Below are 70818 nucleotides of genomic sequence, written 5' to 3'. Positions count from 1 at the left end.
ACACTTGTTCAATATCGGAGTGAGGAGCACTATGAATTATTTATTTTTAAAATGCTTAATTTCTTTAAAAAATTGACTGATTTTATGTATCTTTTAATCCACTATATCCCCCAATATTTTTCCTGTTAAGTATTTTCATGCATTAATATTTGCAAGGAATTAAGAATTTGTATAAAACCAGAGGGTGTAGTTATATTCTGACATGCACAAGCAGAATTTGTAATATGGTGATGGTTTCTGCTTAAACTGTAACATCATCCAATATACACAGACTTAGCATAGGTCTGTATAGCTTTGGTGAACCAAAGACTGATAAAGACTTTTAATCCTCACCTGAGGATATCGTCGGCAGCCGTCCGTCTCGAGAGACGATGGTGTAGCTTAAGAGTCTATCTGCACCGCCGAGAATGGCTGTGCAGTCCGACTCGGGAGTGACATGGTATCTGTCTCCTCCCGTGTTGAATCGACATCATGCGATGACGCTGAAGCTACAGAGCCTGGGCAGGGTAATATGGAGGGTCTGCTGTTGCCCATGCAGCAGACCCCCCCTCTCTTCGCAGCTGAAGGGTCCAAGGGAAAGACGGAGTCGATACAGCTTGGGTTCAGGTGCGCCGCAGGAGTTGCCGGTGTTGACTACAACGTCAAACCGCCTTAGGGACTCCGGCTCCGGATTTTCTGCCGGGGTTTACTCCCTTAGCCTTTCCCCTGAAGAGGTATGCCGCAAGGCAGCGGAGGTTTTTTGGAGTCAGAGTTTTCCTTCTCTGATGTACCCTGACTGGAAGATCGAACCAGCGTCACTTAGCTCGCAGGCCGACGCTCAATCCACTGAGCTAAACCAGCCAGGGCCCACCTGAGGATATGTTTATTGATTTTAGAGAGAGGAAAAGGGAGGGGGATTAGAGAAAAACATTGATAAGTTGCCTCCATACTCTACCTGACCAGGAATCGAACCTGCAACCTTTGGGTGTTTAGGACAATGCTCCACCAAACTGAACCACCTGGCTAGGGCCCTGACTTTCTTTTTTTCTGGCATCTGATTAGGCTTATTCTCTAATAATCAGAAACAAATTTTATTGAGCACCTGCCTTGAGCAGCTTAAATTGTCTAAGTTAAATTTTTGCTTCCAGTTTCTAATCAGATATATGTATTAACCATCAGTAAGTTACACTGAACTGAGTACAAAGTATTTGTATAGTTCTGCATGTAAATATCTCCTAGGCGCTAAAGATTATTCAAAATACTGTGTGTTTATTTTTGACATAGATAATTTGATATGTTCATTAGGTTTTCTTTTTAAAATATAAATGTTGCTTAGTTTTTGTTTTTTTTTTGTTTTTTTTGCCTATAACCTGAAAGGAAGATGGTCAGTTATTTGTGTGGGAGGTTGTAGATTTATTTTTTTCTTGCTCTCAGATTGTAGAGCCCCCATAGCAACTTCTCTTACAGACTCTGTATGTTGTTTCCTTGCAGGTCCTCTTCCTGATTATACCCCTCCAGAAATTTTCTCTTTTGAAAGTACTACTGGATTTACGTTGTATGGGATGCTTTATAAACCTCATGACCTACAACCAGGAAAGAAATACCCCACTGTGTTATTCATATATGGTGGTCCTCAGGTGGGTATATTTTATTACGTATTACATATATGTGTGTGTGTGTGTGTGTGTATAATTTTTTAGACTGTTTTTTTAATGTGTAGTCCATCATTTAAGTTAAGATTTGAGCATTGTTGAGTCTGCTGTTATTGATTCTGGCTTATGTTCTAATTATCCAGTTTAGGAATTCAGGAAACTGGATTTTGTTAGATATCTAATTTGTAAATCATTGTCAGTTTCTTAATTTACACCAAGGACTGTAACTGTCATGGGGAATGGCATATTCCTATCAGTAGGTAAATATGTTGTTTTCTCTCTAAAGAAATTTGTTTGGGAAATGAAATTAAATAATTAAATTTCTTGGTAAATAAAGAGTCTTAACAGCTAATTTTAGAAAGCTATGATAGCCTGATGAATACCCCTCTCTTCATTCTAAGGCTATATCTCTTAAAAAAACAGAATACTTTAATTAGCTAGTTAAAACAACTGTTATACTACTATTTAGCACTGAAAGAAATTTAACCTTGATTTTCTTTTTTCTTTATTAAAATATTAGAATATGAGTATTAAGTAAATTCTGTTGTCTATCAGAGTAAAATATTTGGGATAGGTGAATTGGTTAATTGGAAATTTTTAAAAATGTTTATTATTAATTATATATCTTACATTGAGCCATTGAAGAAATTGAATATAATTACATTGTTTTTATAATGTAGCTCTTGGACTCAGTAAAGATCCTTTATAATTATTCCCTGTTATTTAGTATCTGAAAATATATCTAGGTCCAAAGCCATCCAAAAAAATAAAAGTAAAATAAATACATAATCCATAAAATCTCAGTGGTGATCTAGTCAATATATCAAGTTAAATCACTTTGCCCTAATTAAATATGTTTTATAAATAAACATGATTTGCATTCATATGACAGTTATCTACACATAAATATCATGAAAAATCATGAAAAAGTTAAATTAGGCTTTTGTTAAAAACTTGAAGCCATATCTTTGTAAACATTTTTTTAAAAGGGGCTTAATACAAAGAAACTCAAAATAAATTACAGGACACTCTCAGAAGCTTTATATGTTTTGTTATATTATTTTGATATTAAGGCTAAGTAAAAAGGGTGTTTTTCTTTCCAATGAAGAAATAATATATGAAATATGTGAAAACACTGTAAAAACTATCTGGTTATTTAGATTTTAAGACCAACACCTTATATTAGTAATTAAGTTTTAAAAGTCAAAGCCAAATGAAAAGATATGCAATATCACTAGTCATTAAGGAACTGCACATCAAAACCACAATGAGATACCACATACCCATTAGGAGAGCTATTTTTAAAAGAGGGAAATAAATATTGACAAGGGTATGGAGAAATTAGAACTCTACTATGGAAAACATTATGGCAGTTTCTTAAAAGTTAAACAGAATTACAGTCTGATCTAGCAATTCCATTTCTGGGTGTGTTCCCAAAGCAGAGACTTGAACAGACACTTGTACTCCAAGGTTCATTGCAGTATTACTCATAGTAGCCAAAAGGTAGAAGCAAATCAAGTGTCCATTGACAGATGAATTGGTAAACAAAATGTGGTATATAATGAAATATTATGTAGCCTTAAAAAGGAGGAAATATAACATGGATGAACCTTGAGGACATTGTGCTGAGTGAAATAAACCAGACACAAAGGGACAAAATGAGGTGTCTAGAATAAGCAAATTCATAGAAACAGAAAGTAGAAGTTACAAGGGAATGAGGGAGAAATAGGAAGTTAGTATTTAATAGGTATGGAGTTTTTTGTTTGGGATGATAAAAAATTCATGGACAGTGGTGATGGTTGTACAACAATGTGAATGTACTTACTGCTCCTAAACTGTACACTTAAAATGGTTGAAATGATAAATTTTATGTCATGTATATTTTACCATAATGAAAAAATCTCAGTCAATGCAATTAAAACAAAATTGTGTGTTTGGAGTACTTTATAAGCATAACTGTACTTTCTTGTACTTGTAGAAACAATTCCTTTCTCAAAGTGTTTTTTGGAAACATTCGATTTGGTGAGACCTTAAGAGAATCTGGCATTCAGTTTACAGGGAGATTTCCCTAGGAGACTTTGCACGATAGAATCTCTCTGGCACTTCAGCCCATGGGGAGATCAGTTCATCCTCTTGTTGGATAATTTGAGATAATTATGAAGAGGCTCCTTACTGTAAGACAAGTCTTCCTGATGGCCTTGTGAAATTTGATTAAATCATATAAGTGGTCCGTGTTCTTTCTTGGTGTATATTCAGGTGAAAATGTCACAGTTCATAAGATGAGTTGAATTACTTTGTCACTAAATACAACAATGTCTGTATGTTGAACAAAGGTGAAATTTAAAGCAATGAATATTTCCCATTAAGGTCATCAAGGCTTAGTTCTTTAAACTCTTCATTGGTAATAACTCTGTGTTTAAAAATGTCTATTTAACAAATACTTATGATGTTTCCTGTGTGCCAGACACTGCTCTCTAAATGTAAATGTATGAAAGAGCAGGTTAGGTGATATTAGGACACAGGTTTTGAAGAACTGATTCTGAAGGAACTTGTGAGTTTTCAATGTCAAAGGGCAATATGTTTAAGTACCTCCTTCTAGAAGTAACAGGCCTCAAGACTCCAAAGGCAGAAACACTGGCTCTGGGGGAATTTGTGTGTGTGTGTGTGTGTGTGTGTGTGTGTGTGTGTGTGTGTGTGTGTGTGTATTTTATTGCTTATGTTGTTAAAATAGTTACAATTTTTCCCCCTTTGCTCCCCTCCGCCCAGTACCCCCCTTCCCCCAGCATGTCCATGGGTCATGCATGCAAGTTCTTTGGCTTCACCCTTTCCTATATTGTTCTTCTTTTTTAAATTAATTAATTATTTTTTTATAACAATAAAAAATAACAATTCCCCCCTCTCAGACTTAAGATTAAGACCCTTTATAATCTTATAAATGACAATGGTCGAAGGTCTCATGCTCCTCTAGCTGCTTCAAGCTGGACATGGTCGTCGTCCTACCTACCCTTGTGTCCAGAAATCCCTAATAAGAGTGGGGGTGTGGAGGGGATGGTGGCCTTCCCACATGGGGAAGGATCGTGCAGACTTCAGGTCAGTTGGCTGTCCCCGGACCACAGCATGCTTGGTTTAACAGGCTGGCATCCTTGTTGTATTCTCTGGGCCCTTTCTGTCCAAGCTTCTCTGTCTCCTCATTCTGACAGGCTCCTATGTTTGTTTGCCTCCGTGTCCCAGGTCGGGAATTTTTTTTTTTATCAAGCATTTGAGGGCATATTCTGTGGATGACGATAGGCAAAGAAATGAAGTTGTTTTTTTTAAATCCTCATATTTGTGTTCTTCTATACATAGTACTTATTTCAACTGTCTTCCTAAGAAAGAAGGAGAGAGAGAGAAAAAAGGAAAGAAAAAACACCAAAAACCTTTGCCCACCAAACTTCTCCTCTCGTGGTAGGACGGGAAAACATCATTCTCCTATCTTTATTTTTTATTTACCAAATAGTTATTAACTTCCCATTATGCACCAGGTACTGTTCAAGGCAGTGAAGATACCACAGTGCACAAGTCAGACTAATGTTCCACCCTAATAGAGCTTAATTAGGAAAATAAGTAAACAAAAAATAGATAACTTCATAAATGGGAGTACTATGAATAATTACTCAAAAAGAGGATGGCAAAGTAACTAAAATGGAAGTTCTGATAGGAAGATCAGGAAAGGTTCTCTTTACAAGAGGATGAGAAGGAATGAGCCACGTTAAAGATTTGAGGGAAGAGCATTCCGGACAGAGGGAATAGTAAATTCCAAGGTCAAGGTCCTGGGGTTAGAATCAATAGTTGATAACACAGTTAGAGTACAGTGTGTAAGGAAGGAAAGGGTAGGAGATGAGGTCAGAGAAATTGCCAAAGGCCAGATAATGTAGGGTCTCAAAGAAAGTGGTAAAGAATATAAAGCTAAGCTACAAAGTCATACCTGGTTTACATTTTTAAAGCATTGCTCTGCTACCATGTGAGCAGACTATCGGAGGACAAGCACAGAAACAGGAAGGCCACTGGGGTACTAACATTCAAATGTTCAAAAAGAGAAGGTTCTCTACACTTTCCCCAAATCTAGCCCAATAAATGCTCAGTAGCTATTGAGTAAAGATAGTATTGATTCTTACTGATATATTTATTTCTTTAAACTTTTTATTGATAGATTGATTTTTTTTTATAGAGAGAGAGAAAGGAAGGGAGAGAGAGAGAAACATCAATTTGTTTTTCCACTTATGCATTAGTTGATTCTTGAATGTGCCCTGACCGGGGATCAAACCTACAACCTTGGTGATACTCTAACCCTCTGAGTTACCTGGCCAGGGTTTAACTCCTGGCTGACTTGGTTTTCCCATTGGTTTCAGTCAGAGAAAAATTCTTTCTCATTTGCCAGACATTTATTATTGTTTAATATCTATCTTAGTGTCCACCAAACTGTGTAACTTTTGCCTACTAATTAAAGTCTTCTTTTCACTAGGTAGTTTATTTCTGGTGAAACACTAAACTACACTTAATTTCCCAGTCATTTTGAGTATAGTTTCTAGGGATATAAAGGTATTTAAGAATTATTCTACTGACTTCCGGCCAAGATGGAGACATAGACAGACACGCTGCGTCTCCCTCCACAACTAAGAAGGAATACAACTACCTCAAAACTAGAGACAACCAGAAGTTCCAGAAATTCAAACTGCGTGGAAGTCCAGTAAACAAAGATATAAAGAAGAAATACTCATCCAGACAGGTAGGAGGGGCAGAGCCGGGCAGAGAGGACGCAGTGTGGTGGCGGTGGCAGCAGTGGCAGCAGCAGGCTGGCAGAAAGCGCCGACATACATTTTAAAAAGTCAGGAGGGACACCTGTAGAGCATTCCCAGCTCCTCACCAGACCTCACGGCTCACAGTCCCAGCACTGGGGAAGGTCAAGCCTCACTGCTTCTGACTGTGCAGACCAGTGAGGGTTGGGGTGGAGGCAGAAACTGCCGTTCTCTCAGCAGAGTCTGCTTGTTTATAGGGCCCCCATGGTCTTAGAACGTCCGCAGACCCACCCACTCCGGGAATGATGCCAGGGCAGCAGCTAGAGGGGCACCAGTCCAGTGCAGAAGTGGGAGAGGTGCCTGGAAAAGGGGCGAGTGCTGGGCAGGCGGCATTGTTCCCTCTCAGACCCCTCCCCCACATAGAGCGCCACAACGTGGTGAAACAGGTCACCCTGTACTGACAAATACCTAAGGCTCCGTCCCTTAAAATGTAACAGGAGCAACAGCTCTACCTGGGACGTGGAGGCAAACAAACACAGGAGCCTGTCAGAATGAGGAGATAGAGAAGTATGGCCCAAAAGGGGAACAGATCAAGGTTCCAGTGGGAGAACTAAGCGACAAGGAGATAGCCAGCCTAACATATGAGGAGACAGACAACCTAACAGATGCAGAATTTAAAACACTGGTGATAAAGATGCTCACAGGCTTGACAGGTATGCTTGAGTACGGCAAATGCATAAGGGAAGAAGTGAAGGCTATGCTAAGTGAAACGAAGGAAAATCCACACAAAACCAGTGGTTAAGGGACGGAAACCGGGGTTCAAATCAATGATTTGGAACATGAGGAAGGAAAACAGTCAACCAGTGCAGAATGAGGAAGCAAGAATTGAAAAAAATGAGGGAAACTTCCCAAATTTTGTGAAGGAGATGGACATATAGGTCCGGGAAGCATGGAGGGTCCTGGGCGAGCTGTACCCAGAGGGGACCACACCAGGACGCATCATGACTGAGATGCCAAAGGTGAAACATAAAGAGAGAGTCCTGGGGGCAGCAAAAGAGAGGCGGAGAGTTGCCTACAGGGGGGTGCCTATAGGACTATCAGCTGATTTCTCAGAGGACACTTTGCAGGCAGGAAGGGACTGGCAAGAAGTATTCAATGTGAAGAAAAGCAACCTACAACCAAGATTACTCTATCCGGCAAAGCTATAATTTGGAATGGAAGGGCAGGTGAAGTGCTTCCCAGACAAGATGAAGCTAGAGGAGTTCATCATCACCAAGCCATATGAAATGTCAAAGGGACTTACTTAAGAAAAAGATCAAAACTATGAACACTAAAATGACAACAAACTCACAACTATCAACAACTGAATCTAAAAAATAAAAACAAAATCCAACTAAGGAAACCAGAATAGGAGCAGAATCATAGGTATGGGAATCATTTGGAGGGTTATCAGCTGAGAGGGGGATGGGGGAGAAATGGGGATATGGTGCAGGGACTAAGAAGCATAATCGGCCCTGGCTGCTGTGGCTCAGTGGATTGAGCGTCGGCCTGCGAGCCAAGTGTCACTGGTTCAACTCCCAGTCAGGGTACATGAGTAGGTTGCACGTCTGGTCCCCAGTTGGGGGCGTGAGTGAGAGGCAACCACACATTGATGTTTCTCTCCCTCTTTCTTCTTTCCCCTCTCTCTAAAAATAAAATAAATAAATGAACAAATTATTTAAAAAAAGAAGAAGAAGAAGAAGCATAATCGGTTGGTACAAAATAGACAGGAAAGTTAAGAATAGTATAGGAAAGGGGGAAGCCAAATAACTTATATGCACGACCCATGGACGTGAACTAAGGGGGCTGGGTTTGCTGGAGGGAAAAGGGGTACTGGGCAGAGGGGAGCAAAGGGGGAAAAAATTGGAACTACTGTAACAACATAATCAGTAAAATATACTTAAAAAAAAGAATTATTCTACCTTTTGCACTCATTTGTGTAACAGGAAAAAAGCAGCTGGTCATGGTGTTTTATTAAAATACTAAGTTTTCCTGCTACTGGTCTAAGACAATACCACAAGAGATGAGTAGGGAAGAAAAATGATCTATTTATTCTTGTCTATATCATTTGAATGACACAGTTTTAAAGTCATTAGTTGTTCAGTAATTGCCCTGAATTAAGTGTGTTAAGAAAGACAAGGGTGATAAATGGTAATGGAAGAAATACAATAAAAAAATGAAATTTAAAAAGAAAGAAAAGAAGTGCCCTCCTACAAAGGGTGTCAAAGGTTCCCTGCCTTTTGGACCCATAAGAATTGGTTGAAAAGAAATGTGGACTTGGAGAAATCCGGGATCAGCTTGCTCCCTTCAGGCTTAAGGTCAACTGTCCTACATAGGGAAAAAGAAAAGAAGCGCAATAAACATGAAAATGTTTAAGCTAATTTAAAAATAAATGGGGGTGGTAGTTACTAATAAATAAAGTCTCAATTACACTAGATGAGTAAGTTCTAGAGATCTACTGTATGTTGTCCTATAATTAATGATATATTGTACACTTAAATTTTTGGTAAGAGGGTGGATCTCAAATTAAGTGCTTTTGCCCACAAAAAAATAAAATGTCTTTTTAAAGGCAAAAATATTAAAAATTTAAGCTTTCTACTTTTTGCAGTGTCCTGCCTCCTATGCTTTTGTATGCATGCTACCATATAATAAATTTCACTGAAGTCGTATTTCTTCCTCAGGTGCAGTTGGTGAATAATCGGTTTAAAGGAGTCAAGTATTTCCGTTTGAATACTCTAGCCTCTCTGGGTTATGTGGTTGTAGTGATAGACAACAGGGGATCCTGTCACCGAGGGCTTAAATTTGAAGGCGCCTTTAAATATAAAATGGTATGTGAACATACAAACATTTTTCTTTTAAAGACACGTTTCTGGTGCATTGTTTGGTGTGAAATCCCAGAGAGAGTAGGGGGAAGGAGCTGTGAGTGAATGAGACAGTGAGTGTTAGTATTAGAGTTCGGGGGTGGGAGGGAAGATGCAATTCGATCTTCACTAGGCTAGCTCATGTCTGCTCGTATGTAACTTCGGGGAGCTGAGATAGAACCACTTTTACATAGAAATAGCCTCTTTGTTTTTTGTATGTCTAGCTTAGCCAGACGGCAGCACCATTTAGCTTTCAGCATCCTGTACACTATGGAGAGGAATAACTGAGATTTGTTCTGTCCTCTGTGAAGAGAGAAACAACTGGTTAGTGCCTTCCTTGTGACAAGCCTCTTTCTCTCTACAGGAAGCTTTAAATGCTACCTTTTAGAGATGTCCCATGTCCTTTCTGCTGCTTTGGGAAATGATGAGAATCCGATGTTCCTTTTGCACAGTAATGCAGTTACTGTGTTTGCCAGTGTATTGGACATGCTGAGTAAGACATGGGGATTTTCTCCCACAGCCAGTTCTTTGACCTTATGTTGTATTCTCATGTAAGTTTTTTTTTTGTTTGTTTTATTTTGTTTTCACTCAGTGAAGTGAGATTGTGTGCACTGGCAGGCCTAGTAATACAGACAGGGTGGTGGTGGTAGGAGTTAAAACTTAATAGGACTTGAAAGAAATAGTATGTTCAGTTCCTAGAGGTAGACTGTGGGGAACTAGGAGGATAAGGCCTCAAGAGTGATTCCTTCTGCTATACTGCATTACGTTTTTAAAAAGGAGAGGTGAAATTAGTTACCCACTGAAGGGGGCTAATTTTTCATCTTTGGGTATGGGAAGGCTTGTTACAAGGAAGATGCTGACTCTTAGCAGACAACAGAACAAACGGAGATGGGAAATACCCGTATGGCAAGGGGCAAGTTTGGGTTGCAGCAGGAAAGAACTTTATGACTAATGGATAACTAAACTCTCAGACTAGCAACAGAAGCTATAGGCTCCTATCTCTAACACAGTTTTTAAAAAAAAGTTTTTCAAGCAACAGAATCTCAATTGATAATGAATTCTAATTAAAAAAAAAACCACAGGTATTTTTAGTAAAAAAACATTTATTAATTTAAAAAGCACTCTTATAATGAGACTTTTATTCATCAGAATCAGTGAAATGTTCTCCCTTTTTTGACAGGGACAAATAGAAATTGACGACCAGGTAGAAGGACTCCAGTATCTAGCTTCTCAATATGATTTCATTGACTTAGACCGTGTGGGCATCCATGGCTGGTCCTATGGAGGATACCTCTCCCTGATGGCATTAATCCAGAGATCAGATATTTTCAGGGTATGTGACTTCTATTGTACTTATGTTGGTAATAAGGATAGAATTTTCTATAGATTGAGAATATGAGGAAAATGCTGATTTTTTTTCTAAAGGTTTACAGAGTTGGTAGTATTATGGAATGTTAGGGTTTCTTTGTTTAAAAACAATGTAAGATAATAGAAATATCTATCAACTTGTGATAGCCAAATGAGTTATATATTTACAAATCTATTTTAAAAAACTACTTGTCAACTTGGTGACCAGTTATTGGTTATTTGTAGACATATGCCAAAGATTTTGAGAGTTAGTTATGATTAGTAAAACACACAAGCATATATATTGGATTGTAGTTACTTGTTAAATTATTGGACTGCAATTTCTGCGGGACCTGACTACCCCTCAGATGTACTGTATCACTGTATCCTCAGCAGCTAAGCACAGTACTTGTCATCATATAATAGGTCTGAATTAAATCTTTATTAAATGGACAAATTATTAAATATATAAATGACAGTTACAATTCTATAAACTTCTTAGAAAAATGTGCTAGAAGAAAATATATAAAGATACTAGCAGTTGTTAAGGGAGTGGGAATTATGGGTAGTGGTTTTCTTTTTTATAGGATGGGGGAAAAGTAGGTTTACAGTTGTTCGTATGGAAAATGATACAGTAATTAATAAATAATAACACAAGAATAAACGGTTTCATGTACTCACATCTATAAACCTACTTTTGCCCCCCCTTGTATTTCAATAACATGATTTTATGCAGTGAAAAATAATTTTTATTTCTAAGAATAAAAATGATAGGGTTTCTGTTCTTTCGTGTATATTCACATAATTTTTATTTAAAATAACCACAAAATGAACCCTGAAAACTGTCATAATTTGTCCAGGCTTATAGCTGTCAGGAATGTACCTGTAACATTTAAATATAAAACCATGTGTGGGAACCTTAAATTGAGGTAACTGTTTAGTGCTTAAATATATTTCATTCATTGATTTAAAACCTGTCTGCCAACAGAAGCTTTAAAAAATTGACTGCTTTTCCTATGTATATAAAGCTGATAGGCACTTCTTGCACATTTTTCCCCCAGTAGCAGGAATGAGTTTCTACTGAAGCATCCATGTGTTCTAGTTCAGTGTCTACCCTTTTAAAAAACATGTTTATATTTCAGTGAGCCCAGGTTAAGGGTTTGGTGTATAGCATGCCTATGGAACAAAACGCTAACTGTCTCACAAAGTATCAAGTTCTTGACCTTGGCACTCCACTTTGATTTTTTTGAGTGACCTAAGACCACGTAGCTCTAGTCGTGAGGCTAAAGCCTAAGGATAATTTTAGCCTGTGAATTTACTTTTACAGATTCTCATTGCTAGCTCTTCTTTTCTGGACCACACTCAACTATCACTGTTGCCTTACGCAGGTTGCTATTGCTGGGGCCCCAGTCACTCTGTGGATCTTCTATGATACAGGCTACACGGAACGTTATATGGGTCACCCTGACCAAAATGAACAGGGCTATTACTTAGGATCTGTGGCCATGCAAGCAGAAAAGTTCCCCTCTGAGTAAGTTCAGGCTTTAAAATTAAGATTATAAATTTAAAATTGTATTTTTAAAAGTTTTCTTTAATATTAATAATGAAAACTACAAATACTATTAACCAAGACTAATATTTTATAGAATAATAGAATGGCATGGGTGTTTCTCAAAGCTGAATTATAGGATAGTTCATCTTTTTTTTTCCCTACAAGTTATATTAGACGCAATTTGCATGTGCTAAAGGAAGTTTAAATGCACTACTATATAAGGTGGAAAACATTTTATCTCTGATTGTTTTACAAATGGTGTTTATGATTTTTCTTTTTCTGGGGACATGCTATTGATGTGTGCTAATATTTTAATAGGAAATTTTACACATGATGTTTTTACTTTCTTAATCTTTTATACATGTAGCATCTAGTTAATATATTACAAATATAATATTGAAAATGTTGAATCCTCATTCTAACATTATATTATAAGGAAGTTAACATAGTTGATTGTGATTAGTTTAAAGGAGCTAAGTGGGTTGTCCAGATACTCTGTCTTGCCTAATCCTGTGGTATTTCTATTTCTCCAGACCAAATCGTTTACTGCTCTTACATGGATTCTTGGATGAGAATGTCCACTTTGCACACACCAGTATATTACTGAGTTTTTTAGTGAGGGCGGGAAAGCCATATGACTTACAGGTGAGGTTTTCTACACTTTTTAAATTAGTAGTGATTAGTGATTGATATAATAAACTATGGAGTAAGGCTGAATTTTCAGCTGTAGCCATTCTTAGCTTAAGAGAACTAAAGTGATAGGCATAGTTAGTAATGCCTCTAGTTGGATAAAAATTGAGATTCTGTTGTAGTCAGGCTGAAACCTGGCCTGTTGGATTCTATGACTTATGTATTGGTATCTGCTTTCAGTTCGTAATCATGGAAAAGGTGACAGGAGTCCATTTACCATCCTCCTTTGCTTTCCTTCTTCCCCTTGCAAGGGTGAGGAAATGTTACCTGATATCATTGTTGCAGAAAGGATTTTTAGGTCATGAGTACATTACTCAACTAAGAAGATTTTAAGAGAAACTCTTCCTCCTTTCTACTTCTTATATCTATTAAATGCTCATAAGAAATGAAAAATGTTCCTTTTTCCTTTTTTATGTTTCAGTTGACATTTATGTAGGTAAACTATGAGATATTTGTCTATGGCAGCAGTAATCAAGTATTTTTGTCCTCTGTACACACCAAACAGCTTTTGTGTATGTGGGTTATATTTCTCATGTAAGACATTAAAACTATTAAAATGTTTAAAATATTTATTTAAAAATAGTAATAATAGACTATTACATATTAATAAAAATCACATTTTTATGGGAGGGGGAGAATATTTTCCAAAACAAAACAAAATTTACTCATAAAAATTGCACTGCTTTACATTTTTGTAAATCCCCTTAAATGTCTGGCTTAATAAGGAAGTCACTTGGATTCTCATAGCTACTTCTAGATGCTATCTGTTGCAAATTGTTTTGTCTACAGTATATGAAGAAAATTCAGCCTCACAGAATATGTATTTAAGAAATGAGTTTAGCCTTCTTAGATATTGTGGGATATTCTTTGATACTATAAAACTGGACAAATATTAGTTTCTTAAAGTTAGTTTTTGTGTGGAATCTGAGCCATTTTTATAAATTTTTCATACTGTGTTACATTATAATCTATTGGATCTTGTATTTCAAATGGATCTTTTGTGCATGCAGTGGTCATCTGGAAAATATTGGTTCACTGTGTTATGCTAGTCTTCTAAATGTTGGCTCATATCATTATCCAGTGTTTTAAAACTCACATGAAAATTCCAGTGATCTCATCAAAAAGTTTCTTAAGTTCATACTGGGAAGCTCATGAACCAGTAGTAGTAGAAGCAAGTTTTCCAGAATTCTAATTTTCTCTTAAAAGCTCAAAATTTATCATTGGCAACAAATACTGTCAGTGCTGTCCTTGAAATGACTAGCTTAGTTCATTCATTTTTGAAAAATGTTTGCCAGATGCCCGCGTCTGAATCACCATTAATTGTCAGCCATTCTTTCACGTTGAAAATGAAGTTCCATTTAGAAAGTGGCAGTTTAGCTTGCAAGTCAGTTGCACAAGTTGTTTTTCTTGAGACATCCTATAGGAGAAGTACTTTATGCATTCTTTCCATTTTATCACCACAGAATATTAAAAAGACATCTCACTCAAGAGCTACAATGTAATAAAATTAAATTCTAATGTTTACTGAGACTTAAGTGAAAGTGACATTTTTCTTTTTTACTGCAAGTATGTGGTGCTGAAGAATACTGTGACTTATACTATAATTTAATGTCATTGCCTTGATTCATGCTAAGGCACCGGCACTATCACTCACCATTGCTTTTACATTATCAGTACAAATGCCAGCCCAGGGAATAAGGGCAAATAATGTTTTGGTATTGTTCTGAAAGTAGTTTGACCTTCTGTATCCCTTAAAAGGGTGTCTTAGGACCCCAGAAGACTGCAGACCACACTTAAAGAACCATTGGTCTACACATAAATCCTTCCGTAAGCTTAATGGTATATAGGGAATTATAAAAAGAGGAGAGGGTCTTACATTTAAGTCTTTAATCCATTTTGAGTTTATTCTTGTATATGGTGTAAGAAGGTGGCCTAGTTTCATTTTTTTGCATGTATCTGCCCAGTTTTTCCAACACCATTTATTGTATAGACTGTCTACCCCATTTGCAGCATTATTTACAATAGCCAACATGTGGAAGCAACCCAATGCCATCAATAGACAAGTAGATAAAAAAGCTGTGGTACATACATATAATGGGATATATTTGGCCATAAAAAATACTGAAATATTACCATTTGCAACACCATGGATGGACCTAGAGGATATTATGCTAAGTGAAATAAGTCAGACAGACATAATACCACATGATTTCACTTATATGTGGAATCTAAAGAGAAAAATAAACAAAATAGAAGCACACTCATAGATACAGAAATCAGACTGGTAGTTGCCAGAGGGAAAGGGGTTTGGCAAGGGGCTGGGTGAGAAAGGTGGAGGGATTGAGAAGTACAGATTGGTAGTCACAACATAGTCACGGGGACGTAACGTAAGGCATGCCAGGTGGGCTCTTGAAATATCAAGGGGACCACTTTGTAAAGTATGTGATTGTCTAACCATTATGCTGTACATCTGAAACTAATACAGAATAACATGTAATTGAAAAATTGAAAAGAGGAGAGGGGCCTTTAGAAAGGATGTATGTGTGTAGTATTCTGGAGAGGGTATGCTCTATGTTACTAATCCTGTTAAAAAATGGGAAGCTTTGGGTAGAGATGTATTAATTAAATTCTTATTTTTTGTTTTGATTTTTTTGTTGTTAAGATCTATCCTCAGGAGAGACACAGCATAAGAGTTCCTGAATCTGGAGAGCATTATGAACTGCATCTTTTGCACTACCTTCAAGAAAACCTTGGATCACGTATTGCTGCTCTGAAAGTGATCTAAGTCTGACCTGTGTAGAATTCTGTGCACACTGGCTGTTGAACCAAATGAGGCAGTTTCATCAATAGAGAACATAGAATTGATCATCACAATTTGATTCCTGCCACATAACATCTACTTCTGGAAGTATATTTGGTGCCATGCAGACATCTACAGCTTGTGGATAGTAATCTAAAACCTTAACTATACACACAGAAAATTGAATGACATATTTCTAAGGGATCCAGCAATACTGTGAGAGTTACTGACAGATGTAAGGCATTAGCAGTATGTATCCCTGTTAACCTTATTTTCACTTTTAATAGCATTATAAACCTCATGGACTTAATTAGTGTATTTTTACAGTATACTTCTGAGTTTGTTAAAATATGATATTAGTGATTGGTTTGGTTCAATTCCAGAATCTCTGACTAGTTACAGATTTGATAGCACTTAAATGTAATTGAATAGCTTATGCTTCATTGCTTGGGGTATATCCAGCATGTTATGAATTAATCACTATTAAACCTATGACTTAACCAGTCATTAATGATTTTTCAAGGAAAACGTAGTGGCCTCCTAAAGACACTTACATTGTTTCATTCAAGCTCTGACCAGTTTTTAGCCAATTTTAACTGTATCTAGTATAAATAGTTCTCTTCAATGATATGACAGAGTGAGTTTTTCCTTTCACATAAAGGCAAGTAACTATATGTAGCATGGATTTAATTAGTCTTATAATATTGATACTTACAGGCAAAAAATTTTTAATTGAGCTATTAGAGCTTGAATATTTACAGGCAATTTCTTTTCCTTTACGAAAAGGAAAAGGTACACATTCACTTGTATTTTTTCAGAAAATTTAGTGGTGCCAGTTTCCATTGGGTATTTTCTTAATAAAATGTTCCAGGGTTTTAGAGAGATGAACGGGAATCACAGTGGGGAGGGGGAGACCAGGGTGTGGAGAAGGACAGGCAGAGGAGAAGGCAAGGGCCTGCTTAAGAACTAAGCAGAAATATAATTTGATCAAAAGTACTCATGAAGAAGTTTGGAAAGTGAAATTTAAATTCCTAGAATGTAAAGGAAACCAGAACTTAAAAATTACTCTCTTGCCAACACAGTTATAGACTAACATTATTCAGGAGAGGAGAAGTTCTTAAGAGTTACTTTCATAAGTCTAAATTCTAATTTTTTATCATTTTTTAGTTTTGGAAATGTTGCAAATTTAAGCTGCCTTCATCTCTTTTAAATTATTTGAGTATAATTTAGATGTTGTAAGCTTAAAATAAAGAGGTTTCCAGAATAACCTCTTTACCATCAACTGATCCTGACAAGCCATGTCTCTTTTTTATGTTCAAAGCCCATAAACAATTTCTTGAATGGCCATGACATTTCCTGGGTTAGCTCCAGCACGTGACTATTAAGAGAGCTCATAGGCTTTCAGGTGCTGATTGGGATCTGTCCCCTCAGAGTCTTGGGATGCTAGATGGGTCACATTGGAGCCAGGGGCAGAGAACACACCTATGAATTTGACCCTTTATATCACAACCCAGAGTGTTTAGAAAGTTGTTACTAGTACTTTGAAACAACACTCCAGGAAAATTTGATTCTTCTGTCTCACCACTTCTCCCATAAAGAGCACAGCCTCCCTCCATTGTTGAGAATGGCAGCTGTGCATCAGAGGTAGACTTTCTCGTTGAGGGCCAGGTGGGAGATGGGAGGCGTCCAGAAATGGCAGGGTGACCTGGTGGTTCTGTCCTCGGTAAGGGGATTGGGTTTTACTATTTGTGTATTTATCCTGTATAATAGGTGCCACACTTTTCCTTTTTGTCTGTATATGTATTGATTTTCATGTTTACAATATTTTCCCATGCCAAGATTTGTTTCTGTTTTTTTCAATGTTAAATTAAATTGATTTGGGTAACTTTTCTTCCCCAAGAAAATATTCTCCCACGTGACTTAAGTATATATCTGGTTGAAAGTGGTTTTTGTTTGTGGACTGGTTGGCCTCCAAGGATCTCATTCTTTATGATACACCAGGTAGAAATGATATGGACAATGGCTTTTAGACAGCTACTCATTTGAAGCCTCTTCCCCATTAAGGCTGTTTTTTTAAAAGAGCATCTCTTATTTTATCAAAACAAACCTTAAAAACCTCATGCACTCTGGAGTTCACAGGTTTTCCTCTTGGATCTTGATTCTCCCTTCCTCCTATCATGAGGAATGCTTCTGTTCTAATTCCCAGTCACTTAAATGCCAGCCTCTTTCTGTAGGGGGAAAAATACCTGACTGGGTAGTTTGATTTTTTTAAACTGATGTGAAAAACATTATAGTCAATCAAGCAATCCATAGAAACATCACTAAAACGGTAGGTCCCTGTCTGCAGCTAACCACTTAAAAGGCAAGAGTATATGAAAGGAGCAGTTTTGACAAGAGTCAAAAAGCACTAGGTTAAACATCAAATGGCGTTTTTGTATCCTTGATATATAGGCGCATTTGATCAACCATTGGCAGGTATGATTGCTTGTGCATTGCTGAACCTGTGGGACTCAAAATCTAAGCTTCATCTGGGATACTTAACTGAAAGAGATTCAGTCTTGAACCTCACTCTTATAAGTTTGGGTGTGGTTTATTTGGGTGGGGACCAGGCATCTGCATTTCTAAGCAGCTTTCCAGGTGATTCTAAAGCAAGTCATTTGTAGGCTGCTTTAAGAAACTTTTCTATCGATAATGGAGTTGGATTAAGAAACTAAAAGGTGATTTTTACACTGGACTGATTTACAAGAACTGAAAACAATAGTCAAGACAGCTACTTATGTGTGATAACTATTGGTCCCCTCTCACTCTAAAAGAAGCACGTTAACTGTGTATATCCCCTTTGTCTGGAGAGTCCTTTTGGAATGAAAGTTTTTCCCTCTATGCCATTCCTGGGTTGTTTCCAAAACCTCATACAAGAGGTTGAAGTCAAAATGCATGCATTACTTTTTAAAAGAGTGAGATAGAGATAATGATACTTAGTTTTTTTACTACTTGTTTTGTTCCTTACAGAAGGGGTGTCCCACCTCTCTGTAACATCATTCTCTCTTTAAGCGGAATGATTCCTATGAGAGCTCTCCTTATTATAGATTCATACATTTTTCAAACTATTATATCTTTGATATAATCTAATATTCTTTGTTAGAAGAGGAACCTACATATATAGAGAGAAGAATATATACCCATGGCCAGTGTTCAGTTGGTACTAGACTCCATTCAGATGTCCTGACTCATGGTAGTTAAATATGTAGAAAAGGCAAATTTTTAAAGAAATATTTATTAATATATTCCTATGAAACATTTTAAAGATAACAAAATGGTTAATTTTTCCATTCTAAAGTAAATGCTAAGCATGCTTATTAATGAAGCAGTACTTCTCATTAGTATATGACATTCTGAAGCTCATTAAAATTGTATTAATTGTGTCTTCCTTGGTGTAGTAAGGGGACTTGGGGATTGGGATGTAGAGTGCTTGCTTAAGCCTGGGAACCCAACTTAGAGCCATCTGAAGTAAGAAGAGAGACATGGCCCTATCTAAACTAAGATGTGTTAGTGTGCATTCCCAGCAGACATAGAGGAAGAAGGAAACTTCCCTAACCACCACCTTCCCGGCCCTCCCAGCCTTCCCTAGCCATCCTGCAGCCTAAAATACGGAGGCATGTTAGTGCAAGGTGCTGGCTCCTGCTTATTTTGTCAAGAGACAGCTTTAGGTAATCATTTCAGAAGTCCCTCGCGGACAGAGAAAAAGTCATGTTTGTATGTTTGTTTTTAAATAACCCAAATACAAATTTATGTTGTATTCAGCACAATTGGAGTTCAGGTCTTTAATTTTAGAACATAAAGTGCCTGCTGTTTTAAGCATTGACTTGTATAAAAAGAATTGCATGTCTCACACCAGTAAGTTTATGGGTTTTCTCATTTTCAGCTACATAGCTTTTAATCATGTAAAGCAAAACATTAGTTTTGTTGCATTTTATTACAGGTTCTTTGTTGCAATAAAGATGCTGCTAAAATTAATTGACGTAAATGTTCTTTTTTCCCCTATTCTCCGTTTGTACAGTCTTGTCTTGATTAGTGGTAAGTGTGGAGGGATGGATACACGTGAACAAGGTCATGTACTTGCAGTGGAGAAGGGAGACTGTAAGGTGATTACATGGGGCTTCTAGTACTACACACACTAACCAAAAATGCATCCAACCCGAAGGGAGGTGTGCTGAGAACTGCTTGTACCTGCGAGTGGTTTCCAACACTCAGCAGTGGGTACAGCAAGGGGAGGTGGTGCTCGGAGCCAGCAATTAGCAAATCCTCCCTGAGCAGCTGGGCACTTTTTGGGACTGCCACTTCCAGGAGATAGTGCTTTCTACATGACCCCTCCTCCCCCAGGAGATTTTAAGGGAGTTCAGTGTAATCATTTCTTCAGATTTTTATTTGACAATTCTCTGGTCTTGAATCTGTACTAGAGGAAGGGGCGGGGGAAGAAGCAGCTGAACTCCTCTAAAATTAGTAAATTTGGGCTCATCTGATAATCCTTCCAGAACAGACACGTACCAGGATTCTGTAACCCTCTGAATTTGTATGCAGAATATTGCATGAATGAGTCAGATGCATTCTGGGAAGAAGGACTTTGGCTTTATCAGATTCTCAAAAGGATTTGGGTCTTAAACTTTCAATTGTATACAAAAATTATTAGGAATAAAGATTATTTAAACAGTAACACCATAAAGCAATGCTTCCTAACCTTTTCACCTGATGACCAAAAATAAGACATTTGTATGACACTGGGGTAAGCTGAGGTACACCAGATTAACCTATTAACCTGTTGAGACAGCGTGCATCCAGAAGTGACCAGCCAGGCCTACCCAGGCTCTAAAGAGATTAATATCTCAGCACACCCATAATCAATGTATGGCATTCTGAGAAACTTACAGACTACCTTGGCCTCTGATTCAGCCTGGATTTAATACTAATCAAAAATCAGCTTTCAACCTCGCCATAAGCATTCTGCAGACTGTTCTGAGGTGCAGACTTCCTGGTGTCTCTAGGACTCCAGGGCCCCAGTCAGATCAGAGCAAGAGATATGGCCATGAAGCCTTGGGATGTCCCTTTGGCGTAACCTCATCCACTCAGTGGTTAAGAGGAAACAGTGCTCAATCCCATAGTACTATTTGGGTGAGCAGAATTGAAACAGCTGCAGTATGAGACTCATAACCATAATTTTATTTGGGGTTTTGAGTAGTTTGGGGAATTACCAGGATTTAAATGTCCATCAGCCTGGTTCTGTCCACAGATGTGGTGCCCTGGCACGGCCATGCTGGGAGAAGTTGCGCACCCATTGAAATGGGTTGGATGGGATTGGGCTTTGACGCAGGCAAAAAACATGTTGGGACTGCTGTGTGCTTCTTACTGAAAGAAGCTCTACATTGGCTCCCAGATTTGAGTTCTTGAAATAGAAGTTGGGGAAATAATTAGTGAGGATAGTTGTCCATAGCCAGTTCCAGGAATTCTTCCTACCCCTTCCCACCTTTACGGGAAAAGCATCCTAAGGAAGTGGCATAGTTTATTTTAACATTCTATTCACAGGTGATACTTCTTTGCAGGAAGGTCCTCTGTCCATTTAATTTCTGGAAAACACACTGCCCTTCTATAAAATGAACTCTCCTTATTGGCTTCGTTTCTGGCCATTTATATGGTCATAGTTGCACCCCTAAGCATGCATGTGAGTGCTGCTATCTGTAGTTTGGTCGGGTACTTCCTGATGTGTTGCCATGCCAGTTAATTGCTTTGCATTGTCTCCACTGTCCATTCCTCGTTCCTGCCTTAGTCTAGGATGGCAATGTCATGCTGGGTTACTGCAGCAGCTCTTTCACTAGCCTGAGTTGGAGGTGAAGATTAAGAATTCCAGGTGACTTCAAAGAAGCAGGTCTCAACTTTTCACTCAGCAAATACAGTGGAACCTTAGTTCTCAAACTTGATTTGCTCCGGAAAACTGTTTGAGAAGTGATTGGTTAGAAAACCGAATCACCTTCGTTGCCTAAGAGTCGTGTGACTGATCATACAGGTATCAGCGTGACAGGGCTGTCCAGCAGAGAATCGAGACCTGAAGTTTTGTTAGACAACCAAGACATTTTTTTCCATGAACAAATTGGTCAGATCCAGGTTCTTCTTGGCATCCTACTGAGCTTCCCTGGGAATCTCCTCACCTGGGATGGGCGGCATGGCAGACGGTACCAGCATTGGCTTTGGAGCCTGGCTTCAACTCTTGCATTTGATTCTTGCCAGTGCTATGGGTTTAGCATATTTACATAACATTCTGACCCTCAGTTTCCTTAGGTGTGAAATAGGAATAATAACAGAACCCTCCTTAATGGTTTGTTGTGAGGATTAAGTTCATTTACCACACTATAAATCCTTTGGTGCCTGGCATGCAATAAAAGTACTCAATAAACGTTATCTCAGGTTTAGCACTTCATTTTACACTGTAGGGTCTGTCCCTGGTTTTACTTCTCCAGTTAGACTACAAACTCAGAGTAGGCACTGTATTACACTTGGTTAATTCTCCCCATCATACCTACTACAGAGTCAGATATGCAGGGATCACTTATTAGATTCTTGAGTACCCAAAGTTTTTCAGATGAAAAAAAAAACTTTTTTTAGAGATTTTATTTATTTTTTAGAGAGGGGAAGGGAGGGAGAAAGAGGGAAAGAAACATCGATCAGTTGCTTCTCGCAACATCCCCTACCAGGGACCCAGAATCTCACCAGCAACCCTTTGGTTTGCAGGCCTGCACTCAACCAGCCCAATGAGCCAAAGCAGCCAGGGCTCACATGAAGAAAATCTTTTGACCTCCCTCAGTTAGGGTTGTCTGATTAATAGGTTATAGGTTCCTAAGCACCCATCTAGCAATTTACTTGTAAGAGAGCAAAAGAAAAAAAAAATGATTTTTTAAAAACTTTTTTTAAAAAGACTGCAAAAGAAACCAAATTCTCCCTCATTTAAGATTTTAGGACTCCTTCCCTGAACTGTGGCTGGAATTTTATTATTTGAAACTTTAGGTCTGGAGAAGTGGTGCTTCTTAGCCCTGGTTGCTATCGTAGTTACCTGGGGAGCTTTTAAAAATGTTGATATCTGAGTCCCTCCTGGGTTCAATTAATCAATATGTGGCAGGGGTTGAGGGGAGGGAGTAGGCCTGCCGTCTTTTCAGTTTTTAAAAAAATAAGCTCCCTGGGTGATCCTAATGTACAACCAGAGGAAGGCACCTGGGAGGTAGAGCAGAGGAAGACTGTATTCCCAGAACATTAGAGCCAGAACAGATGCTTAGAAATCATCTTATCTGCTGCTTTACTTTACAGACGAGAAGCTGAGGCCCACAAGCCAGGAAGTGATTATCCTATAGCCATCCCAGCTGTTTAAAGAGTCCACGCTTGAGCACCGGTATTCTAGCTGTCTTTGCCTCCCAGAGCAATGTTCTCCCAAGCCAGAGCTCAGCAGAGGGTCTAGCCAAAATGAGGGAGCAGAGGCTGCTGCCAGGAAACCACAGGATTCCAGCCCCTCCAGCCCTTACTTCACCCAGAGCAGCTAAGCTTTTTATTACACTTCTGTATGACTGGGGACACATGTTCTGCAGCTTCAAAGAAAGGGCAGCGCCTCAAAAAATCAGTGGCCCCTCCCATCAGGTGGGGAAACTGAGGCCCAGAGAAGACTGCAAAGCCATACACCTGTCCAGTGGCAGAGATGGTACCAAAAGTCTGGCTGACTAAACTCTCTTGGGAAAAGGCAGGTCAAATGACTTGCCCAAAGGCACAAAACTAGTTGGTAGCTGAAAGGAGACACTTGAATGTAGTCTCTAGCATGCCTACTGTCTCCTAAAATCTAAGATATTCCTGTTTGCAAGATCCTGGTATCAGAAATATAAAAATGTGAATAAGAAAGTATCTTAGAGTCAAGGAAATACGGTATTTGCCTGAAATCTGAGTTCCTTCAGGGACTGAGCTCATGCTGAGAAAGCGTGTACTGGGTGGGTCTTAGACATGACTCTCCCTGAGCTTGCCCAGAGAGGAAAGGGGAGCATGGGAAACACTAGAGAATTTGGAATCTAATAGACGGGTTCAAGCCCAGCAGTTGTGATTTTGAGCAAGCCCTTTGCTTCTCTAACCTTGGACTCTAAAGCGACATGCTAATACTTCTTTCAGGGTGCAGCAAGGCCAAAGTGCCAGGCACAGGCCTAGCACGAGATGGAGGCCTAGACATGATTTATGAAGTTCACGTTGGCGCTCCTGCCATTGACCTGGCCCCACCCCCTCCCAGGAGTGTAAGACTGCCAGTGGGAACAGTCTGCTCTCCAGGACCTGAGCTGTCAGGCCCAAGCCATGGTGAGGAGATAGATGCTGGGTGGGAAGAGGAACATGACTCAGCCTCAAGATCTTGGGAGAAGAGCAGGTTCTGGGACATGATCAAGTAGGGTACAGAAGCCTCCATCCCATGGGGGTGACTGGACCCTGCTTTGGCCTCAAATACAGTATTCCCTCACTTACCACGGGTATTATGTTCTAGACACCACCACCCCCCCCGCGATAGGTGAAAATCTGTGAAGTAGGAACCTTACATTTATTTTAGTATTTATATGTATTTTAAGGCTTTATAAACCCTTCCCACACACTTATAAACTGTTCCCAGTCCCTTATTAACCTTTCCCACTCCCTTATTAACCTTTTCCACACTTTTATAAACACTACTTATGTTCTTCAACATATTCTACACTCTTAAACCTACGTAACCTTAACAACATACGTATACAGTACCACAAAATCCTGCGATATAGCAAAAAATCCACGATAAATAATTAAGTATAATATTTTTTAAAATCCCGTGATACAGTGAGGCCACAATAAGTGAACTGCAATATAAAGAGGGACTACTGTACTTCGCACCTGCCTGACCAAGGGCTGATCTTCCAGTATGCACATTATTAGGATAAAAGTGTTATTAACTGTGAGGCCCTTGTTAGGGATAATATGTTTTACCTTTGAGCAGGTGACACATTTCCCTCTGAATACCAACTGCTCACATTTGTATGGTTAGTGTCCCACCACCTACAGAATATTTCCTTATGACAGCAACATGTTCAGTTTGATCTTCTCAATAAGCTAGGAGACATCAGTTAGATAGCATTATTATTCCTCCCATATCCCCCATCCGGGAAAGAAATTAGAGCTCAGAGAGGTTGTATGTTCTGCCCAAGGTCACAGTGCAGAAGTGGAATGCTAATCCTGGCTTTACTTATCCATTAGCAGCCACAGGAATTGAGCAGCTGCAGTACACTTGGCTCATGCTGAGGAATTCAGGGATGTGAGGATATTCAGGGGAGTCAGACACATTCTCTACTCTCAAAGGATTCTCAATCCAGAAGTGAAGATGAATATGCAAGCAAGAGGGTCAGTGCAAAGAGAGATGTGTTGAGCGCTGTGTGAGCCCCCAGGCCGCAGAGCAGGACAGCTGTAAGGAAGGAGTATGGCCTTTGACCCAGAGAGCCTGCTGTCCTGTCTCCTACTGAAATCACTTCCTAATGTGTGACCTTGGGCAACTTATTTAACCTCTCTGTGCTTCAGCTTTCTCTTCTATAACGTAGAGCTAATGATGATAATTCTTCATGGAGTTGCTGTGAGCTTTGATATGAGAAAACGCTTGCAGGACTCCTAGTGTCTGACACACAACACCCAACCAACATGAGCTATTACTTTCTCTGGCAGTGGGAAAGAGGATGGTCCAGGAAGGCTGCACAAGGGAGGTGGCATTTGAATTAGGTGTTAAGGAGTGAGTTTCCCCCAGTGGGAGAAAGTCATTCCAAGCAGAGAGAATACTTTACAAACAGACATGAAGGACTAAAGCGGGGGAGCTGGCACAGAGCAGGAACCTGAGTGGGGGTTGGGGACAATAATAGGAAAATGTGGGAGTGCTGGGGGTGGATGGGAAGGGCCTTCAATAATGGGAGCCAAGGCTTCTGACCCCAGCTCTTCTGCTTGCTTGACCTCAACTATCTTAGTTTGTCTGAGAGACCAGAGGAGAGGGCTGGCCATGGAACAGATATACTTTGTTTGATGGGGAAAGCAAGGAGGAAGAAGGCTATTGGGCAGGATGGGCCTAAAGGGAGGACGCTGGCCTCAAGTAGGAGAGGGTGCAGCTTCCAAAGAGGGGTGGACAATGTGAACTGCATCCTGTACCTGCCAGTTCTGTGGAAGGTAATGTGCCCATCCTGATCAGTGTGTCCAGCTGCAGGCAGAGCATCCAGAGACCTGGGGAGAGAACAGGTCACACAGCCCATGTGCTGGATGTATGCACAGGGGCCCTCATAAACGGGACCAGAGAGGAGCCCTCTGAATCCCAGGCTTGCCGGGCAGGCTGGCCTTGAGCAGAGGTGGGTGCTGAGCGGCTGTGGTTCTGGGCAGGAGTGAGATGTTGGGAGCAGCAAGGCGGTGATGGGAACGGCGCAAATGGAACCGTGTCTGCCTAGAGAGCTGATGAGGGAGGGTGGTTCAGGGCAGAAGGGGGCCCACATGAACAATATAGAGACCTAAATCACTTTTTTTCTTAAGTTTTAATTATCATGGTTATATAGGCACATAGCTTAAGGAGTCAAGTTCTAAAACAAATCTCTAAATAACGTGTTTGTCATGTTATTCTGTGATTTTTTCCCTCCTGTTTTTATGCATTTTCTAGTGACATCCCACTATGAAAGATTCAGCTTTGGCTGCTTTTCCTCCCATTTTCACCAAACACACACACATCCCATCTCCCTCATCTTTTCAATATAGTTCTGTTGTAATTTCGCTTACACCAGTGCTCAGTATTTACATCATTACGACTACGTAAATGCATTCAGAGATGAGTCATTTAATAAACTGAATCATTTTTATTCATGCAGAACTTTGTCCTACCTGGCTAATAATTATCTTTTTTTCACTGTATGTGTTTATTGCTAATTCAATCCCTAAGTTCTCAGCTTTTCCATTGATTTTTTTCTGTTTTGTTTCATTGCCACTATTTCCAGTGTTCTTCTGTAATATATTTTAATTGCCAATGTACAACATTTCGGGTATTAAATGAGTGAAGCTGGTTTTGTTGGGCAGTGTGAGCACAGAGCCACCATTTGTAGTGTTGATTCTTTGGGGAAATATGTTTTGCTTTCCAGGCAATTGGTTTTTTAAAAGATTTAATTTATTTTTTAGAGAGAGGAGAAGGGAAGGAGAAAGAGAGGGAGGGAAACATCGGTCAGTTGCCTCTCACACGCCCCCACATAGGGACTTGGCCCACAACCCAGGCATGTGCCCTGACCAGTGAACTGGCGGCCTTTCAGTTTGCAGGCCGGTGCTCAACCCACTGAGCCACACAAGCCAGGGCCAGGCAATTAATTTTTAAGTGTACTGTAGGCATGACCACATGTTTGATGCCAGTTTCTGCCCTCCAGGAGCTTCCAGTGTTATCTGAGACACGAGACTGAAACAAATAAATTACATAAGTGAAACAATTGCTGTATGAGGCAGAAATAATCCAGTGCCCATCAGGTGGTGCAGACAGATGGGTGAGGACCGGCTGACCACCTTGAAGGAGCGGGGATTTGAATTGACTGTTAAGGAATTACTATGTTCTTTTTATTGTGGTAAAATGTAGATAACATAATATTTGTCACTTTAGCCATTTTTAAGTGTGCAGTTCAATGGCACTAAGCACACTCACACTGTTGTGCAACCATCACCACTATTTCCAAAACTTTTTCATCATCCCAAACTGAAGATTGTATTTTTTTTCTCTCTGTTACATTTACTATTTCTGATTACAAAAATAATATGTGTTCACTGTAGTTGATTTGGAAAAAGCATAGAAAAGCACAAAGAAGAAAATAAGAACGTCCCTTAATTTTACACATTGGGTAGCAATTTGATGATGTGAGAGGGGTGGGAAGGCATCCCAGGGTGAGGGGAGACCCACCCCACCGGCTCGGAGAGTCTGCACCGAGGCACAGTGTGAGAGGCAGGTTTGCAGAGGAAGGGTGCAAATATTAAAACACATCTATTTTTTGCATCTTCCTGAAAGGATGATGAGTGGAGGAGGCAGTGAGTAGTTCTAATAGTGAGCCCAGTCCAGTAAAGACTCCAACAGTTGCCCTGGCCGGGTAGCCCAGTTGGTTGGAGCATCGTCCCATACACCAAAAGGTTTCAGGTTTGATTCCTGGTCAGGGCAACTGATAGATGTCTCTCTCCGCCCCCCGCCCCCGCCACCCTCCACCTTTCTCTAAAATCAATAAACATAACCTCAGGTGGGGATTAAAAAAAAAAAAAAAAAAAAGACCCCAGCAGTGGTGTAAAACAACAACAGTCATTTGTTATTATTACTGTCCTGCACGCTGCTGGGGTTAACTGGGCTCAGGGTCTCTGTGTGATCATGGTCAGACAGTTGGCTGGGCTGGACATGGGGACAGCGGCACCTACACATTTGGCTCCTGGGATGGAACAACAGCATTTCTTCCTCCATGTGATCTCCTCACCTGGTCTCTCTAGTGTGGAGGCTTCAAGGTGCCCAGACTTTGTACATGGCAGCTCAGAGCTCCAAAGGCACATATCCTCCAGAGGAAGCCAGGGGGGAGCTGTGTCTTCTTTTAGGACAAACCTAAGAAGTCACTCAGTATCACCTTCACTACATCCTGTCCTTCAGAAATAATTCGCTACAGCCAGCCTAAATTCAAAGGGCAGGGAAGTAGACGCTACTTGTTGAAGGGAGACATATCAAAGAGCTTGTACACATATTTTTAAACCACTACTATGGTGGATTCTAGCATCTGTTCTAGAATGATATGAGGGCCACAGACGCCCACTGCTGGTCCTACAGAACAAGCGGTCCCTAGATGCTTGGTTCAGTGTCACAGAGCCCATGCAGGTCTTTGAGATCACTCAGGCAAGCGCTTCCCAACATTTTCACAGTAACATGCTCTCTTGAGAACTCCCTTAGTGATTTAAAACTTTCATGATTTTTACATGACATGTGATAAAGGAGTGACTTTTTAAAAGAGATTCCTTGGGGGCTTTTCTACATGCTGTGCTCTTTGCTAGATGACAGGAAAACAAGAGGCAGCAAGGCGCTCACGGTCCCCGCCACAAGGAGCTTCCTGTCTAGCAGAAGAGCCAGCGGTTTAGTAAAGAATATTACAACAAAGTGTATTAAGTGTTCTGATAGGAGAAGTACCAGCTTATGAAATAATTCCGCTTTTTCTGATCTCTCTGCTCAAATTAAAACGGTGTTTCTGGTCCTTTTAACATGTTCACTCAGATGCCATGAAGGCACCTCATATTCAGCATGTTAAAAAGCAAATTATCTTCCCTCTGCTCTGCCTCACTCTCCCTCACGTTCTCTGTGTTTAATCACATCCCCTCCACCTGGTCAAACCAACGAAAACTATAGTCCTTTTCCAGGTCTTTCAACCCCTGCACTGAGCTGTCCTGTCCCCAAGATGTTACTTCGGTCTTAAAATTGGCTCAGAGAAAAAAGTGTATAACAATACATTGTTAATGGAAGACAATTTAAACATATTTAATTAAATTGATGAGTTAAAAAAACCTCTTCCCCATAAGAAGTGATGTGTGCTGATTTTAAATTAATTGCCAAAAAAGAAAAACATAATATGTCAACAAACAAAACTATATATCAAATTTGGGGATCAACTATACATTGGAATTTAACCACAGGATCAAAAATAGGCAAAAATTGCTTTCATGATATGATTCAATTTTGTGCTACAATTAAAAAAACTTTAAAATGTTTTTAGTTTTATTTCTGAAATGTGAAATAAAAGATTCCATATCTATTTGGTAAGTACTTCTCCGCAAATCACATTTAGATACAATAGGTCTGCCTTTCTGGTAGACAAAAATCCACATTAGATTGAAATATCACTAGATTTTATTTTTTTTAGACATTAGCTTTTCGCCCTGGCTGGTGTGGCTCCGTTGGTTGGGTATCATCCTGCAATCCAAAAGGCATTGGTTTCTGGTCAGGGCACATGCCTGAGTTGCGGGTTTGGGGAACTTAGGAAAGGCAACCGATCGATGTTTCTCTCTCACATTGTTGTTTCTTCTAATCTCTTTCTCCCTCCCTTCCTTCCTTCCTCTCTCTCTCTCTCTCTCTCAAAAAAAAAAAAAAAAAAGACTTTGACATATTTGTAACTAATGACTCAATTAGAAGACTTCAATATTCTTTTCCATCAATTTGAGGCAAATTTGTAAAAATTATCATTTTCTCCTCAGAATCAGATTTTTGTAGTTTAGCCATCAGTGCTTCTTTATACGTCCTCTCATATATTTCTCATGGTCCAACAAGGCTATAAATTAAACAATATACACATAACTAAGATGGCAAACAATTTAAGCTCTTTAAGGGTAAAAACCCATGACAGTGGCTAATGATGTTCACCTGAGCATGTTCATTGGCCCTCCATGGCCCTCCACCCATGAACACCCCATGCACAGTTGGAGGAACTCCACGGCACCATTTGAAGGGGGAAAATAATAGGATATTTGATGGATTGATGTAAAAAGACAGAAATTAAGACAAGGGCCAAATCCACTCTTAGTGGTGTGAACCCTTTGGAATTCCTGATTAGAAACGTGCATTATACATACCCAGCCCTCCTGTTTTCCTCACTGACCTCCTGAGGCCCAGGAAGAGGAAAGAAGTTGCCCAAAGCCACGCAGCAAATGGGTAACAGAGGCAGGACAAGAACCATGTGTCTTATTTCTTACACTGGATTTAGCTGGCCTGAACCTGCCACACTTCATGTCTACCCCACACCTGAATTGGATTTCTGTGTGTGGCTTGTAGAGTCAGCGACACTATATGGTGACACCTTGTTCCTTCATTTATTCATTGAATTGAGAGCCAAATCATCAATTGCTTTCTCGGCAACTTACAAGGCCTTCCCCATCTGATCCCAGCTTCCCTGTGTAGCTTCCTCTCCCACCCCTGCCCTCCTTCCTGCCCAGTTCACATTTACATTTTGCTTACATTGGGTTCAGGTGCATGTTTTCTCCATAAGCTTTCCCTGCCTCCCCCCAAATCTGGCCAGGGGGGCCTTTCCTCCTAGCGCCCCATCACAGCCTGTATCATACAGTATTATAGTTGCTTTTCTACTTGTCTGTTTCCCCAAGTACCATGCAGGCAAGAAGCATGTTCACTATTGTGTTCCCAGTGCCCAGAGCAGGCCTGACCCACAACAGGTGACCCATGAGGATCTGTGCAGTTAATTATTGGCTCTGCCGTTTCTAGAATACTTTCTATGCTCTCAGACCACAGGGCCTCTGCAGAGGGTGTTTCTTCCCTTCAATCCCTTTGGTTCTGCCCTCCTTGACCTGTCAAGACCAAGGACAAACATCTACAACAATCAACAGTTCTGTGAAGCCTTCTTTCTCAACACCCCCACCACACCCTCCTCCTGCTCCCACCCTCCCAGCCACTTAGGACACTATTTTTTCCCTGTGGGTAGTGACTTGTATCTTTTATCCTGGCCATTGGCACCTACACAGTGCCATATACTGGTCTAGCTGCTTAGAATTCAGCAGTAAACCTAACAGACAAAATATCCAAGTCCTTGTGAAGCCCTCATTGTGGTGGTGGTGAGGGGGGACAGACTGAATAAAATAAGCAAAATGTAGAGCACGTTAGAAAGAAGCGGGATAAGGGGAGTGGGGAAAGTTGTGAGGATGGGAGGGCTGGTGGGGACAGAGTTTCAGACTTGCACTAGCTGGGCAAAGGTCTAGAGGCAGGAGGGAGGGGGTTGGTCATGATCAAGTTACAAGGAAGAGGCCATTGTGGCTGGAGAGGTGGTGAGCAAAGGGGATGGTGTAGGAGGTGAGATCAGAAAGGGAAAACAGTCCTTCAGATCAGACCTTCTCCTTATAATAAGGACTGTGGCATTTGCTCTAGCTATGTTTTGCCCTGGTAGGTTTTGAGCTGAGAAGTGACACAATCTTATTCACATTTGAACAGAATCACTTTTGATGCTGTATTGAGAAAAGACTGATGGGGGACAAGGACAGAAACAAGGAGGCCCGTGAGGAAGCTACTGCAACAATCCAGGTGAGAGGCGGTTGGATCAAAGTGGTAGTGGGAAGACAGAGCATGCAGGATATGACAATGAAGGGTCACGGATAATGCCAATGTTTTCCACCTGAACAAAAGGAAGGATGCAGCTGCTAGGAACTGAGATGGGGGAAACTGGGAGGAACAGGCTTCATAAGAAAGATCAGAGCTCAGTTTGGGACATGTTAAATATGAGATGTCTATTAGATAGCCTGTGAAAATGTTAGCAGGTAGCTCAATAAGTCTGGGGTTCAGGGAAGATTGTTCAGCCTGGAGCTGTAATGCAGTCATCTTCAGTATAAAGATGTCACTTAAAAGACTTGATGCCTAGATTATCACTAAGAGAAGCAAGTGGGAGTGATTGGCTAAGTCAAATGCTGCTGATGGTCCTGGCAATGAATGAATAAATGCCTGATCCCATTAGAGCTGCACAGCACAGGTCATTATTAAGGGTTAACAAGAAACAGATGGGTAAGGCACCTACTAGATAGAGACAAAATGGCTCTACATCATGGGAACTCTGGAAACCAGAGTTCTGGTCTTGCATCTGCTGCTCCCTGGCCTCATGTCCTTAGGTAAGTCTTACCTCCTCCAGCCTCAGTTTCCCTATGTGTAAAATGAAAGCCATCAGACCTTCTTTGCCTCTTTCAGGGTTGCAGAGACATCTGAATATGACAGTACTAAATACCTTGCCTGGGTTGGTTATTGCAAGAGCAGCGGAACGCGGTCAAGAGAAGCCCTCAGCTTGAAATGGCAATGGAAATAGGGGTGAGGAAGGAACTTTCATGTCCTCAGTGGGTCTGTTGGTGCAGCGTGTGGAGAAGCTAACTAGGATTCAGGACAGGACCTGGGCTGGAATGGACTGGGCTCCGAAGGCAAGGTTGGGCCATCAGGACAGAGACGGGGGCCTTGAATCTGCCTCCATTTAGCCTGGAATGAAGATGGGAGGAAACCCTGAGGCAGCGACTTGGAAAAGAAACGAGATACCAAGGCAGAGAGACCTGTGGATCCAGAGACAGAGAGACTAAGAGACAGACCAAGAAACAAGCGGCCCAATAGGGGCCCAAGGCAACCCAGAGAGGGCCAGGCACGGTGGCGTAGACCCCAATAGGGCAGAGCCCAGAGCGGTGCGGGGTCATGGTGCCCGGGCCCCGGTGGCCGCACTCGCTAGAGGCAACACCCCCCCCCCCCGCCCCCTCGGCTGCTCGCCCAAGATGGCGATGAAGGGGCGGGCGACGCGGCCTCAGCCCCAGCCCCCGCGCCGGCCCCAGCTCGGGCCCTGGCCCCCGAGGCCGCGCCCCCGCCCGCGGCGCCGCGCCTCCCCGGGCCACTGACGCCCCGCGCGCCCTCCCCCGGCGGCGGCAGCCGAGGCGCGGGGCGGCGGCTGCGGCGGCGGCGGCGGCGGCGGCGGCAGCGGCCCGGGCCGGCCCCATGGCGCAGGGGTACGCTGGCCACGGCGGGCTAATCGCGCTGACCTTCTGCCTGCTGGCCGCGCGCGGTAAGGGCGGGCACCGCGCCCGTGGCCGGAGCGGCTGCGGTGTGTCGGTGCGCCCGTGCCAGGGGCTGCGCGGGGCTGTGGGGCTGGCGTGCATCCCGGGTCCGGAGCTAGTGGGTCCGTGGGGGCGTGAGCTGCGCGTCCAAAGGGCTGGGGTTCCTGGGATACCTGCGCTTAAGGGTCTGCGAGCAGCGACTGGGTGCGTTTGCGGCTCTTACTTGTCCGCAGGGGGTGTGTGTCCTTGGTTTTTGGAGTCCGGAGTGAGTGAGTGAGTGTGTATATGTGTGTGTGTGCGTGTGTGTGTGTGTGCGCTCGCGCGCTTGCAGAGGGTCGGGAGGGGGCTTCTGCGGGCATACGTGTCCGCAGTGCGTGCCACGGTCTCAGCGTGGCATCGCGGGGCTGTGGGTGCGGTGTTGGTGACTTGTGCCGGGCAGGCTCTGCCTTGCCCGCGCGTGCCTCCGGGTTAAGTGTGTGTATGAAAGAGGAGGGTTGTGGGGTTGTGTGTCTGCACCTCCATTTGTGTTGAAACTGTGTGTAACTGTGTTTATGGGACTGAGCTAATATTTGGCCTTGGCTTTTGGGGAGTGCCCTTGCCCGTGGTGGGGGGACAGACTAGGGTTAGTGATAGTAAAACACTCAACTTTGCCCAGTGGGTGTGGTCCATGGGGCTGGTGTATGTGTGGGGGGAGTGTTGCTCCCCCAAACCCATGGCCTGGAGAGGCAGGAAACCAGTTGCTTTTGTGGACGTATCCAACGCTCGCTCTGGGGATGGGACGCGTGTCACTCCTGCCCCACCCCCCAGGGCAGATCTGGGAAGCGTGGACGAGGTCAGCAAGGCCTCCTCCAACCCCCACCTCAGTTCGGGGTTAGGGTAGGAGCCAGAGCTGTCCACGTTGGATAAACGGCTGGGAACAGGGTGACGGAGTTCCGAGCCTCTATGCCTAGGGCTCCTGCTTGCTCCCCGAGCCCTGTCGCTTTCTGTCCCATAGGCATTTCGGGGGTGGCCCGGGGGGAAGGTAGGTAGAAGGGCTAGGGAGGGGGATGGGCTGCCCGCTTTGTTCGCCCAGTTCTTGCCTTCCCTGTGGAGGGGAGAGCTGAGGATACGTCCGGGGCGAGGCGGGGAGGGACTTGGAGGTGGGGGTGGGGAGGGGGATTTCTCTCCAGCTGCTGCGGCTTTCCAGAGAGACTCAGCCAGGCCACGTGGGAGAGAGCAGGGATGGCGGAGGGGGAAGGAGCCTTAGCCTAGCGGGCCCCAGGCCCATCTCCAGGAAACCCACACAGCTGGTGGAAAAGCGCCGGGAACTGCTGGGACCCCTTCTCTCGCTACGAGGACACGCCCCTTTCTAGGCTGACTGCCCACCTGGCTGGAGGCCACATGCGGGCAGGGTCCCAAGGCTGGCGCAGGGGAGTGGGGGCGCTCGGGGCTGTCAGGTGAAGAGGATAAGGGCACATCTCCTGAAACTCGGAAGATTAATAAATAGTTGTTCCTACTGCCTTTGGTTTTTCCAGGAGCTCCAAACACGGGCTCCGTGTCACCCAACAAAGCGGGACCAGGGCTGAAAAATGCGCGCGAGATTAGAGCATTATGATACCCGTGGGGCCTCTGGCAAGGGGTGCAGTTTGCCTCGGAGACCTGGCCTCCAGGGTGCGAAAGGCGATGGCAAGGACAGATCTGGGGCTTCCTTGGCAGCAGTATGTGTGGCTAAAGCAACTACTCTACCAGCCTTCAGTCCCAAACCTGTGCAAAGTTCAGCAGGCCTGGGACAGTCCTATAGAGTTATGACAAGCCACAGTGATCAGGACCAAGGTCACTCATTCATCCATTCGTTCATTCATTCAACAAATATTTACTGAGCACTTTTTTTTGTTGCTGCCTAGAATATAATAAATAAGGAGGTCCCTGGTGCAAAGCTTCCAATCTGGCATGGGGTGCAGTGTGTGTGTGTGGGGGGTGCTGTAGGGGGGTGACTGGCAGGTTCACTGGAACAGTCAGGAAGGGTTTCCTCCAGGAAGCAATGAATACTGGAGCTCAATGCAGAGCCTGACTTAATCCTGTAGAAGGAGAGTGATGATGGGGACAGTTTTCCAGAGACAACAGCATGTGCAAGTTCCTCGAGGTGACTTAGTTTAGACCATTGAATGAAGCCAAATCTGGCTGGAGTTGAGAACACAAAAGATGAGAGAGTGGGAAGGTTGGGGAAGGATGGGACAGGGGCCTCGGAGTGTCAAGGGGCACTGGTTTTGTTCAGGACCCCGCTCATGAAGGGCCTTGTAAGCCCCACAAGGGTCTCTGAGGCCCCAGCAGCTCTTGGTGGGTTTTCAGATCAGCTTTGCATCAGCTCGATCCCGCTGGTGTGGAGAATCGATTGGGCAGGGCCGAGGCAGAAAGCTCCAGCTTCTTGGGAGGCTGTCATAGTAATGCAGGAGAGGATGGTGGCAACTAGGGTGGTGGCAATTGGGGTGGCCAGAGTAGCTGGATTCTAGATATTTAGGAAGTAGAATCAGTAGGACTTGAAAATAAATTCAGTTTGTAAGGGGTGAGGGAAAGAGAAATAAAAAATAATAGACACTTCAGCAAACTCATTGTGGCAGAATGAAGGGCTGGTGTTGGGGTCAGGATAGTGATTTCCCCTCTCTCCTCTTACCACTCCTTGAGTCAGGGATTGGGAACTGGGGAGAAGGTTTTTAGGAATGGGGTTGGTGCTGGTATGCTTAGTGTGCTATTTTCATGGTATGCAAAACGTGAGGCTTTCCCTTTCACCCAGTCAGAATTTGGTGTTAGAGAAGCCGGAAGTTGGCAATAGAAGGCCTCTAAGAACATGAAAACTGCTTTCTTCTCACCCAGAAACTGCCACCCTCCCATCCCTTTCTCAGTGTAGAGGCTCAGAGACCAACCTGTTGGTTGAAGCTTTAGGGTAGCCTTCTCTCACCCGCGCCTTGGAGTTGAGGAACCAGGTGAAATATGCTTTCTCTTAATAGTGAATCTTATCCACACATTATCTAAACCTTCATTGATCCTGTATGTACTTTCATGGCCCAATTAATCACACCTAATGTATAAATTAGCATTTACTTTTTTTATCCTCAGGGTACCTCTTTCAAGTTAAGTGACCTCACAATTAAGAGCATCATTGAACCTCAGCACTAAAAGGAACTTAGAAATAATTTTAGCATGAACCCATTTTACAGATGAGAAAACTGAGTGACTTCCCAAAGTCAGATGGGTAGGGACAGGGCTGGGGCTGGACCAGTCTTCTGGCTCCTAGAGCAGCCAGACTTTCCTGGGATTTGGTACACACATACCCAAGTTCAATCTCTCTGCACCCCCTCCCCCTCACATGAGAAGTTATCAACTTTGGGCTTGCCCCCCTCCACCTCGGTTGCTGGGTCTGGGCTATGGAATCCACCCTCCTCCACTCATCCCTTCCCCGCACTGTCTCCTGTTCAGCCTCCGCTGTTTCTGAGCTACAACAACCAGATCTGACACAGCATTCCAGATGCAGAACAGATGTCATTGCCTGGCGTGCCTGGGGGCTCCCGGTTCCTGGGGGTGGGAGAGAGAAGAGTAAGAGCAGCTCTGATTGGGGAGGACCCCATCCCCAGCCTGGTCAGAGGGGGGTGATGGAGCTTCAGGGGAAGGAAAACCAGAGAGGGTGTTCTGGGCCTGACATGCAGAGAGATGGAATCCTTGTCTCTGATCTAGCTGGGCTGCCAGTGAATGCTGCCTTCCTGCTGAGGCTGAGACTTCCTTTGAATTTGAGGGGCTGTGGTGTCTTTGGGGTCAGGGGAGCAAAAGTTCAATAAATTCACTGTCTCAGGTGCAAAGTAGTGCAGAGAGAAGCCTTCTGGATGGTTCGATAATGGGGTCATTACTTTGTTCTGGAGTTTGGAGAACAGAGCTCTGGCAAGCAAGTGGAGCATACAGAGAGAAAAAAGTGGGCACAGGAGGAAGATATTTTTAACCATACAAATCATAGAGCAGAACAGGTGAGACAGTGAGCTCCCTAGTCCTGGTAATGTTTAAGTATAGTTTTTCAGTGTGAGTTTGCTGTTCTGTCTCTGTGCTTTTTAAGCATTTTGTTAGGTGTCTACTAGGTGCCACATAGTATGCTAGGCAGTTTCATGTATTATTCACACCATCTCTAGCCCTGAAGGGAGTGCCTATGATTTTTACAGATAAGGAAGTTGAGGCTTAGAAAAGCATGAGGGCCTCTGGGCCGTATCTTTTTGAGTGTGTTCCCCATGTGCACTCATGTGTTCAAGGAATATTTACTAAGTGCCTACTATTGTCAGGCACTGTTTCAGATACTGGGGATTTATTTGTTTATTTATTTATTTATTTATAAAAGATTTTATTCGCATATTTTTAGAAAGAAGGGAAGGGAGGGACAAAGTGAGGGAGAGAAACATCAGTGTGCAAGAGACATGTCAATCAGTTGCCTCTCAAATGCTCCCACTTGGGGATCTGGCCCACAACCCAGGCATGTGCCCTGACTGGGAATCGAACCAACGGTCTTTTTTTTGCAGGCCTGCAGTCAGTCTTCTGAGCCACACCATCCAGGGCAGTACTGGGGATGTAGAAAGCTGACTGGGACCTAATTTGAGCTTGTGACCTAGTTGGGGAGAAAGGCAAATCAAAAATCTAGGTGATAACTGCAATGATCAAGGTGCCCAGAATCCTTTAGGGCAGAAAAAGGAAAGGTGTCTGAATCAGATCCTGGATGGCACAGCTGTCATGGGGAGAGGGAGCAGCATGAGCAACACATGGAATGGCAACGTGCTTCCAGAGAACTGGAAGGAGTTTGCTCTGGTGGGGACAGGTCTCGAAACAGGAGGTAGGCAGCTGAGTGTGGCTTTGCTGTCAAGTTGGCTGAAGGGGGTGCTCCAGAGTTCCTTGTGTCCCAGGCAACCATCCCAAGCTCTCCTTCCAGCTGTTAGTGGGAGAGGCTTAGTGTGTGGTTAGGGAGGTGGCCAAGGTCGGGGGCAGCGAGGGAGGTTTCTGGAAAGAACTGACTTGCGTCTCCTGGGAAAGGAGAGTGGCAATGGTGTCATGGAAAATTGCCCTAAATCAAAAACAAGTTGTAAATCTATCAGGCCCTGAAGTTCAGAAGTGACAAGGCATTGATGTCCGTGGCGAGAGCTTGGCTTAATTATGGAGGCACCTCGGCTTTAATCCCTGCCCCCACCCCCCACCTCCTTCCTGAGAGCTTACTGAAAAAATGGAACCCGGGCTCACGCCAGAGGGCTTGGCAGCTTGTCTCCTTTCTGTCTCCATTCTAATTGGTCTCATAAAACCTAACTTATCCGGTAAATGGGTACAATAATCTGTCAGAACAAGGACATTGAGAGGTAGCCTTGGGGCTCCCAAGCGTCTCTGAGTCTCTGGCAGGGTTTCATCGAGGAGGCTGAGGAGGGTGTGGGAGGCCCCCTCGAGGCGGAGAGCTGGCGGGCAGCAAGTGTCCGCTGTGTCTGCCCGGGGCCTGAGAGAGACAGCTGAGAAACGCTATGGGAGGGGTCTTGGGGCTCAGCCACAGCAGTAGTCTGGGGGTGGCAGGAAACGAGTGGCCACAAAGCCACTGGACAAACAAGTCCCACTGCCCAGAGTGTCACTTTTTCTAAAAGATTTGGTGGTGTGGGAACCACGTTTATATCAAGACAAACATTTCTGTGTGATGGAGCAGAATGCAAAATGTTCCAAAGGCTTAAAATAAAACCATTTAAGGTGGTCAGCAAGCCTCCTGGGTATGCTCCCCTCTGCTGCTGGGAGAATTTTGGTGAAAATGAGGAATGTGGAGATGCTTCATTTTTAAAACTGCAGAAATGCAGGCTGAAAGGAGGAAAGTAGTGGACCCAAGGTCATACAGCAAATGATGGACCCAGGACTCTGACTCTAGGTCAAGGCCTGTTCTACCAAGTCCCACTGTTCATCTAGGCCAAGAGCAAAGACGGATTTCCAAGTGGCTGTGTGGTGTTAGACTCTGAAAAACAATGTAACTGGGGAAAACAGGGGCAGCTTTATGGAGGGTCTGGTGTCTGAGCTGGGCCCCTAATGATGAATGTTCTGACCCCAGAAGTTGGGTGGGGCCCTAAGGCAGAGAGAAACCTCTTATTCAGGAGCAGCTGCCTTGCAGAGAGATGAGACCCTCCTTTTGGGCCTCAGTTTCCCCATCTATAAAGTGAGGAATCTCAGGCTTCCCAACATGGGCTGGCTTAGCTCCAGGCACAGCCCGGTACTCTCCTATGTTCTTTCTGCACGTACACCCCTGTTGATTTCCCTGTTCTGCCTTATTGGGTGCTGCTGGACTCCTCAGGGGTGGGGAAGCCAGACATCTGCTGATCCATGAATATTCAGGAAGGGAACCAGAGCCTCCTCTGGGCTCCCCAGCCAGCCGCCCGGCCCCTCTGGCTGCCGTCCTGCCCGCCGGGGCCCAGGCTGCTGACATACCCAGCAGCTGCTCGGAGCCCCAACTGTTCACATTGTTTGTTCAGCGCTGCAGGGGATTTTCCAAGCCCCGGACGGGTGGAGGGGGGCGGGGAGGCTGCCCGAGGGCTCAGGGATTCGAGCCCTGTGGGGCTTTTCTCCCCTGAAATGCAAACTGACTCCTCAGCGGCTGGAACCAGGCAGTTGGAAGCCTCAGAGCCCTGACTTGCCTGCATGTGAATCCTAGAATCTAGGGCCTGGGAGACTGTAAGGACTGAATGTTAAGAACAGTGATTAGCATTTATGCAGCCCCTTCAGTGCCTTTAAATAATGAGCTCCAGTTCCTTGATTGATGCTTGCTGGGCTCTGAGCTGGAGCCCTGACTTACATCATCTTGTTTAATCCTCCCAAGCCTGGTGATAGCATCTTCACTGGACAGATGTGGAAACTGAGGCCCAGACAGGTTAAATGGCTAGTCATACAGCTGGTAGGTGGAAGAACAAGATTGGGACCTTGATCTTCTACACCAAGGTCAAATGCTCTTCTCACCGCAACAAATTGCTTGCAACAATGTGAATGCCAGTTTGGTTTATTCAGTTAGAATGGAAACTGGGTGAGGGCAAGGGCTGCCCTCTCCTCCCTGCACCCACTGGTAATGCTGAACCCAGCTGGAGGCGCCAGCAGAGCCTTTCTGATAGGCTAACAAAGGCAGAGACCCGGTTCAGGCCCTGTCTGTGTGTCTGTCCTTTCTGCAGCATCAGAGCCCTGGCTCCTGCCCTAGCCTCCTTGTCTTAAGCAGTCAGAACTTCTCCTCTTGAGTCTTGTTCTTCTTTGAGGGTGGTAAGAAAGGAGCCTGGGGACAGACAGGGGTTCTAAGTGTGGGTGGGCATATGTGTCCAGGTCTTGATAAGTGTGGCAGAGACTGGGGTGTGTGTATTCAGGTGCAAAGGTTTTATCTACAGTTTGTGTATATCTAGATGGTGCTCTGTTTCTTCAGCAATAGGTATGTCTAGTTCATTAATCATTTTAAAATCATAGAATCTCAGACATCACCTGCTACACTGGAGTAAGCTAAGGTGAGAAGGAGAAGTGATTGGCCCAAGGCCACACAGCTAGACTGGCAGAGCCAGGTCCAGAACTGAGGGTCCCTGATTTCCTGGCCGCTGTACTTTCTGCTTGCTTCACATGGCTCTGTCAGCACAGGCTTGCCTTGTAATGAGCATGGGCCATAGTCCCTGGCTCACTCTCAGGTACCCCATTCTGCCTGGAAGGAAGGAGACAGGTCAAAGGATGAGAAGCTTTTATGGGACATGGAGGCAGCAGGTCAACCTTCTGAGAGACACAACTAGGAGAACCAACCATTTGTCTCTGAATAATGATTCCAGGGAGCTGCTGAAATGTTGGTTAAAATAATAAATATCGGTGCCCTGGCTGGTGTGACACAATGGGTTGAGTGCCGGCCTGCAAACTGAAAATTTGCTCATTTGATGCCTCGTCAGGGCACATGCCTGGATTGTGGGCCAGGTCCCCAGTCGGCGGCGTGCGAGAGGCAACTGATCAATGCGTCTCTCACACATCGGTGTTTCTGTCCCTCCCTTACCTGCTCTCTAAAAATAAATAAATAAAATCTTTAAAATATATCTATATGTGTGTGTATATATATAAATATTGGCCTTCGTCTGTTTTAGTTTGGACCGTGGGGTGGCATTTCCTTCCTCCACTGCTCCCCTCCTCTTCCCTTTGTGCCAAGGGCAGGGCTGGAGCTGCAGGTCGTGCTGGGGCCTCTGGAGAGAGAAGATCCTTGGCTCTGTCAGGAGACGGGGCTCTGGCCCTGGCTTGCTGCATGGCCTTGGGGAAATCAGCTGCAGGAAGGAACGCCTTGCTCCTCCAGCCACTGGGGCAGAAGTGGTCCAGATGATCTGTCAGACTCCAGGGGCGGGAGTGGCACTGCTGAGCCCGGTTCTGTGCCCGGTGAGGCACTGGGCTGCACTCCTTTCCATGCCTCTGCTTATTCAGTGCTCACGGCAGCCCCTCAGGGAGCCTTTACCGTGTCTTTTTGATTGAGATACAACTCGCAGACCACAAAATTCACCATTTAAAGTGTACAACTCAGTGGCTTAGTACATTCACAAGTTTGTGCAGCCTTCACCACTATCTAACTCTAAAAGATTCTCATTATCCCATAAGGAAACCTCACATCCCTTAACCGTCACTCCTCTTCCTCTCCCTCATCCCTGCAGCCATTCATCTCCTTTCTGTCCCTATGATTTGCCTACTCTGGGCATTTCCTAGAAATGAGGTCATACAACATGTGGCATTTTGCAACTGGCTTCTTTTACTTAGCATCTAGTTTTCAAGGTTCAACCACATTGTAGCACGTACCAGTTCTTTCTTCCTTGCCATGGCTGAGTCATGTATTTATCCGCTCATCAGGTGATGGACATTGGGGTTGTTTCCATGTATTGCCTACTATGAATAATGTTGCTAAGAGCTGTGTATTTTAGTGGGTGAGGACATGGAGCAGCTGGGGAAGACGGGCATGAAGAGGTGCAGCAGTTTGCCCAAGCCCACAGTGAGTAAGGGACAGAATCAGGATCCAGACACAGGCCTTTCTCTGAGACCTCTTTCTCCACTATGTGCCCCAGCCCATGGATGGGTGACTCAGGAGCTGGGGACTGTGGGAGATGGGAGGACACACTCTGATGGCCCCGGTGCCCTCTCCTCTACGCAGGGGAGCTGCCGCTGCCCCAGGAGACAACCGTGGAGCTGAGCTGTGGAACGGGGCCAGTGCAAGTGATTCTGGGCCCAGCGCAGGTAGCAGTGCTGGACTGTAGTCTGGGGACCGCTGCTGCTGGACCCCCCACCAGCATCACATGGAGCAAAGATGGAGATGCCCTGCTGGAGTACAACCACCTGCGCCTGCTACGCAATGGCTCCCTGTGGCTGTCCCAGCCGCTGGCACCCAATGGCAGCGAGGAAGCAGCCCCTGGAGCCTCAGATGTCATTGAGGGCAGCTATTCCTGCCTGGCCCACGGGCCCCTTGGAGTAGTGGCCAGCCAGCCTGCAGTGGTCAAGCTCGCCAGTAAGTGTTTGTATTTGGGGGGTCTGAGCCAAGACCCAGAAGGCCTGTGGTGTGGGACATGGGATCCTGATTGGTTACCTGCACAGAGTCCTGTGTCCTGAACCCAGGCCCCCTTCCCCTGCCTCCTGTCCTGCTCAGTGAGTCCCTCCCTGGTATGTTTGCCTCACTGTTCATTAGTCCCATTTCTTCACTCCTCTATTCTTTCTCCTTTTCTTTCCCAAGAAGTTTGAGAGTCCAAAATTGTACTCTCCTCCAGGAAGCCTGCCAGAGAGGCTTGTAAGTGTCAGGGGCACAAAGGTGCCTCCCCAGGGAGCTCCCCACCCTAAGGCAGGTGGAGTGTGTGGAGTCAGGCCCCACTGTCCAGCCCCCTTTCTCGGGGGCTCTGAGGAGGTACCGATCACCATGATATAATTTTCAGGCCAGAAGGAATGTATGTCTTACTCTAGTCTGACCATGATGCTGACATTAAGCCCGGGGACTTGGGAATTCACAACATTTGACCAGTAATGACCACTTCTTTTCCTCTTGTGGCCTCTCTCCCAACTGTGACTCTGTGGATCTGAATTTGCTCTGCTTGTGTTTCTAAAATTCCATGTTTCTGTGTGTGTGTGTGTGTGTGTGTGTGTGTGTGTATGTTTCACTGTCTGTGCTCCCGGCACCTCCCTTCCCCTGCTCCTCTCCTGTCCCTGCCTGTATGTCACTGTCCTCTTCCTCAGCACTCGCAGGCTTCTCTCTGCACCCGGAGTCTCAGACAGTGGAGGAGAACGGGACAGCTCGATTTGAGTGCCACATTGAAGGGCTGCCAGCACCCATCATTACTTGGGAGAAGGACCAGGTGACAGTGCCTAAGGAGCCTCGGTGAGTGCCCTGTAGGGGCGTGTAGAGTGGGTCCCTGTGGGCAGGCCGGGGAGGGCTCAGAGTCAGGGTGGCTCCATTTGCTCAAACTGATGGAGGAGCCAATCATTGTCTGGCTCTCAGCTCATTTCTGGTCCCAAAGAGAAGTTGGGCAAGAAGTTTTTGCTCCCTGGGAGGAAAGCTACCTCCGAAACTATGGAGCTCTGGTAGGGGGTCATGATAAAGTCCTTGAGAGCATCTCTAGTCCCACCACTTGCTTTATTGAGGAGACAAAGGACCAGGGAGGGGCTGTGGCTTATCCAAGGCCACACTGTGAGTCATTGGCAGAATATTTGTTGCCCATTCAAGGCCCCAAGGCTGCTGGAAAGGTGTTCTCTTTACAAAGTTCTTCTGGAGTTTCTACCTCTCTTCCTCCCTCAGTCCCACCCTGTAGGGCGCAGCCTCTGATAAATGGGTTGTGGAGGACCTTCCTAATTCCCCCTCCTCTCTCCCCATTAAGTCAGCGGGAACATAGAGCCATGCCAGGGAAGAGTTTCTAAGGTGGAAAAGAAGCAGAGGGTAGACCGTCTTGTGGCCTCCTGGGTAGGACCAGATGTACCTGCAGCACGACCAAAAAGCGCGAGGCTCATTCACATCTGTGGTCTCTGAGTTGATCTCATGGCTCAGTTGTCACTCCCCGGTTTCTTAAATCTTTGGTAAAGTGGCTCCCCAGGCCTTTCCCAGCCACCCTACAGTCCTCTCCCTACATGTCTCTAGCTATAGTTACCACGCTGCCCTCTCCTGGTGGAGACAGGGTTCCTTAGGCTCAGAAGCACTGGTTTTTGGATCTGCCTGCTCGGGGGCTAACCTGTCTTGAGTGTGTTGAGTTGTCCCAGCTCCTCTGACTTTTGTCCATGTCTAGGTAGGGGTGGATGTGTAGGAAAAACTTCTTGGTAGAAAAGCCACAGGACACATCTCTGTAACAGTTGTGAAGGAGGAAGAAGGGCGAGAGGTTAGCTCCATTGGTCCTCAGCAAGTCACTTCTCACTCAGCTTCATACTCCCCATCTATAAAATTAAAGGGAAAAAATGAAAGGATTGGATTAGATCATGGTTTCCCAAAATATATTCTTTGTAAAAATTATTCCCAAAAAGAGGCTCTTTGAAAAAAACGATTCTGTAGTCCAGGTCAGGAAACGACCTATAAATCTCCCTCTTGGAGTTGACAAGACGCCGAGAAGTCCTGCACTGAAACACTAACTTCCTTAACCAAACACTTTCTAGACTCATCTCCCCACACCCCCTTCTGCAGCATTCCATGAGTGAACACTCTAGGGAGTGGACCATGGGAATACTGACATTGTAAGGTCTATGCCTCCCAAATGTGGGGCTTCTCACTGCTCTTTGGTGGGTGCTTCCTGGGAGGTGCTAAGAAAGAACCAAGCGAGAGCCTACTGCTGGCAGCCCCCAGAGAGAAAGGGAGAGAGCAGAAAAATCTCCGCATGTTCCAAGTCACAACAGGTGCCACTTAATGAGAGCTATGTTTTCTCACTTAATCATTCCTATCATCCTTCAAGGTAGGTATTCTTATTTTTCATATTGTCCTCTTTTGGTGCATGTTCCTAGGAGATGCATCTTTCAAATTCATATACATAAAAAGAACAAGAATCACTCCTTTTACCCATAGAAAGCCACTGTTAGTTTTGATGTCTGTCCTCTGGACTTCTCCCCTATACATGTATAAAAATTCTCTTCAAAAATTTGCATTATATTGTACATACTGGTTTTTTTGTTTTTGTTCAGTCACCTTTTTTTCAAAACAGAAATGTGATTATATTTCAACCTTTACTTTTTTTTCAGTTAACACATAATAAACATCCTTCCAGGTCTGTACATATGCGTATGGCAGATATTAGTATCCAGGTTGTTAAATGAGGGAACTAAGGATCAGAGACAGAAACACCTTGGCCCGGGTCACACCGCTAGTACTCAGTGTCAGATGCCCTTGTGCTGGCGTGAATGAGACACACACAAGCCCCTTGTGACTTAGTGGTTTTGGGGCGGGATAGCTGCAGTGTCTGAGGAAGTTCCTGTTGCAGGTGGGCTTAGAGATTAGGTGGCCCAACGGTGGCTCAGAGCAGGGAAGTTACTTCCCCAGAGTTTTTCTGCAAACAGTGGGATTCAGACCTGGCCTCCCGACATCTAGTTCAGGCATCGTTCCATGAAGCCACAGGCCTCTCCCAGGAGCCTGGAGCTGCCAGTTCCTGAGCTCAGGGAGTGTTTGCCCCCAAGCCCTCTGAAAAATGATCCTCATCTATAAATAAGCCGGGCTCACATGTCCCAGCACATTGTGTGGGGGGAATAAAGAAATGTTTAAAACAGCAACTTGATTATGCCCAAGGTATGTATTTTTACACATGCCTAGATATAGTCCATGTACAAATATGCTATTCATAAACTCGGCCCAGTGGTTTGAAGGAGACCATATGCCTTGGTGTAGGGTGTGCACATGTGCAGTTAATAAACACACTCTGTCAGGAGATATGTGCATATTTTTGAAACTGGTGGTGAAGACTATACCCTAAGGCAATTCCTTGGTACTTACAACTAATTTCTAATGATAGGGGATAATTTTTCTTCCATGGAAATTAGTCATCAATGAGAGCAATGTTTCCCAAAATCCAGGCATTCATAAACCCCCTGTATAACTTTGGCTATCCCTAAACCATTTATACAATCACTTAATACATTTCTTTAAAATCACCTCTCTCTTTTGTAACTTAGCACATACTAAAAGGGAACATAATCTCACTGTAGTAAAATGGAAAACCAGCAACACTTACCGTAAGTAGAAAGTGGCCATAAAAATAAATACATAACCACTGGAATTTTTAAAAATGTATGTCTAGATCCATTTGAAATTACTTTGTTATCGCCATTCATTCACACGTTAAAAACATGACTCTAATGGACTTAGATACCGTGGGCTCCCTAGTCCAGCCTTCGGCCCTACCCGTCTCCCAACTGCCATTGAGTCTGTTGACACTGTCTCATCCTCAGCTAGTGTCCCTTTTCCCCCAGGGGGGTCTCTGTAGGACTCAGGGTCGGGACTCTTTGGCCCTCAGGAGATTCGGAGCAGCTGTGTCATTTCTTCTGCATTCTTGAACCCCTGGGTCCAAGTGGCCTTTTGGGGGAGGGGGCAGCAGGCTCAAGGTCAGGCGTGGAAAGAGAATGAGTCCTTCTTTTTGGATAGAGGTTTCTTTTCATTCTATAAGCAGCTATTTTGTTCTATTTGAAATTTGAACTAAGTGCTTAAATGTAAAATATACTAACTTAAAGGGGAAAAAAAATCACCACCTGAACACAGACAACTATTATCATTTTGAGTATTCCTTGCAGTCTTTTTAAAAATACGTTCAGTTTACACTGTAGTAAAGATGTGTTTAGAGTTGGCGATTCGCAGATAGTGTTTGTGTCCATTATCTACCATGAGCTCATGAGACATGAAAAGGGGCAGGTTGTGAAGAAGGCAGGACAGACATTGTTTAACCCATTTTTCAGGTGAGAACCTGAGGTGGGAACACATGCTGTCACTTGCTAAAGTCACATGTGTTGCATGTTGGAGCCAGTTCTCTCCACTGTGCCACAGAGCCCGGAGTTACAAAACAAAGTACACAAGAGCACATGCTTTTTCAATTTAATTTTTTTTAGGTTTTCTATTTCCAAGCTAATAAATATTCACTGCAATTTTCTTTTTTAAAGCACAATTTCCCAGGAATCCCACTCCAGAGAAAACCTCTGTGAGTGATGGGAGCTTTACCCCCCTTGACTTCCGTGTGTATGTCCTAACATCTCATTGATTTACATTCCCAAACCAAAATTGCTTCATAAACACTGTCTTGTGACTGTTCTCCCCACTAACCAATATATGTCTTGGACATCTTTCTAAAGATGCTTCTAAAACCACATTTTAAGAAAACAAAAAAGACTTTAGATGAACACTAACATTGGTTCTATTATCTATAGCAACAGCACATCTGAGGAGAGACATTCATTCATTCATTCAACACACATAATTAAGGAAATGTTAGTTGTCAAAGGAGGTATTAGCTCTTGGGTACCTGGAGCACAACTTCCCTGTAAAGACCAAGGAGCTTTGGGGCTAAGAAGGGTGGGCAGCTCCTGGCAGGAACCTGCAGGCAGAGTCAGCCAGCTAGACCAAGGGAGGGCGAAGGGTCTTGAAGGTAGAGTATATCAGGTGGAAGAGACCTGGGTGGGGATGCAGGGTTTGTTTCCCAAATGAATCCTGCTTGTCCTGCCCTACCTGGCCTTTCTCATCCAATTTTCTGTGGCTGCAGGCTGGGTCATGGCCCAAGATTTTACCTGCAACCACCCTTTTCCTCCTTGTCCCTTCTCCCCCCACTGGCCTAGCATGGCCATGGGCCACTGATGGAGCTGAGGGCAAGACGTCAGGGCAGAGGTGGGTTGTCTTTGGGGTGAGGGAAGGAGTGATGCAGGTTTCTCTCTCTCTCTCTCTCTCTCTCTCTCTCTCTCTCTCTCTCTCTCTCTCTCTCTCTCTCTCTCTCTCTCTCTCTCTCTCTCTCTCTCTCTCTCTCTTTCTTTCTTTCTTCCCTCTAAGTCTTTGGGCCACAGCAGGTTTCCAGGCCCATGGCCAGAATTCTCTCCCAACACCCTTGAGCTAGTTCTAATCTCCTGTGTTTAGATGTTGTTATACCCTGTTTCACCACAGGCTAAGGGATTTCTTCACCAAGTGCACAGCTGCCCTGTTTCCTCTCCAACCTTGGCCCAACCTAATCCAGGGGCCAGCACTGTTTGTTCTCTTGAGAAATTAGAACTCTCAACCTCGAACTGACCCTGCAGGGGTCACAGTTGGAGGATCCAGGAGGACCCACTCACTTCCTCCTTGGGCCAGAGCCCCTGGGTTGCTTTGTCTCTCAAGCAAGGCCTCTGAGCTTCCTGAGCCTGAACCACATTCCAACCCTCTAACCAAGAGGGCAGAGAACACCTCCTCATCCACCCTGCTCCTCCTCAGTAATGTACGTATTGGTTGGGGCTTGCTGGGGACCACGTCCCTTCCATTGTAATTCTCAGCTATCTAAGGGCTGCTGAGATAGGCAGGTGGGATTTGGGACCAGAAGACCTGGGTTCAAGTTGTAACTCTGCTCCAGCTGTGAGACCCTAGGAAAATATCCTACTCTCTCCGAGCCTTAGTTTTGTCACCAATAAAGTGAAGGTTGTGATCCCTTCCATGTTTTGGGCTTGTTTTGAGGGTCAGATGAGATAGTGTGAATAAAAAGGACTTTATCAGCGGAGGAAGGAGGTATAGAAGGCTATATAATAAAAATAACTTCTCTCCCACTTTCAGTTCCCAGGATCCCAGGGCCCCTCCCCAGAGACAACCACCATCCCCAGGGACATTAAGTGCTAAAATATACATGCACATATCCCCCCACACATGGGGCTTTCTCCTTTATAACAGCTGCCTAGCACTCCATTGTATGAGGATACCCAAACCGATTTAGCTAGTCCCCACCCTACAGGTGGACACTGGATTGTTTCTAGTCTTGTGTTATTAAAGACAATGCAGGAATGAATATTGTTAAACAGACATTTTTGTGTACATGCATGAGAATATTTGTGGCATAGAGTTGGCTGGGTGCACATGCAGGTTTGAGTTTAAGATATCACTGACTTACCCTTGAAAGAGGGTGTATTGATTGGCATGGCTACTGACGAGACAGGAGTGCCTTCCCCCTATTCCTTCATTCAAGTAGGGTGATATTAAACCTTTTGACCTTTTCCCATCTGATAGGTGAAAATGGTATAGTTCTAATTCGCATTTTTTAAATTATGAATTAAGCTTGAAAGGGAGACACTGTAGGTATTTCAGGTTGGAGCAAGGATGCCCAGTTGGGGCATGGCCACCCTCCCTGCAGAGCTCCTGCCCACCTCACAGGTGCCCTCTCCCTCTTCCCAAGGCTCATCACTCTTCCCAACGGGGTTCTCCAGATCCTGGACGTTCAGGAGAGTGACGTAGGCTCCTACCGCTGCGTGGCCACCAACTCAGCCCGCCAGCGCTTTAGCCAGGAGGCCCTCCTCAGCGTGGCCCGCAGAGGTAAGGGGGCTGGCTCTTGGGGAAAGCCAGGGTGTTTCTGGAGTCAGCCTCCTCAGAGTTTGGAGGGGACTCATGAGGTCCAAGCTGTGCTTTCATATAAGTGGTGGGGAACCACTCCCATCAGACAGGTGAGGTGATGATGCCCAGAGAAGGCAGGGCCATCCAGCAAATCAGGGAAAGACCTGGGGCTGGGTTCCCAATGAGGGGCTCCCTTCCTGTGGAGACCTTGTGTTCCCTTGGGTTGGCTGGAGCATCCAGGTCTGGAGACAGGTGGGGAGGTAAGGCATCTGAAGCCCTGGCCCCTACCCCTCTGTGTGCCCTGGGGGCTCTGGGCACTGGGGGATTTGCCCCTCGCTGCTTGCTGTGCCCTGAAAATCTGACTCCCTGCAGTCTGGTGTTTCTCTGAAAAGCTCCTGTCCCAGGGTGATGCAGTATGAAGGTCACAGGCTTTGGGGTCAGAAAGACCTGATTTGAATCCTGGCTTCTTTACTCACCATCTGTGTGACCATGGGCTGGTTACCAAATGTCCAGCTCTGAGAGCTTGTGAGAATAGCTGGGATAAGAGCAGAAAGTACCTGGCACCTAGCAGTGCTTCACTGATCTTACTTCAGACCTCTCACTTGCCTCCCTTCGCTACACCCCCGCCTCCCCGCACCCCCGCCCCTCTGCACATCCTCTCCTACCCCTCTCCTCGCCTCCCCCACGCCCCCAAACTTCCAATTCCAGAGAAAGGGGCTGAGTCTGATTTGCTCTCCCTCCAGCGCTTGGGGTCTCTGCCTCCCCCTGCTGGACAAACGAGGTATTCACCATGCTGACCCAAGGTACCAAGTCTCACTGAGAACTTGGCAGGAATCAGTGCTCAGGCAGCAACAAGCCGGCAGAAACTCAGCCCCACCCCCTCCCTTTCGCACATGGGAACCCGAGACCCTTCGGAGAAGGGACTTGGCTAAGGTCACACAGCAGGATGATGATGATGCTAATAAGTGCTGGAACTAGAAACTATGACTTGACTCAAAGTCTACTCACGACCCTGACGGTCCTCTCCCTGGAGCGTGGGTTCGATTTGGCAGGGAAGAATGGGGACGGCGTGTTGGAGACCAGGTTATTCCTCTCCTGGCTCCAAGGGAAAGAGCTCTGAGTGCCAGTCCCAGCTCTGCGGAACTATGTGGCCGCTTTCCCCATCTGTTCGATGGAGTCCTGGCTGCTCCCTGCCCCAGCTGCCTCACCAGGGGCACCAGGGGAGGGACACGTGAAGATGCCTAATGGCAAGACTGCCTGCTGGTCTGCCCTCTCTCCAGGGTCCCTAGTGTCTGCCAGGGAGCAGGACGTGGTCATTGTGGCAGCTCCAGAGAACACCACAGTGGTATCTGGACAGAGTGTGGTGATGGAATGTGTGGCTTCTGCTGACCCCACTCCTTTCGTGTCATGGGTCCGACAGGGTAAGTAGAGGGAGGGCACTGGAAGGGCATGAGAAAAGAGGAGTGGGGCATCTCATGTATCCCCAAATCTCAAAGTTATAAGGGTGACCACTTCATAGTCACCAACCTTCAGTGTGGCAGGAACTCCTTTCCCAAGGCTGAGGATGGGTGGGGGGACCTGGACAAACTTAATCATCAGTCTGCATAGCATGTTTCCATTACATGGCACTTGGAATTTGCCACTCACAAAATTGTTATTGAGACCTTAGTCAATGTGGGCCCCAGGCTAGCTTCTCTACCTTACTTAGTTCATTCCTCACAACAGTGTTGCAAAGGAGGGTGTGAGAGCTGGAAAGGTGCCACACAGTCAGCAAGTCAGGTGGAACAGACCCCCACTGCTGCTCTGTTTAATTACAAAGCTGCCTCTTGGTCTACCCAGTGTGCCTCTGCCTTTGTGTGCCTGGCTTCATGCTGGGCACAGTGAATAAAATACCCAGATGAGAGACACAGGACCCTCAGAGTCTGGGTGAGGGAGATAAGACACACAGCCGTGAAGAAAGGCTTGCTGGTATCAGACAGCAAGTGATAAGTGCCAAGTGGGACTGCATTACAGGAGATGCTATCAGGGTAATGAGAGCGCTGCACTAACTGTCATCTTGCAGTCACACCCGCTCTCCCGCCTGAGCTTCAGCAAGCCCCTGGAGAAGGGGAGGGGCCAGGACTATTATTCCCAGTGAGCAGATGAGAAAGCTGAGGCTGAGAGGCAGGTGGAAAGCCAGGATCCAAACCGTAGAGCTAGTCCTCTTCCTGCTGTACCACTCCCTACAGTCCTGTGTGGAAAAAAAGCAAGGATTATCTTTGTTTCCATTTGTTGGTAAAAAGTGATTTGTCCCAAGCTGATGGCAGAAGTCTTAAACTTAACCCTCTTTACCCTTCTTCCTGGGCTCAGTCTGTTACCCTACACTGCCTCCTTCTTGTAATTTGTATCTCACATTCAGGAGTACATAATGACTACATAGAGTTTAAAGAAAAATAATAAACCAGCCCTGGCCAGGTGGCTAAGTTGGTTGAAGTGTCATCCTGTACACCAAAAGTTTGGAGGTTTGTTCCCAGGCGGGGCACATACCTAGTTTGTGGGTTTGATCCCTGGTTGGGGCGTGGGTGCGAGGCAACCGATCGATGTTTCTCTTTCATATCGATGTATCTCTCTCTGTGTCTCTCTTTCTCTCTGCATATCCTCAGGTGAGGATTAAAAAACAAAAAAAAAGCAAAAAAAAAAAAAAAAAGAAAAATAATAAACCAAACAACTATATAACTCCTCCCACTGATCTGATGAGACAGAACAGTTCTGGAATTTTTGCACCTCCTTTACCTGCATGGCCTCAATGGACTTGTGACACTTGCCTAGTTAGGGGGATCCCAGGGCCAGCAGGGACTTCATACTGTTATTGGGGTAAGCCTGTGATGTTGCCCAGAAGCCTAATATCAATGTTTCCTAAACATTGACCATGTACCAGAATGATCAGGGAGAAAACAGCAGACTCCATCCCTTCATGCCTGGAGAGTTGTAACCCAGGAATGAAGGGCTCTAGGTCCTTGCTGCAGACCAGTGGTCTTTGGACCTACCACCTGGGGACCTAGTTAAAAATGCAGAATCTGGGTCCTGCCCTAGGCCTCCATATCTTTGGGTCCTCTGGAATTCCATGATTTGTGTGCACAATAAGGATTTGAGAATTGCTGTTCTAGAGGATCCTGACGCCTGTAATTTTGGGAAAACTCACTTAGAGAAACTCTGGTAATACTACTCCTGGACAGAGGACAGGGAAGAGAAAGGCCCCAAAAGGACTTCATTCCTGACCTTGGGCACAGTTCCTTTTACAGGAACTTACTCTACTACGCCAGGGAAGGGACTTTTGCTTTGTTTTCTTCTAATTGCAAAAGTTATATGTGTTCATTGTAGAAAACTAGGGAAAAGCAGAAAATATCTCACGATTCAAAAGTGAAAATTCTTAGCATGTATATTTTTTTCTGTACACTTATACATTTTTCCCTGAAATTGAGAGCATGTTGAATTTACAATTCCAAGTCCTATTTTCATTCAACAGTATCTCATAAGCATTTCCTCATCTTTAAATTTTTTTCAAAAAATAATTATGACTATATGATGTACCATCATTTGAATATAGCTATAATATAATTTTCCAGTTCCTACTGTTGAATTTATAAGTCTTTTCAGTTGTCCACTATTACAGTTAGTAACCATAGTGATCACCCGTGTTCACACCTCCCCAGGACAGGCACCCATAAGTGAAATCCCTGGCTTCAAGGTTCAGGTGGCGTTCCTGTATAGCCCTATTAGCATTTACCCTTTCTTCTGCATCACAGCTTACTATTTTTAAACACTTTCCCATTATGATAGGTGAAAAATGAACTCTGTATTTTGATGTGCATTTCTTTGTGTGAAGTTAAACAACTTTTGTGTCTTTCTTGGCCATTTGCTTTTTTTTCCCTGAATTTTCTGTTAATTTCCATAAGGCAAGGACTTAAAATGGTTTCCATTTCACATCAAGATGAAAGTCTCAGGACATATTGAAATTTTTGGTTTTGGTCAGACCTTTCCAGCCATATTTCATCACAGGTATTGGGCCAGGGCCATAAAGGAGTGCATCCTTCTTGGGAAAATCAGTTTTAACAACAATGGAATTAGTAATAACTGACTGGTGTACAGAGCATCTATTATGTGCCTGCACTGTGCCAGGGGTTCTCACGAACCCTATTCTTTCCACCCCCATAGCAGTCCTTCCAGCTAGGGGCTATCTCCTCATTTTACAGAGGGAGACGCTAAGATTCAGAGAGGGTCCCTAGTCTAGCAAGTGGAAGAACTGAGATTCCATCCGGACACTGTTAGGGCCTCATAACCCCAGTGTAGAGAGGCCCCGATGTCCGGGGAATGGATGGAGGGCAGTCCTCACCTCCCTCCTCCAGCTCTCTCCCTTCTCCTCCGCAGACGGGAAGCCCATCTCCACGGATGTCATCGTCCTGGGCCGCACTAACCTACTGATCAACAGCGCGCAGCCCCGGCACTCCGGCGTCTACGTGTGCCGCGCTAACAAGCCCCGCACGCGCGACTTTGCCACCGCGGCTGCTGAGCTTCGCGTACTGGGTGAGGCAGGGTGAAGGCTAAGGGGGCAGGTGTGCAGGAGACCGGATTGGAGCGAGGGAAGAACCGGACAGGGGTGGGGGTCGGGGGCAATTGGGTGTGTTGGAGGGATTGAGAGACATCCTGGAAGATGAAAATGGGTAAGACTGGGGGTGGGGGTGTCCAGCTGGTGGGAGGAGTTCTTCGTGAAGCCGGGGGCTTGGAGGGGATGGACTAGGTCCTTGGAGGAGGGGAAGTGGTGGAAAAAGATTGGAGGATGGAGTTGGGAGAGGTGAGTCAGGGAAGGGAGGAGGGGTGGTCTGGGAGGAACTCAGGTAATGGGGGAGGTGTGGGACTGAGGTTACTGGCGGGGAGGGGGGTGAGGGATAGTGGAACTCTGAGTGGTACTAAGAAAACAGCGGAGGAGGTTGCTCCGGACAGAAATAACTAGAGAGGAGTCAACCTCGTAGGGGAGAAGGAAGTGATAAATGAGGAAGTGGGGTTAGACCCAGGAGAAGGGGAGGCTGAGGAGGCCTGGTCAGTGTGGGGCCGGGGTAAGTGGGGAGAAGTAGAAGTAGAGGAGTGACTCAGGGAGAGGTTAGAATGGGGGGATGTGGGAGCTGGTTGGGGTATTTGGGGGAGGGACACAGTCCCCAGTGGCCGGAGCGCCGGGTCAGAATCCTCCTTCTCGCCCCCAGCGGCCCCTGCCATTTCGCAGGCTCCCGAGGCGCTGTCTCGGACGCGGGCCAGCACCGCACGCTTCGTGTGCCGCGCGTCAGGGGAGCCGCGGCCCGCGATGCGCTGGCTGCACAATGGGGTGCCGCTGCGGCCCAACGGGCGAGTCAAGGTGCAGGGCGGTGGCAGCAGCCTGGTCATCACGCAGATCGGCCTGCAGGACGCCGGCTACTACCAGTGCGTGGCCGAGAACGGCGCGGGCACAGCATGTGCTGCCGCGCCGCTGGCGGTAGTTGTGCGGGAAGGGCTGCCCAGCGCCCCCACGCGGGTCACGGCCACACCACTGAGCAGCTCCACTGTGCTGGTGGCCTGGGAGCGGCCGGAGCTGCACAGCGACCAGATCATTGGCTTCTCCCTCCACTACCAGAAGGCTCGGGGTATGCTGCTGGGGCGAGGGGGGAAGGAAAGGTCCCATCAAAAGCCCGAGCAGGACGCCGCGAGGGCGGGGACAAGCTGGAAGACGAAGGACTGCCTGTTGCTATACCTTTGGGGTTAGGATAGGGTGAGGTGGGAACCCACAGGAGACACCACGTAGATATGGGTTAAGCCTGGTGCTCAAGGGGTCAGCGTGACACATTACTCCTCAGTCATAGTTTACGAGAGGGGAGGGAAAGGATACTTCTCCTCCCAGAGAAAATGCCTTGGCATTCCTAGAGCCAGCTATTAAATGCAGTGGGAGTCACTTCAATGAGATGCCAGAAAGAACTTCCTAACCAGTGGAAACTAGAAGCCAGAGGAGTGTATCTCCAATGCAGATTATCTGGGTTGATTTAGCTATACGTGAACAGACTATTCCTGAGACTGGGACTATGTTTGTTGGCTGGTGGGCCCCTGGTGGTGTTCTTGTGACAGTTCCTGTGTCCCCTGTGTCATCACCGCAGGCATGGACAATGTGGAGTACCAGTTCGCAGTGAACAATGATACAACAGAGCTACAGGTGCGGGACCTGGAACCCAACACGGATTATGAGTTCTACGTAGTGGCCTACTCTCAGCTGGGGGCCAGCCGCACCTCCACCCCAGCACTGGTCCACACGCTGGATGATGGTAGGGCCTCTGTACCCGCAGTGGGCATCTTGGGGTCCAGAGAATCCCCTAGGAATGATAGCTAGGCTTCTCTTTACTAGTGCACGCCACGCAGGCACCTTTACCTGCTTTGTGTCATCTTGTGTATCCTAAAAGGGGAGGGCAAGGGTTCTTCTCCCCGGTGCACAGTTGGGGAAACTGAGGCCCAGAAAATGAGAGTGACTTGCCCAGGGTCAGTAGGACAACTGGGACTTGAGATCTCAGCTTGTGATGTTTATACTGTGTGGCCCTTTTTCCTGACCCCCACATACTATCCAGTCAGGATGTAACCCTCTAGGTGTGGAAGATTGTGCCCCAAACCTTTTTCAGGGTGGGAAGGACATCGCCTCCTCTCCAGCTTGGGGCTCCCTTTCCTCCCTCAGATCCTGGTCCTGGGCCTACTTCTGCCTTGCGGTGTGACCTGGGCAAGTCTGACCGCTCCTGGGCCTCACCTTCCACGTCGGTGGAGCAGAGCTCATGCTGATGTTCTTCTGTCTCAGTCCCCAGTGCAGCGCCCCAGCTCGCCCTGTCCAGCCCCAACCCCTCGGACATCAGGGTGGCGTGGCTGCCCCTGCCTCCCAGCCTGAGCAATGGGCAGGTGATGAAGTACAAGATAGAGTACAGTTTGGGGAAGGAAGGTGAGTGGAAGCAGGGCACAGGCTTCACCTGGCTGGGAATTGTGTCTGTGAAGAGTTAGTCAGAGCTTCTGAGGAGCTGTGGGGCGGTGGGTAGGGGGAGTCCAAGGAAATTAGGTAGTGCAGGGAAGGTAGGGAGTGCCTGGAAAAGAGCAGTGTGGGCTCAAGGTGTAGGGAGGCCTGGGCTCTGGCCCCACCTCCTCTAAATTTCTACATCTGCAATGTGTCATCCTGATGACTTCCTGACTCAGTTTCCTTATCTGTGAAGTGAAGCAGGTGGCCTAGGTGATCCCTAGGGTCCCTTCCAGCCCACAGAGCAGACAATGAATAGGGAGGTGGGGAGATGCTCCTGGGTCGGGAAAATGGAGCATCGGGGAGGGTATGTTAGGGCAGATGTCGGTAATCTAGGGCAGGAGTTTGAAAGGGACAAAGAGTTAGGAGAAGGCAAGTGGCTGGAGGGCCAGGGTGAGGGTGAAAGGGAGGGAAGGGTGAGGCAGGGGGCTTGGGGTGGCTGTCAGGGCTCTGGAAGGCAGGTGGTGCCTGATGGTCCTCACAGCCAACCCCTTTGCTTGCGCCCTGGTGTGTGTGTTGGAGGGGGTGTCAATGACTGCTTGTGGAGAGTGGGGAATCACATGCCATGGTTCACCCCACTGGGAGCCGAGGCTGATGGCTCAGTGAGTGATGGTGGGAGGCCCAGGGGTCAGCCCTGGAGCCATGGAGTTTATCTCAGCACCAAGGAGCCAGTGCTGAGAGGGCTTCGGGCTCTGATGGGCACTGAGGATCTGAGGTGAAGGCGTCTGTGCAGGGGATTTTAGGGGTCATTGTCTTCATGTGGCCTCCTAGCAGCCAGCCTTTTCTGTCTCAGCAGATCAGATTTTCTCCACCGAAGTGCCAGGGAATGAGACCCAGCTTACACTGAGCTCACTTCTGCCCAACAAGGTGTATCGAGTCCGGATTTCGGCTGGCACGGAGGCCGGCTATGGGGCACCCTCCCAGTGGATGCAGCACAGGACACCCAGTATGCACAACCAGAGCCACGGTATGGGCTCAGAGGGGACAGGACCAGGAGGCGTGCATGACTGTGTGTGTATGTATGACCTTGGAACCCAGACCCAGACACCCACTCCGTCAGATACCTGCCATGGCTCCCCGTTTGCCAGTCAGGGAGGGTGGGTGTAGAGGTGAAGGGCTGGCCTTTGCAGTCACATCTGGGCTCAAGTGCCCCTTCTGCTGTGTGACCTCCTACAAACCATTCACAGCTCTAAGGCTTCATTTACTTGCAAGCGAGGCATAAAGATTGATAATGAATGTATTGTAAACAAAGTGTTTAGTACACAATAGCTGTTAAATAGCAGCTGTTCCATGATTATGATTGTTGTTGGTTTTGTTGAAAGGCCCAATAGTAGAGTGATTAAATGCAGACAAAACTGGGTGCACATACTATCTGTGTGACCTTGGCAAGTTACTTAACTTCTCTGAGTCTCAATTTCTTGCTTGTAAAATGATGTTTTCATTGTTTTATAGGGTTCTGAGAATGAAGTTAAAATATATGTATAAAGTGCTTAGAACAGTGTCTAACATAGAGTAAGCTCCCCACATTTAGGCTCCAAGTAGGGTCGCCATTCCAGTGGCTCCACCCCTCCTTCCTGACCTCAGCATCCCTTGTGACCCCCTTGCCTTGCCAGTATCCAGGCATTCATTCCTTCAGAAACTTATAGAACCCACACTGTGCCAGGGACTGTCAGCCCTGCCACAGAGGCGCTCTTTGCTAACCTCTGTTCAAAGGCCCCAGAGACAGCCCTCCATTGTCAGCACTCTAGGCTTGTGGAATAGTGAGTTCACCTCCAGACCAGCCCTGGCCTGGCATTCAGAGAGGTGGCTGAGTGGTGATCACTGGGAGAAGGCTGTCACTCAGAGCCATTTTCCTGCTGTTTGCTTCCTCCTGCCTATTCCCCTTCTCCCATCCCTGGCCTGCTTCTCCTCATTCCCCATCCACTTCCTCCTCCTCCTTCTCACCTGCTCCCCAGTCCCTTTTGCCCCAGCAGAGTTGAAGGTACGGGCAAGGATGGAGTCCCTGGTTGTGTCCTGGCAGCCGCCCCCTCACCCTGCCCAGATCTCTGGCTACAAACTGTACTGGCGGGAGGTGGTGGCCGAGGAAGAGGCTGATGGTGAGAGCCCCCCAGGGGGCCGTGGAGACCAGGCGTGGGATGTGGGGCCTGTCCGGCTCAAGAAGAAAGTGAAGCAGTATGAGCTGACCCAGCTAGGTGAGGAGGGCTGGGGCGGAGGGAGCAGACAGACGTAGCTGCACTGGGGGACTGGATAAGCTGGGTGCAGGAATTGGAGATGGAATTCTTTCTGGGGAGGAGACAGTGACCCCACAGGTTCCTCTAGCTAGTGAGTGACTCCCCGTGACCCTCCCCAGTCCCCGGCCGGCTGTATGAGGTGAAACTTGTGGCATTCAACAAACATGAAGACGGCTACGCAGCAGTGTGGAAGGGCAAGACGGAGAAGGCTCCCACGCCAGGTGAGGGGGCTCAGGCGAGCGGTCTGTGCATGGCTCCCTTTCTCTTTCTTCTGGGCCTTGGTGGTCAGGCTTCTGGTAGCATCAGCCACCCCCAAACCCCTTCTTCTAGGCTCCAGGGTCCTCTTCTAGATCCAGACAGCCTGTCTAGAAAGAAGCTCCAGTGTGTGCACTGTCTTCTAGGTCTGCTACCCTCTTTTCATTATGTATGAGCAGTGCTAATTTGGAAGGTTTGCACAGAGAAACCCCATGGTTGGTCAGTGACTCCTGACCCCAAGTTTGACCTTTGGATAATTTTTAAAACACGAACACTGTCAGGTTATCCCTCCATGCTAGGCAGGGAGACTATCCCTCTGTAGCCCACCAGGAAACTGAGGCTCAGAGAGGTCAAGAGACTTGTCCAAGGTGACACAGAGGCTGGAAGATAACCAAGACCCCTGGCTCCCACACAGAAGTCTTTTCACTGCCATGTGCTGCCTGTGGCCCTGTACTGGACACCACTGTTACCCATTATGACATTCCCTCACCCCTGACTTCCCAGGCTGATTTTTAACCATGTTAGTAGAAGGAACACTAAACCAAGGCCAAGAAACCTGGGTTCTAATTACAGTTTGTTCACTCAGCAAATCTTTTCCTGAGTGTCTACTATGTGCTAGCTGTTCTGGGAATTTAGTGGTAAACAACACAAGTAAGGTACCTGCTCTCACAAACCCCATTTTATTTTATGTTTATGTAATGAACACATCATTCATATACTCACAATAGAGTGCTTGCTATGTATGTCCTAGTTCAGGTTGCTATAACAAAAAAAAAAAAAAAAAAAAAATACCATAGACCTAAACAACTAGCATTTATTTCTCACATTTCTGGAGACTGGGAAGTCTAAGACAAAGGCACTGATGTAGTCAGTTTCTGGTGAGAGCCTACTTCCTGGCTCATTGACTTTACGCCACCTTCTCATGGTGGCTGGAGAGCTCCCTGGCTGTCTTTTGTAAGGGCACTGTTAGAGACTGAAAGTTTGTGCCACCCCACCCCCACCCCTACCCCCAATTCATGTGTCGAAACCCTACCCTCTGCAGTGATATGTTAGGAGATAATTAGGAATTAGATGCGGTCATGAGTGTGGCGCCCTCATGAATGGGATTAGTGCCCTTCTAAGAGTCCCCAGAGAGCTTACTTCCTCTCACTACTCTTCACCACGTGACCAGACCATTCTCAGCAGCCTGAGACTGGAAGAGGGTTCTCAGCAGGGCTTTACCACACTGGCGCCCTGATCTGAGACTCCTCCTGCAGAACTGTGAAAAGTAAACCACCCAGGCTATGGTAGTTTGTTATGGCAGCCCAAGTGGACAGAGATAGGCACTAAGGCTGTTAATCTGCACTCCACCATTTGTTCAAATTTGCACATATGAATTTTGGGGGGACACAAACATTCAGTTCATAACAATATGCCAGATACCACGAAAAGGGAAGAAGTGCTGATACATCATACAACATGGAGGAACCCTAATAACATTATGATAAGTGAAAGAAGCCAGACACAAAAAAGCTCCACATATGGTATGATTCCATTGATATGAAATATCCACAATAGATAAATCCATACAGACATAAAGGAGATTTGTGGTTGCCAGGGGCTGGAGAAAAGATGAAATGGTGATTCATGGGTAAAAGGAACAGGATTTCTTTTCAGGGTGATAAAAATTTTATGGAATTAGGTAGTGTAGATGGCTGTACCACCTTATGAGTATACTAAAAACCACTGTACCTTTAAAACCTGAATTGTATGGTGTGTGAATTATATCTCAAAAACAGAACAAAAAACAATATGCCACATACTTTTCTAAATACTTTTCAAATATTAACTAACAATCCTCATAATGATGCTATGAGGTAGGTACTGTTATAAGCCCCACTGACTGAATAGGGAGTGGAGACATAGAGAGGTTCACTACATTCTCCAAGGTCACAGAGCTAGTAAGTGGCAGAGCTGGAATCTGAACCAGGGCAGCCTGGCTCTGGAATCTGTACTCCTAATTGCCATGATTTGCTTCCTCCCTCTTTTATAGTCTGCTATATATAGACCTTGGCAAAAAAAAAAAAAAAATCACATTTTTCAGAGCCTCAGTTTCCTCATCTGTGAAGTGGGAATGATGCTACCCAGCTCACAGGCTCAAAGGAGAAAGGGTAGAAGAAAAGGACTGTAAACTGGGGACTGTACAGCACCATACATTTTTAGGATTAGCATCCTTCCTCCCTTCCCCCCACTCTTAATTTTCACCTTCCAGACCTGCCCATCCAGAGGGGGCCACCCTTACCCCCTGCTCATGTTCATGCGGAATCAAACAGCTCCACATCCATCTGGCTTCGGTGGAAAAAGCCAGACTTCACCACAGTCAAGATTGTCAACTACACTGTACGCTTCAGCCCCTGGGGGCTCAGGAATGCCTCCCTGGTCACCTATTACACCAGGTGGGAAAGAGGGGCTAATGCCGTAAAGGAGGGAGGAAAGCAGCAGGTGGTGATGAGGAGAGGGACCTTGTGGGAGTCAGAAACCTTCAGGGCTCACATGTTCTACTGGGGAAATGCTGACAGTCTGATGAGCTGGTGGTGGAAAAGGATAGTCCCTGTGATCCCATCCCCTTACAGCAGAGCCTTGTATGGAACCTTTGGGGACATGATGCAGATAGACCTATTTCTTTACCTTAAGAGGGTTTCCAGTCAGATGAGGAGGCAGAGCCCCTGTCCTCAGGAGCTGCTGGTTCAATGAAGGAAACATTGTATACAAAGCAATAGATGCATACAGTTTCCGCTAAATTAAAATTAAATCAAGGATAAGATGCACCAGAGATGCTTCTTTGGGTGAAGGACGACTTGGATTAACCCAGGAAGGCTTCCTGGAGGAGGGGGCCTGGCTTGGAGATTGGATATGGAGCATGATACCCTGGGAGCAGCATACATCCAGACCTCTCTGAAGGTTCTCTGACTAGTGTTAGTGGTCCCCTTCTCAGGGTAGGGCCTGAGGTAGGGCTGGGGATAGGGGAGTAGATTTGGAGGAGCTACCCTGCTAAGAGGGTGTACCTGCGAGCACTAGCCACATTTCTTGCCTTTGCAGCTCTGGAGAAGACATCCTCATTGGCGGGCTGAAGCCATTCACCAAATATGAGTTTGCGGTACAGTCCCATGGCGTGGACATGGATGGGCCTTTCGGCTCAGTGGTGGAGCGCTCCACCCTGCCTGACCGTGAGTGGCCCCTCAGCGCTCTTGTCACCAATCCATCTTTTACCCAACTCCTTCTTGCCCAGAAACCCACTTTTCTGAAATATCCCTCAGAACCCCATAAGAGTATATTTGCTTGCATTTACATAGGCCAGCCCTGTGCTATTCTTAACCATTTGTCCATAAAAATAGTAACAGAGGATTTAGAGGAGTGATTTCCTTTAAAACGCTGTGCCAAGACCCACTAAGCTGGTGAAGAGGGGCCAGAGGGAGGGGGAGGCAGGTGTCCTGGATTCTGCATATGGGTTCCCATCCTGCCTCTGATGCACAGGTAGACTTGGGCAAGTTCCTTCCCCACCCAGGGCCTCTGTGTCCTCATCTGTAAAGGAGAGGGTGGGACCATTCATTCTGCAAGTCTGTGACTCTGGAACCCTCTGGAAATGGTATTTCAAGACAAAAGGACTTGTTCTCATAGCGGAGGTTCTTTGGTTCTGCCGGCCCTAAGACTGTTCACCTTCCCACTGACAGAAGACCTTCGTCCCAGGACCTGAAATAGGAAGACATGTATGGGGTGGGGTGTGGAGGTCCTCTGCTCTCATGAATTTGCTTTTTAAAAAACTGCTTTCAAATTGTTTCACACCCTGCTATAACCTCCATTATTATGGTCTTAAATTGCTACAGAATTCAGGGCGACATAGGGTTTTCTTGAAGTTGACTATGACATTGGGTCCCCAGCACAAGTGACTGGGCTATAGAGGGGGTGGTTCCTCCTCCTTCAGATGGGGAAACTGGAGCCTGAGAAGTGGGGAGTCACCTAGGGTTAGAGAGGTGGCTCTGTTACACCTTATTGGCCCAGGTCCCTGTCCCACCCTCTGTCAGGCCTTGAAGACCTGAACTCTCAAATCTCTGTCCTTCCTAACTCACCAGTCACCCTGTGTCCCTCCTCCTCACCCCTCCCCATTCACCTTCACCTCCCAGGATCAGCTTCTTCTCTAAAAACAAAACACGAAGGCGCCAAGGTGGTATTTCTCACGCTGGGGTGCCCGTGACCCTGTCGTAGGGTCTGGGGGCATAGACCACAGGCTACACAGAGCATCATCCAATTTTACTTGAAGACTTGGGTGGCAAGGGGAGTTAGGGACTTTAAATGATAAATAATTTTAAACACTATTTTTATATTAAACTTTACCATGGAACAGATGGCAAACTGTGGTTTACAGTTAATAAAAGAAGCCTTCCAAAAACTTTTGAGCTCTGTCCCAAGATCCCTAGAATATCAGAGTCTCCTCAACCCTTGGACATATCTGTGTGTGGGAATTTAGGGAGCTCTACTCCAAAGAGTGGGAGGAATTTCAGGGAGGGCAGGCATGATGGTGAAGTCCCCTTCCCCAGCCGATTTCCAGAAATTCCCCAGCTAGAGACCAGCCCTCATTCTGCTTTGTGGTTTGTTCCAGTGAAGGAGGAAGAGAGGCCATGTCCTCATGCCCTGTCTCACAACTGCCCCCAAGCTGGGGCTCCTAATGATCCAGCCTCTCCCCTTCTCCTCCCGTGCACCCCAGGACCCTCCACACCCCCATCTGACCTGCGCCTGAGATCCCTGACACCGTCCACTGTCCTGCTGCACTGGTGCCCCCCCACGGAGCCCAACGGGGAGATCGTGGAGTACCTGATCCTATACAGCAACAACCACACTCAGCCTGAGCACCAGTGGACCCTGCTCACCACGGAGGGTGAGGGCTCCTGCCCCGAGGCTCTTGGAGCAAGAGCTTCCTCACCCTCTTCCCCTTCTCCAACCTCCCCAGTGGCTGGATTGGCAGTGAGAGCACCGCTGAGGTTCTAGGGTTTCAGGGAGGAACGGGCAGAAGAAACTGCCTGAGTGGGAGGAGCGGACTTTCTCAGTCCTGCTTCCCCAGCCTGTCCCTCCTCCCACCCCCACCCAACCCACTAGCCTGCTCTCCCTGCTTCCCCGCCGAACAGGAAACATCTTCAGTGCCGAGGTACGGGGCCTTGAGAGCGACACCAGGTACTTCTTCAAGATGGGGGCGCGCACAGAGGTGGGGCCCGGGCCCTTCTCTGGCCTGCAGGACGTGATCACTCTCCAGGAGGAGCTCTCAGGTACGAGGTCCGGAAGGGAGCAGTGGGGTCCGTCCTGAGGCAGCCTGAGGCCCCCAGAGGCCCCTGGAATTGACTTCTAACCCTAACTTCATCTCTTCCAAGGCCCTGCCACCAGGGCCTTGCTTGGGCGGCTGCCCTCCTCGTCTGGTACAGGGAGGGCAGACGCGAAGGGAAAGTAGGCGTGGCTTGGTTCAGTGGTGATTCGGTTGAGAAGTCAGATTCTTGGGAGACTGGCTTGGTTTCCTGGGGAGATCACTTTGATTGGGAATGGCTTGGAGAGGTGAGGAGCTTTGTGGGGTGCTGGTGGGCAGCAGGACTGACTGTGTAATTTGCAGGGCCTGGTGTGCAATGAGAATGAGGGGTTCCTTATTTAAAAATTAGGAAGAATTTCAAGACGGTGACAGCATAGCATTAAAGCAAGCACAGAGCGCTTCTCCGTGTGGGCTCCTGCCACTGCGCTCACTGCACACCCATGAAGCCAGCCCTATTCAGTAGGCAGGCAGGTTGATGGGGAGAGGCCGGAACTTTCAGATACCCAGTGGGGAGGACAGATGGAGAGAGAGGTAGCTGTGGGCTCTGTGATGCTGTGGGGCCCTCCTGTCCTTGCAGCAGAAGGTTTGGAGTGTCCAAAGAGTGAGGCTTGAGCCAGCTGCCCTCCCCCCGAGGAAGCCACAAGAAGTCCTGATCTATGAACCCTGGGCCTTCTCCTGTCCTTGACTGGTCTTGTGCCCTCTCTCTCCCCAACCCAGACTCCTTGGATGTGCACTCAGTCACGGGCATCATCGTGGGTGTCTGCCTGGGCCTCCTCTGCCTCCTGGCCTGCATGTGTGCTGGCCTCCGCCATGGACCCCACAGGTGGGCGATGGAGCAGTCTGACTGCAGAGAGCCTCCAGAAGGAATAGCAGTGAGAGTGCCACTGAGGTTCTAGGGGTCTCAGGGAGGAACAGGCAGAAGCGACTGCCTGGGTTGAGGTCAGAGAGCAGGAAGAGTGGCCATGGCTGGCCTTAGGCACCCCCACCAGCCCCATTAAAGTTAGGACTCTGGGATGAAGGGTTTGTGGGGGATGTCCTCATGAGAGTGGGGCATGGCTTTAGGGGAACCCCCAGCATATCCCCTCAACAAGGCAGCTTCCTCTGTAGCTGCTAGCATCTTGGAAAGAGGCACCCCCAACTTCCAGATGTTTGGACCCAAGGGAGAAAGGGTCCCATTTGCAGTGTCTCAGCTTTTTTGAAGAACCTGCCCAGGGACATAGGCTAGACTAGACCCCAGTCCCGCCCCCACCCTCACTCTGATCACTGTGCCCACCTTTCCTTCCAGGGAGGCCCTCCCGGGCCTGTCCTCCACAGCCACTGCTGGGAACCCTGCGCTATACTCCCGAGCCCGCCTTGGACCCCCCAGTCTCCCAGCTACCCATGAACTGGAGTCCCTTGTGCACCCCCATCCCCAGGACTGGTCCTCACCACCCTCAGACATCGAGGGCAGGGCTGAAGTGCATAGCCTTATGGGTGGTGGAGTTTCGGACTGCTGGGGTCACTCCAAGAGAAAGGTGAGCCCGAATTGGCGGTAGGTTCGAGACCCACACTGCGGCGCACTCCCAAATAGGTCACCAGGGGGCGCGAGAGCATAACGGTGACCCTGTGAGAGCACCTCCCCTCACCACCCGCGCCCGCCCCACTTTCCTCTGGGCCAGCTGCAGGGGAAAAGGCACTGTCTCTCCCTCCATGAAACGAGGCAGGGCAGGGAAGCAGAATAGGTCAGCCTGACTGTCGTGGAAGGAGGGGAAGACCCCCGATGGGCTGTTTTCTGGTGATTCTGGGTAGCCAGGACACCCAGATCCCTCCTCATCCTGGGAACTGGGGAGACCTCTAAGATTTAGCCCTCCCCGATATGGGGAAAAGGAAAAGAAAGTGATCATTTTGGCTGTAGCAGAGTGGAACTGTGACCTGGATAAGGTGGGCCATGTAGGACAGGTTCCCTCCCTGCTGGCAGGGGTGGCTCATTCCACCCTTTCCTGACCAGCCTGCATGGAGCCCTGAGTCCTTCCTCACCTTTTCCCTGCCTCTCTGCTGAAGGAGACCCTGCCTGGCTGGGAAAGCTCTGGGCTTTGCCAAAGCAATGGTATTAGACTTTTCTGCAGGAGGACTTCTTCATCCTCAGTCCCCCCAGACTCTCAGCCTGTTCTGCCCTCCTCCTCACAGCCTTGGGGAGGGAGAAGACGGGGTGCCAGAGTCCTTGGAGGGGACTCCATCCATTTCCCTCTCCCAGCTAGCCTCTCAGTGCTCCTGCTTCTCTCCCCCACACAGATCTCGTGGGCTCCGCCAGGCGGTCCCAGCTGGGCAGGCTCCTGGACAGGCTGCGAGCTGCCCCAGGCAGGCCTGGCGCCTTCTCTGACCCGGGCTCTGCTTCCCCCTGCTGGGACTGGGCAAACACTGTTGCTGCAGGCTCTGGTGTATGACGCCATAAAGGTCAGTGTCCTGGGAGGAAGGGATAGGAAAGGAGAGAAGGGTCCCCATGCTTGTGAAGAGCAGGTAGTCAGTTCTCTGGAGACCCCTGATGGTAACTCCCTTGGGGATAGAAGTCTAGCCAGGAGACCATTGGAGCCTCTGAAAGTGAATGGGTGGGGGGCTGCCTACTTTGCAGGAATCTGTTTCACCTGGGTTGGGGCCAGACCCTGCTCTGCATAGACCTAAGTGAGCCCCAGCAGAGTTACTATGGGCCTGCGTGTCTTCAGCCTCCCCTTCTATTCACTGAGGCCCTGACTGAATCCCCCACTTCTGGGACTCCTGGCCAAGGGCAAATGGTAGTATTCCCTTTTCCCTGCCTTCCCATGGGTCTGATCACCGTCTCTTGCAGGACAGTCAGCATGTTCCTTTATCAACTTCCATGTAAACCCTGGGACGCTGCCTGTGGGGGGGTGGGTGTCAGTCTCTCTCCACCCCAAATGTGTTAGTCATTCTTCTCATGATCATTCGCAGTGATGGTCACCTGTCTTTGTGTCTCTGCTCTGACCAGGGCAACGGGAGGAAGAAACCACCTCCGGTCTGCAGGAACCAGGTGGAGGCTGAAGTTATTGTTCACTCTGACTTTGGTGCCTCCAAAGGGAACCCTGACCTCCACTTCCAAGACTTGGAACCTGAGGACTTCCTGCCTTCAGAGGCTCCTGACCTCACTTCGGGTGTTATGGATCTAGGACAAGGGGTAGAATGGCTGAACGGGGAGCTGGGAGGGTGCGAGCAGACAGCCACTGGACCAGACAGACTCACCTGCTTGCCAGAGGCACCTTCTTGCTCCTACCCGGACCTCCAGCCCAGTGAGGCTCTGGAGGAGGCCTCTGGGAACAGCTGCCAGTCAAAGGCCCCCTGCCCTCTAGGAGCCAGCCCAGGCTTGCCCAGAGCCCCAGTCTCCTCCTCCGCTTAGCACCCCTAAAGGGTGTAGTTTGGGACAGGCTGTTATGGCTCCTGGGATATGATACCTGTGTACCTGCAGATGCTGAACATCATCAAGCCATTTGGAGAGCCTCCTAGAGTGCTTTGGCTAGAGGGAGAGGAAGAAATAGATTATTCATTCCCCCCATACTCCGTGACACACGATACGTGAGAGACACATGAGGCATGGCTATATGTGATGTATACATAAGTGAAGCACATGTGTGTGTGCTGGTTAGTGAGCTGGGAAACCTTGATCCAGGCAGTGGTCACTACAGCCTAATTGATTTTTCCAGGTCAGGACAGCGCCCCAGAGTGGTCAGTCCCCAGCCCTGTGGGTTCCGCACCTGCGTCACCCAGCCTTTTATTACACACTCTGAGAGTGTCTCCAAGGCCCTGTCTGACAAAGACAGCCCGAGCCCATTTTCCTGTCTGGTTGGACTGAGTGCAAGTAGGCTCTGAATGCCTAACATTTTAGTTGCTGCCTATCTCCCACCCTCGTGGCCCAAATTGAGAGGGTGACTCCGGGCCCCCTCAGAGCAACTCTGCATTTAATTTTGTAATTTGGGAAGTGCCTGGTTTTGAACACCTGCTTTTACTTGCTCTCCCCTCCTTCCTTCTCCTTTACTACTCTAGCAGCCTCTCCGCCCACCAACTTGCTCTCCCAATTATAGTGCCCTTCACTTCCTCCCTGATGCTCCTTCCTTTCCTCTCTGCTGTTTCTGTGCCCCTTTCTGTCTGCCTCTCTTGTCTCTCATGCCTCTCCCAGACTGTGTCATGTGGTTCTCCTGACTTCCTTCCCTAACAACATGACTACCTCATGTCTGCTTCAAGGCCGTAGCATGACTCCTCCATCTACCCATTCACTTTCCCCATTACCCTCCTGACCCCTCTTCTCTCTGTGTCCCTGTATTCCTCCTCCCCAGGCAGACTGCCCATCCCCAGTGCAGGTTCGGAGAAGACCTTCCAGCTTCCCTTGTATCTTTCTTCCTGGGATTAAGATGGGAGGGTTCACCTTGGAGGTGATGAATCCAAGTCGCACAAGGGGACTTTTGAGATGGGGAAAGCGGAACATGACCCAGAGGTTCATGATAAAATCCCTCCCTGCCTTCTGTGCAGGAAGGCAGGTTTGCTGGTGGAGTGAGTTTGGGACCTTCCTTTCCAACTGAAGAGTGGGAATGAGGGGCTCTGCAGTCCAGCAACTTCCCACTCTGTGCACCTTGAACATGAGCTGATGGGGTAGGGGTGAGAGGAATCCATTCCTCTAGGATGCTGGAAGGGAGGTCTTTGCACAGGACAAGGGCAATTGGCTCATTTTTTTTTATTTTGTTTTTAATTCAGTTCTGAGTCATTTTCTGTTGACCTGCCATAGAAGGACAAGCTTGACTTCTATTTCCTGTGTAGAGAAAACAATGTAATTTATTTGATTTTGCACCTCAGCCTCTCATAGGAGCATAGAATGCAGGGTCTTTTCTCCCTAAATGCATCTTTTCAACTGATTGGTATATCAAGGGTTAACTCTGGCTTCTGGGCTAAATTAGAAATAACTATTCTATCTCCTCCACACACCCCCTTTTTTTAAATGGTGAAATGTCTCTCAGCAGAATTGAAGCTTCCTCAGACCCTTTCAGCATCTGTGTTTATTATACTCGGGTGTCACTCACATTTGACAATTCACCTACATTTTCTCCCCCTCCCCCTCCTCCAGCCAGCCTATGATAACACTAAAGATTATTAAGTTGGTTTTGTATCTTGTTAAGGGCAGACTTGTCACTTGTACTATTTCTGTAGCATTCAGCGTTGCTGTGGCTAACACCACTCTGTATGTTTCATCATTGCTCTGAAGGTCAAAAGCCTCGTTTTATTTTGCTGGTTTGATTTTTCTTTTCTTTTTTTTTTTTTTTCCTAAAGGGGAAAAAAAAAACCTGCCCTGAATTAAATGGCTGTTTTAACAGTAGGCTCTTAGCATTACACCACATAGTCATTTTTCATGTTCTTGTTTAACAGGCACTGAGGTTCTGGTTTAAATTAAATAGCTGCAAATGAGACAATTTATAACCCATTAGGTTGGGTGGAAAATTGTTTCTCAAAAGCAAATAAGTAATAAATCTGGTATCTGCCTATAACTCACAGTTGATAAGAAAGTAGCCATTACTCACTAGTATTATATATGATTTGGGCTCTGGGTAATTTGGAAGTGTTAGGTTTGTGTCTTTGTAGCAGTATTTTTATTAGAAAGGAGTCTATTGGCCTTTTACAGGGTATTAATCCCTTTCTCACCTACCATTGATGCCTTACATTTCTTGAGTCTCATTTTAAAACCTTCCTTTTTTTGATGCATGACAAGTGTAATCAGTATCTGCTCATTTATTTGTCTGTATTTAGTTTATGCTATATTATTTAATTTTCCAGCATTTTGCATTTTTTTAGTGTTATACCTAGGCATTGATCATGTATCTGTCCTTATAATGAATTAATAAACTATTTTCCAAAAATGTGGAATTCTCTTTTGGAACTAATATATAGAATTTCCTCAGCCTTTCTGAATAGAGAAGGTATTTCCTACCAGATGGGAAATGTTGGTTTTCGAGGGTAGAGAGCAGGTGGTTATAGGAAAGAACTGAACCATCTTCCTCCCTCAATAGGCACTTAGGAAAAAGACTTAAACTTAGGAAACATGTGTTTATTGATAGCACTCTTTTTTAAAAAGATCTTATTTATTTTTAGAGAGAGGGGAAGGGAGGAAGAAAGCGAGGGAGAGAAAC

General features: G+C 46.2%; 2 protein-coding genes and 1 non-coding gene across 5 annotated transcripts in view; all 3 read left to right on the top strand.

Moving 5' to 3' along the window:
• DPP8 (dipeptidyl peptidase 8) overlaps window positions 1-19709 on the top strand; it is a 54638-nt gene extending 34929 nt beyond the window's left edge. For 2 of the 3 annotated variants that reach the window (XM_090270789.1, XM_090270788.1), the window contains exons 16-21: window positions 1471-1616; window positions 9127-9273; window positions 10487-10639; window positions 12042-12184; window positions 12739-12850; window positions 15558-19709. In XM_090270789.1, the coding sequence (XP_090126915.1) occupies window positions 1471-1616; window positions 9127-9273; window positions 10487-10639; window positions 12042-12184; window positions 12739-12850; window positions 15558-15680 (824 nt within the window). In that variant the 3' untranslated portion in view covers window positions 15681-19709. Of the gene's footprint in view, window positions 1-1470; window positions 1617-9126; window positions 9274-9670; window positions 9788-10486; window positions 10640-12041; window positions 12185-12738; window positions 12851-15557 lie in introns of those variants that run through there. The other variant, XM_090270790.1, reaches the window with a different exon arrangement.
• Window positions 8651-8781, top strand: LOC150016654 (small nucleolar RNA SNORA38). The gene has a single exon (XR_016510323.1). It is a non-coding gene; the product is annotated as a small nucleolar RNA SNORA38 (small nucleolar RNA).
• Window positions 19710-33216: 13507 nt separating the features above from the next.
• IGDCC4 (immunoglobulin superfamily DCC subclass member 4) lies at window positions 33217-68208 on the top strand. The gene is made up of 20 exons (XM_090270787.1): window positions 33217-33313; window positions 42463-42813; window positions 43530-43671; window positions 49646-49782; window positions 51081-51221; window positions 54208-54363; window positions 55038-55451; window positions 55956-56120; window positions 56639-56776; window positions 57642-57812; window positions 58801-59037; window positions 59196-59297; window positions 61583-61766; window positions 62410-62537; window positions 64073-64243; window positions 64491-64628; window positions 65378-65483; window positions 65946-66174; window positions 66932-67093; window positions 67641-68208. Exons 1-20 carry the CDS (start codon window positions 33247-33249, stop codon window positions 68043-68045), a joined length of 3744 nt encoding a protein of 1247 aa, XP_090126913.1. The 5' UTR covers window positions 33217-33246; the 3' UTR covers window positions 68046-68208.
• The last annotated feature ends 2610 nt before the right edge of the window (window positions 68209-70818 follow it).

The sequence above is a fragment of the Furipterus horrens genome, unplaced genomic scaffold (genome assembly GCF_987537825.1).
Source record: "Furipterus horrens unplaced genomic scaffold, mFurHor1.1.pri manual_scaffold_3, whole genome shotgun sequence".
NCBI classification, from domain to species: Eukaryota; Metazoa; Chordata; class Mammalia; order Chiroptera; family Furipteridae; genus Furipterus; species Furipterus horrens.
Note: the sequence above shows the minus strand (reverse complement) of the source record. Positions and strands in the feature narration are given on the sequence as shown.

Coding starts and splice junctions, on each gene's coding strand:
- IGDCC4 (XM_090270787.1), top strand. CDS start 33,247: ATGGCGCAGGGGTACGCTGGCCACGGCGGGCTAATCGCGCTGACCTTC. Junction 51,222..54,207: donor CGTGTCATGGGTCCGACAGG/GTAAGTAGAGGG, acceptor TCTCCTCCGCAG/ACGGGAAGCCCATCTCCACG. Junction 64,244..64,490: donor GACCCTGCTCACCACGGAGG/GTGAGGGCTCCT, acceptor CCCGCCGAACAG/GAAACATCTTCAGTGCCGAG.